The following is a 72089-nucleotide window of genomic DNA, read 5'->3' as shown; positions in this document are numbered from 1 at the left end:
TCTCCAATTGCCATTCTCCTAATCCACAATTCTGTCATGGAGGACACTTCCTCACATGGACGACGTACCCAGGGAGAACGTGTGCATCCCAGCACCCAGCCTATCATTGGTAGAACAGAGAGAAGCCAAGCTTGGCTTACTGGTCAAGTGATTTTAATGTGGAGGTTCTAGTCTTAGCAAAAGGGGTTCAGATTCTAGAACCACACAAACACATCCTGAATGCAAACAGCAGCTTTGCATGGTAGTTCTCTCATTTCTTTCCTGAGACATCATTCTGGGCTGCTTGGATCAGTTCAGATTTTCCTGTTACAGGCTTTCATCCCCACATGTTCTCATTGTACATTTCTTTCTGTCATTTCTTTGTGTGTGTGTCTCTCAATAGATTGTAAATTCCACAAGGATGGGAGTCGCAGTCTTTTTTTTTTTTTAAAAAAAAAGATTTATTTATTGATTTGTAAAGCAGAGTTACGGAGAGGCAGAGAGAGAGAGAGAGAGAGAGAGAGAGAGAGAGAGAAGTCTTCCATCTGCTAGTTCACTTCCCAGATGGCCACAACAGCTGGAGCTGCGCCAATCCAAAACCAGGAGCCAGGAGCCAGGAACTTCTTCTGGATCTCCTACGTGGGTGCAGGGGCCTGAGGCCTTGGGCCCTCTTCTACTGCTTTCCCAGGCCATAGCAGAGAGCTGGACCGGAAGTGGAGCAGCCTGGACTTGAACTGGCGCCCATAAGGATGCCAGCAGTGCAGGCGGCGGTTTTACCCGCTACGCCACAGCATCAGTCCCTGGGAGTTGCAGTCTTCTTTTTTTTTTTTTTCCCCCTTTCCCCCTCTCTCCTGTGTTTTGATTTGTCACTACCTCTCCAGAGTCTAACTCAGCACAAGGCAAGTGGCAGGGGCGCATCACTGTTGAACAATGAAGACAGAGAGCTTACTCAGGGAGCTCTAGTTTGGGTCATAGTGCAGCTTGCATTGGACTAATGATCCCAGAGGAAATCACAAAAAGTTATGGACATGATACAGGAAAAAAAAAAAACAAACAAACAAACCGAGGAACCGATGAGTAACTAAGACAAGACATAAACCTGTAAGGGTTTGATCAGTGGAGATAGGGAGTCACGCTGGCTGGGGTGCATGGTCCATTATAGCAACTAGAATGCAGGCCACAGTCTTCTGGGTCTGAGGAGTCAGAGCCCAAAGGCGTTTAAATTTCCAGAGATCCCCGGAGCACTGAACAGAAACATGATCAGAAAGAATGCAGCCACAGAGAGCGCGCCCCCAACTTCCGTAGAAAATGTCTTCCTAACCACGCCTTCATGATGCGTCTCTGGGTGAAACACTGTGAATCTCAGGCGCAGTGTTAGCAGCATCAAGAGGGAACGCGCTAAGCTGAGGTGGACTCTGCTCCCATGGAAGGAGGGGAAGGGTTTCTGGATAGAGTCTGCTGGTGAAGGAGTTTATTAAACCTCGTTGGCTTTTTATTGAAACTCCAGAAAGGCGATAGCTTTGAAGTAAAGCTGACTTCAGGGAATTCAGGCTCTTGTCCTAGGACCAAGGGCAAAACCGATAAGTAACACCCCAACAACGCCTTAGTCTAAGCTGCTGCCGGATTTAGGTGACGGGGGAATGATACCCAACCCCTAGAGCAAATAAAAACATTGTCCTAAATAAGTGAAGAAGATTAAGTTTACATGATATTAACAGCAATAGCCAACAACCAAAAGAAAAATGATCACTAGGTGTTGGAAGAAACAGGACAACGTGACTTTTGGTTGTGAGGAGTTCCATTAATAAAAACAGAACCACAGGAGGATGAGTTTGGAATTTTAGAACAATAATCTTAAATTAACCAATGTAAAAATGTTAAATAACTGGATAAGTGACAAAAAAATAGGACATTTTATAAGAGATAAAAGAAACTTTTTGAAAGGTAATCCAATACAGAGCTTAAATATATACAATGGTTGAAATAAAAGATTAATTGAATGGTATTAAAAACATATTGTGTTCCAAAAATTATGCATTCATAAACTTTAAGATACATTAGAGTTCATCCAGACCAAGGAGAAAAAAAGATTGAAAATCAGATGAACAAAAAACCTATAATTGAGTCCCTGAAGGAGAGGAGAGTGAGAATTGGACACAAAAATAAATAAATAAATAAATAAATTGGCCAGACTATTTCAAAGTTTGATCAAAAATATCTACCTGCAAATGCAAGAAGTCTAGAAACCCTCAGGCAGAACAAATACAAAGAAAATTACAACTGGGCACGTTATTGTCAAACTGCTGTCAACCACAATAAAAGAAAAAGCCATAAAAGCATCCAGAGGGAAAAAAGACAAATGCAGGAGAATCTGGAGGAGAATGACAGCAGGTATATTATTAAAAAATAAAAAAAAACAATGGGAGCACAAAGAGAAAGAAATAATAGAATGTCAAGGCAGAAGATGTGGTGTAGGGATTTGCTAGCACATAGATTGCTTCATCAAGTGAAAATATCTTCTTTAAAATGCAGAAGAAATCAAGACATCTTACAGATAAACAAAAGTTGAGAAAATATATTCATATTCACACGACAAGGCATGTGAAAGGAAGCCCCTCGGGCTGGGGATGAATAGTACAGAAGAACACAGGAATCTAAAAGGAAGGAAGGGAGACACTAGAAATAGTAAGTATGGAAGGCTATATTTTCCTTGCTAAACTGTTAGAAAATGCAATGAAATGTTTACAGAAAACACAATAGCAAATTTGAAGTCTTTAGCAGAGGAAAACAACATCAGCTGATGGTAGTACAAAGACAGGTTGAGGACATACTGTTTAAACTCTTCCATTACATGCGATGTGACATAATGCTAATTCAATACAGGTTTTAACAAGCTAGAGGTGCAAACGCTTACCAGTAGCCATTGATAACAAGAAAGAACTGACTAAATGCAAAAAAACACATAGAAAAGGCAGGCTAAACAAGTCAACACCAAAACAATTGAATGACTGAAGAAGACAGGAGACAAGGAATGAATGGAAGAACCACCATCACAGGTGAACAGTAAGCTGATAGCTGCTATGGTTATTCTGAACTATATCAATACACTAAATGCAAATAAATTAAATCTTCCAACTTAAAGACATATTGCCATATTGAATATATAAAATAATCAGGTGTATGTTGGTTTTAAGACATACATTTTAACTATAAAGACAGATAAATGGAAAGCAAAAAGTTAGAAAAATGATAATGACAACCTAATGCCCTCATGGGTGTAAATACAAGAGAACTTCAAAAAGTTCATGGAAAGGTGGAATTAAATTGTAATGCTTGTTTGCCATGAAATTTTTGAAGTTACCTTGTATAAGCAATCTCATACCACATATCAGGAAGAGTAGACTTCAAGACAGGGACCATTGCCATAGATAAATCACATTATTTCATAATGGGTAAGGGATCAATTACTGGGATAGGTGTTTTGCCCAGTGGTTGTTGGAGTTCTGATTCTGGTCCTGATTCTAGCTTCCTGCAAGTTGTACCTTGGGATGGCTCAGGTGGATGGATTCCTGCCATCCATGTAGGACACCTGAATTGCTTTCCTGGTCCTGGCTTCCCTGACTCTACCCTGGAGATACCAGGTGTTTGAGGAGTGAACTAGTGAACAGATCTCTTTCTGTCTTTGTCTGCTTCTCCAGCAAATTAAAAATAAATAAATAAAAAAGATCAATTACTCAAGAATACTTAAAAAACTTAAATGTATATGCAGCAAATAAAAATACTCCAAAATACACAAAGGTAAAAGAATAAATAGACAATGGGGCTGGCGTTATGGCACAGCAGGTTAAAGTCCTGGCCTGAAGCGCCAGCATCCCAGATGGGCACCGGTTCGAGACCTGGCTGCTCCTCTTCCAATCCAGCTCTCTGCTATGGCCTGGGAAAGCAGTAGAGGATGGCCCAAGTCCTTGGGCCCCTGCACCCACGTGGGAGACCTGGAGGAAGCTCCTGTATCCTGGCTTCAGATCGGTGCAGCTCTGGCCATTGCAGCCAACTGGGGAGTGAACCAGTGGATAGAAGACCTCTCTCTCTCTCTCTCTCTCTCTCTCTCTCTCCCCCTCTCTCTCCCTCTCTCTCTCTCCCTGCCTCTCCTCTCTCTGTGTAACTCTGACTTTCAAATAAATAAATAAATAAATCTTTAAAAAAAAGAATAAATAGACAAATGCACATAGTCAGAGATTTTAACATCACTCAGTTATAATTGATGGAACAAGTAGACAATAATGCAGAGCCCATGCAGGAGGTTTGAAGACGGTGTCACCTGACGTGAGCACGCGGGCATCTTTAGAGCACACACCTAGTGACTGCAAGGTGCATGTTCTCTTCAAGTGCACACGGGACATCATAAAGATAGATCATATGCTGGCTCTTAAAACAACTTGCAGTAAATGTCAGCTGGCTGCAGTCGTACAGACTACGTTCTCAGACAAGAGTAGAATAACATTTGAAATCAGTAACATTGTCTACGGCCATACCACCCTGAACGCACCCAATCTCGTCTGAAATCAGTAACATTAAAATATCTGGAAAAATTTAAAATATTTGGAAATAGAAGAAACAACATTCAAAAATATTTTGAAATGGTTGATACTAGAAAAACAACATATTAAAATTTGTGGAAGGTAACTGAAGAATGTCTAGAGATAGATATACAGCTTTAATATTTATAAGTGTATTAGAAAAGGATGGGCTTTAAATTACTGTTCTATACTCCCACCATAGGAAGCGAGTAAAAGAATAAATTGATTTCAACATAAGCAAAAATAGGAAATAATAAAGATGAGATCAGAAATCATGGCACAGAAAATAGATCCATAGCGGCCAATATTGACCAATAGAGAAAGTCAACAAAGTCAAAGTTTGTCCTCTAAGAGGATTCCTAGATCAAAAAAGAGAGGAAGCGTAATTACTAATAGTACTAGAGAAATAGCTTCTGTGTGGTAATCCTGGCACTATCTCCATGCTTGTTGGTTTTCTAGGAAGACCCACAGGACTTAGCAGGCAGGGTGTTCGTGCTCAAGTTTTCTCCAAAATTCAGGCTGTGACACTTAATAGCCGGTTTGTGTCCTCGCTGCTCCTCTTCCGGTCAGATCTCTGCTTATGGCTTGGGAAAGCAGAAGAAGGCCAAGTGCTTGGGCCCCTGCACCTGTGTGGGAGACCTGGAGGAAGCTCCTGGCTCCTGGCTTTGGTTCAGCACAGCTCCAGCCATTGGGGCCAGTTGCGGAGTGAGCCCGCAGATCGAAGACCTCTCTCTCTGTCTCTCCCTCTCTATGTCTATAACTCTGCCTCTCAAATAAGTAAATAAAATATTTTAAAAAAAGATGCCAGCTGGGATGCCAGCATCCCCTATCAGAGCACCGGGGTTCAAGTTCCTGCTTGTTTCCAGCTCCAGCTTCCTAATGCAGGCATGGCTCGAGTAAGTGGTCCCTCCCCTCTCTGTGGAGACCCAGCCTGAGTTCCCAGCTCCCAGCTCCCAGCTTTGACCTGGCCTGGCCCTGGCCCTGGCAAGCATTTGGGGGAGTGAATCATAGATGGGAGTTCTCTCTCTCTCTCTCTCATAAATGAATTAACTAAACATATATACAGCAAGGCACAAGGTGCAGAGCACAATCAGAAAAGGGAAAAGGTAGAGGAAGCAAAATCTGGAGGAGCCCAAGTACAGGGTTTCTGGGAAAGTGGCACAGGACTCGCCTTGCTCCCTCACAGGGATTTGTGACAACACATGCAAAGTGTCTAAGGAGCTCATTTGAGAACTCAGCTTCGGGTGCTTACTGGAGACTGTTCATATAAGCAGCTTCTATCCGGCATATAGCAAAATCCTAGACTTTCAGATGGACAGTAGTTATTCAGCCCAAAACCCATTGCTTGTACGATGCAGGTGGGTGAGCCCCTCCTACCAGACAGGCTGGTCGGATGTCTAGATACATCCAGGCTTCAGGTGCCCCATATCAGAGGCAGTGCTTTCAAGTGACAGCGGTCAGCCCTGCTGTGTTGACTCTTCTCTACACAACTAGATACCTACAAATGCCACAAAACTAACAACCTTATTTCAACATCGGAATGATAGAGGAGAGGCAACGACAGATCCTATAAATATTGAAAACTACAACTTTGTGCCAGTATACTTGTCAACCGAAACAAAATGGCAAATTTCTTGAAAGTGACAACATATTAAAACTAGCGCAAGAAAATATGAATAGTAATACATCCTTCAAAGAAATTGAATTTAAAAATCCTACTGATGAGAAAATCCCAGATTCACATGGTTCCCCTGGAAAATTCTCTAGAACATTTAAGGAAGAAATAGCACGAATATCGTAAACTCTTTCAGAAAATAGAGGAATAAGGAACACTTCTGATTTCATGAGGTTAATATTGCTGTAATTCTAAGACCTTCCATGAATATTGCTCGATGAAATAGGGTGGCATTTGGCACAGCAGTTAAGAAGATGCTGCTTGGGGTGTCTTGCATCCCCTGCTGGAGTCCCAGTTCTGCTCCCAATGTCAGCTTCCTTCTAGTACACACCCCGGGGGGCAGCAGTGATGGCTCTAATAGGTGGAGTCCTATGAATCACCTGGAAGCCCTGGATCCAGGTCTAGGCCTCTGATTTTGGCCTGCTCCAGGGCTACTTTGTTGTGGCCTGCAGGGAGTAAACCAGCAAACCAGCATATGGAAGCGCTCTCTCTCTCTCTCTCTCTCTCTCTCTCTCTCTCTTTCTCTTTCAAATAAGTAAAGATCATTTTTTTTTAATTCTAAAAAAGAATTTTGTAAGACAATAAAATTACAGTCCAATTCCCCTTATGTTACAAATGAAATTCCTTCAAGTTGTATTAGGTAAATTAATCCAGAATACATAAAAAGGCTAATGCATTATTGGAGCTTATCCCGTGAATGAGAAGCTGCTGTAGTATGCCCAAAGCAATGAATGCTACTTACCATATGATATACAGGGTAATCAGTTTTGCTTATTCTTACGCAACTCTCAGTACTTCTCTTATAACACAAGAAATGTGCTTTTCCCATACCAAGTACCTCTCCAGTTCTCCGAGCACACCAACTAAGTGCCCTGTAATTCAATTCAGTTAAGACATGACCTGCCTGGAGTTAGCATGGACCTCACAGGTTAAGGGCTCAGTCCCACGACAGTGCACCGAACTTCAGATGTCAGTTGCAAGCGGTAGTTCCTTATGGTACTCACGAATTCTGCTTTATGTGGGTACAGAGCTTCCTAGGACCTTCACACGTTTGATCGTTTGCTTGAATAACCGCAGGCCCCTAGGGAAATCCTTACTCATGTTTAGTGATTTATTATATAGCAAAGGATCAGACTGAAGACACAGATAAACAGCCAGATGAAGGGATGCACAGAGGAGGCCCAGGCTGCTCCTGAGCACAGGAACTTCTGGTCCCAACAAGTTGGGATGCAACACCCTCCCAGCACGTGGCTGCCATCACCACCTGGAAGCTCTCTGAACATCTTACTTTGGAATTTTTATGAAGGCTTCATCATGGAAGCATAATTAGTTACTAATTCTATCTTTAGTTTCTCCACCTTCCTTGGAGAGTAGGAGTTGGGGTGGAAAATTCCAAGCTTCTACTCATAGCTTGGTTTTCTGATGAACTGTCTCGATTCAGAAGGCACCAGGAGTCACCTCTTTAGAACAAAATATGTGCCTACCACCTAGGAATGTCAATGGATTGAGGAAATGGGATCAAAGATCAAATAGTAGAACAAAATAAATAGTTAGCATTCCTACCACTTGAGAAATCGAGAATCTATAAATAAACTCATACTTAAATGTTTAATTGATTTTTATAAAGGTACCAAGTAAACTCAGTTGGGAAGGGAGAGTCTTCAAGAAATAGTATCAGAGTAAACAAATGTCTCCATGGGAAAAGGGGGATCTCCATCTTTATTCATAAAAATTAATCCTAGCTGGCTGGCGCTGTGGCTCATTAGTCTAATCCTCCACCTGCGGCGCTGACACCCCGGGTTCTAGTCCCAGTTGGGGCGCCGGATTCTGTCCTGGTTGCTCCTCTTCCAGTCCAGCTCTCTGCTGTGGCCCGGGAAAGCAGTGAAGGATGGCCCAAGTGCTTGGGCCCTGTACCCACATGGGAGACCAGGAGGAAGCACCTGGCTCCTGGCTTCAGATCGGTGCAGCACGCCGGCCATTGCGGCCATTTGGGGAGTGAACCATCGTAAGGAAGACCTTTCTCTCTGTCTCTCTCTCTCACTGTCTAATTCTGCCTGTCAAAAAATAAATAAAAAAAAATTAATCCTAGCTGAATCATAGAACCAAGAATAAAAACAAAAACTATAGAATGTCAGGAAGAAACATAAAATAATATATTCATGCTCTAAGACAGATGAAAATTTATTGGGACTCAAAAAGTACTAATTACACAAGAAAAATAATAATAATAATAAAGTGGACTTCCGAAAAGGTAAAATTTTCTTTTTTTGAACAAAGCACCATTAGAAAATTACATATAAAAGTTACAGGCCAAAATATTTGCAAAGTATTTAAATCCAGAATATATGAAGATTGCCTACATTTCAATAATAAAGCAACAAATAACCCAATGAGAAAATGGAGAACTTACTTGCAAGAAGGTATAAATTAGCCACTAAAAGGGTAAGAAGTTGGATCATGCAATTAGTCTTTATGGAAATGCAAATCAAAACTCCATGAGACATTTATTGCTTTATAGACCAAAGAGTGACTAAAATGAAAAAAGACTGATAATATTGGCCGGCGCCGTGGCTCACTAGGCTAATCCTCCGCCTTGCGGCGCCGGCACACCGGGTTCTAGTCCTGGTCGGGGCACCGATCCTGTCCCGGTTGCCCCTCTTCCAGGCCAGCTCTCTGCTGTGGCCAGGGAGTGCAGTGGAGGATGGCCCAAGTCCTTGGGCCCTGCACTCCATGGGAGACCAGGATAAGCACCTGGCTCCTGCCATTGGATCAGCGTGGTGCGCCGGCCGCAGTGCGCCAGCCGCGGCTGCCATTGGAGGGTGAACCAACAGCAAAAGGAAGACCTTTCTCTCTGTCTCTCTCTCTCTCACTGTCCACTCTGCCTGTCAAAAAAAAAAGACTGATAATACCAAGGGTTGGTGAGGATGTGGACGGGCATCCTGGAACTCTCTCACATTGCTGATAAGAATTTAAAATGACTCAATTATGTTAAGAAACAATTTGGTTGCTTCTTACAAGAGCTACAAATACATCATGCCGTGACTCAGAAATCCTACCTTGAGATTTACTGAAGGGAGATGAATGTATATTTCCACAAAAAGACTTGTACAAGAATGTTCATTCTAGCTTTTCTTCCTAAGACCTAAAAATCTTATCAACCCCAGTGTCCATCTACAGACAAATGGATAAAAAGTAGATCCTATTTTTATAATGGAAAATAGATCTGTTTTAAAATGGAACTAACTTTTATGACATATAACAGAAGCTGAATATCTTAAAAACATTCTGCTTGGTGAAAGAAACCAGACATGGTAGAATACTGTAGGACTGCACATACAGGAGTTTCTAAAACAAACAAAACTAACCGTGCGGAGATAGGAGTCTGAGCCCTGATTGTCCCTGGAAGGGAGGTAGGATGGGCGGGTCTTGACTGATAAGAGTTGGAAGGCTCTTTGTGGTGACCGAAACAGAGTGGATTTCAGCTGGGATGGTGGTTACATGGGCAACAGATTTGTCAAAACTCAATGAGCCGCACACTGAAAACTGGAGCATTTTAGTGAATGTAAACAATCATTCAGTTAGCAAAACAAAAGGAGAGCAAATAAAGGCCCCCAAATGACACTTATCCTTGAAAGATCAGGTTGGTGAAGGGACCGGCAGGGTCAGCGTCTCCAGCCTAGCATTTTTGGCTCTAAATCTCACACTTGTTCTCTCTCTCCTCCTGCCTCCGGAGAAGACCTCGCCTTGCAAGGGGTGACCTTGGGCTTTGCACCCCCACCTCAGCCCCTTCTCTGACCACAGGGCTCCAATAGACCGTCCTGTGGATGTCTATTGAGTGCCTTCCTCTGCTTCTGATTCCATACCAGATTCTTCAATAAAAGCCTCCCTACTGGAACAATTTCCTTCCCGATGCCCAAGAGCTCCTGCAAATTTGCAGCTGATTTCTCCCTAGAGAACAATTTCCACTTAAAGTCAAAGCCACCAAAGGGGCTCCTCTAATCTCAGAAGCATTTGTGGAGCTGAACGCTGTGTTTTTGTTCCCTGGGTGACATTCCCGGAATCACCAACTCTGCCTCATGTGTGCAGTCAAACAGGCACCACTTTGCTTGAGTATTTCTGGACCTGTTAGGTGACCCTGAACTCCAACTAACAGGATAACGTGTGATCTCCAGTACCTTGCTTTCTGAGGGTTAGAAGCGACTTGCTCTTATTTCTTGAATCCCCATCAGCTGTGTCTAGGAATGAAGATTTATTTCCTGCTCACTGTCCCCTTAGGCAGACAGTAGCTTCAGTGTGAATGCTTCCTCTTTCACAAACAATCACTAATGATATTTTCTCTCTGGACTGACACTTGCCTTATTAGGAATCTGCTCCACTCAGCAGGTGCACCTGAGCAGGGCCAGTGGCTTTCAGGCTGCCCGAAGGCAAGCTGAGCCCAGTGGGGGAATGGCTCAGGGAAGTGTTTCAGAAAAGCAGAATTGAGGTTTAGAGAATTCCAAATGGTTCCATCCCTGAGGGATGCACGGGGACTTTCAGAGTCACCCAATTTGACTTTATTTTGGAGTTTTGCTAGCCTTTGTTTAGTGGAATACAAACTTTCTTGCTTTAGGCACGGGTAGTTCACAATTTGGAGAGCTCCCTCCTCCAGATGGGTACACTCATGGGCTGGGGTTAGTTTGGAAGTCAGAAAACAAACCGAGGAGAAGGTACCCCCCACATTCCTGTCCTCAGCTCTTTGTAGGCCAGCGGAGAGGGGCAAGGACCCTGTGACTGCCTGCACCTGAGGCAAGACCTGTGAGGACATGAAAATTCCACGTGGAGTTTGGAAGAACACTGGACACGGGGAGTTGAAGGACATTTTAGTATAACCAGGAAATAGTCACACAGACATGTCCTCCACACAAGCTGCCATCAGCTCCAGACATTCTGGGGAACCACGTCCTTTAACTTGAACCAAGCTGGCAGCCCCAGGAGTCCAATGAGGAAACTACATGTGTGGCTTGGACTGAAAGAACTTATGCTTCCTATTCCGACCCCAAAGTGAATTTCCCAACTTCATGCCTGTCGGAAGTCCTGTGTCCGATGCTAGGAACCAGGATCTGTCTGCTGCCTGCCCTCGGGCAAGTGGCCTCTGCCGTCCTTGTCACCCGGCCACAGGCTGGCTGTGACCACGGAGGGGAACCCAAAGGCAACTGGGACCAGAGAGCTGATGTCTCATCTTTAGAAAAAGAGGCTGGGAGGCACAGTGACGGTCCACTGGGAGCAGACAGCAGCAGCAAAAATAAAGCCCGGGCCCAGGAGAGCGTTTGGCATCTGATCCTGGCTTTGCCTCCTGTGAGCTGTGTGGCTTGGAGGCATATTGTTGACTTCTCTGACTTGATTATTTCTTCTTTGGTGACTTGGGGAAAACATTTTACATGGTTGTTGTGAGATTTCAAGTAGACAACAGATATAATAATGTACTGAACTCTGGGCTTGCCCCGTAGCCATGAGATAAGTAGAGGTCCTTGGTTCAATAAGTTTAATTTTGAGCCATTAAAACTGAATTTGAGATCAGCTTTTGTCTTTTAATAGCCTTGCTACATTGGGTTACTGATAGAAAATCTTTCGGAGTCGTTGTCCTTATGGAAAAGATGGCTGCTTTACCGCATTGTTCTTCTTCCCCAAGTCTTTCCCGACCCCTTGCCACGTGGAGTGTTGCTTCTCAGACGGCAGTGTGCTCTCGTGGACACACAGATCCTGGGTCTGTATCTGTGATGGGGCCTGCGATTCCGCATTTCCTAACAGTATCCAGCTGATGTTGATGCAGTAGATAAATGGATCACACATTGAGTAACAATGGTATGGAGTTAACCACGCCTTTCCCTGTATATGCCCATCTCCTGATCCCCATAAGCATGTGTGGGATGTGTGTGTGTGTGCACGTGTGTGTTCACCTGCATCTCCTAAGTATATGGGCACACCTATACCACACGGACCAGGTCTGTCTTTCATCTCTATTCTTCACAAATGGGTCCATTATCGTCTGGGGGGAGACAACTTTCACAGGAAGGAGGGATCCATCTGCTTCCCCCAAGCCTTGTGATGCTTCCAATCAAGTCACCCATTGTGATCGGCATGGGGAAGCCCAGCTACACCTGCTGGGTAACTCACTGTCCCGTAGTGGGTCTCCTCCGCTTCCGTTTACTCTCACAATGCAGCTTCCCTGCCTACAGATGAGCTTTCCGTCACAGCGCCCCTGCACCGAGCTGGCTACCAGAATTTGGCCCTGGTCCTTGTACCCAGGAACCAGTGTTCCTCCAGGCAGGCGCCGGCTGTTGTCTTCTCATGGATCTGCAGTTCCACTCTCTGGATGGGGAATCCTCACTCCCCCAGCTGAATTCCCAGCATTGGCTCTCCTTGCCTCCATTCCTGTGTCAGTGACACAGCGCTAGGAGTCTGACCTAGCTCTTAGCGACCTGCAGAAACGGGGTCTGGCATGTGCACTGGACTGACAGGGCACAGCCACTTCCCTCCTGTCCATGGAACCCAAACTCACTGCACTTGGCCGACAGCCCACTCGGGCTGGGGAGAGCCTCCAAAGCGATGACCTGCAGAGCCCTGGAGTAGAGGGGCGCTAAGTTGCTGGCAAAATGGAATATGGGAAGAGCTGATGCTTTTTAAGAAAGAAAGGAAGGAAAACCTCTTCTGGGGGAACTGCACGTTGCTCCAGGTGTTTCAGGGTGGGTGTCAGAGGTGGGTGGTAAGGATCAGGATGGGCTTCCAAACCCTGTGTCTTGTCCAAAGCCCCTTTCAACTCTGATACCCTAGTGCACACAAGCACGCACACCTGTGCACGCACCCACCTTAGCCTCCAGCCACGACGTCAGACCAGTCCGTGGGACAAACCCCACTCTTGCCCCTGTCGCTGTGGCTTCTCTCTCTCTCTGGCCCCTTCTTTTGGTCCCTCATTGCCCGGCTCCCTCTTTTCTCATCACTTTCTCCCCTTGGACCTTCTCCCCTTCTTCCCTGCTCCCCACCATTCTCCTCCTGTTTCGCTCCGGCCACTCTTTCTCCTGCATGTCTATTTCTTTCCTTGTGTGCCTTTCTCTGCGTTCTGTCCACTTTCTCTGGATCTCTCTTTGCCCTGGGCTCCTTCGCTCTTGCTCTGTCTCCCAGAGTCTCTGAAATTTTCCTTCTTGCTGTTGCTCTCAGGTTGTGTGTGCATGTTCCATCTTCACATACCCGAACAAAACCAGAGAAGGAGCGCGACGACTCGCCAGCCTTTCCCTTCCAAAGCCTGGAGAGCTGGCCTCCAGCCCTGCAGCTGGCAGAGCGTGTGCTGAGCCGGCAGGCCTCCCAGCGCCTTGGCAGGAGAGGAGCTGGGAGCCCTGTCTGAGCACTTCCACCTCTGTATTGTCCAGTGGACAGCACTTGAAGATCAGACAATGACCAGCAGACACGTTGATGGCTCGGACAGACGCACACCTTTCTCAGGCATCCGTTTCTGAACCTCATTCCAATTACCTCCACCTGTCCCTCCCATTGTCCCTTTCTAAGAAAGAATAATTTGCTTTCTCTGCAGTGCTGCCTCCTTATCCGCACCGAGGGGCTCTCAGGACAGTGGACTTGGATCTGTTTTCTTCAACCTCTCCAGATAATGTGCGATGACCGTGACCTTCGTGGAGTGGATGGCATGAGAGGGTTGTCCATCTTCTGGACTCACATATGGCACTCACATTGTATGATAGCTCCTGACTTGGTCAGTGTAAAAAAAATGTAGCATGCATGGGTAGATTTAGGTTTGCATTGATGAAAACCATTCTATACGCAACATGCTTTGTTTCTCTTTGGGCTTTCAGAAGCAAGTCTCTAAGGTTTGTGGTAAGGGTTTTAGAATTATCTTAAAGTGAGAATAACCAGGTAATGGGCAACTGTCAGCCACTCAGGCCATTTCGCTCTCAGCATCTCTCCCAAGGAGCCAGGAAGCTGCTCTCTGGGGGATGGCAGAGCATTTAAGTGTCACAGCCATGCCCAGCGAAACACTGACATCCCTGTGGGATTTGCAGGTGACACCAAGAACTCCAAAGATGCTGTGTAGATGAGACGCCTTGCTTTTGTTTCTTGAGGACAATGTCTGTGGAGTTTGCTGATGCTTTCACTTAACGTCCTTTTTCATAGCATCACAACAGCAAAGTGCCCAGTCTCATTCCATCTGTGCGCCTTAACTGGATATTGCATTATCCACAATTAGCACCATGATGGGGGATCAGGGCGGGCAGAATGATATTGCTGTGAGTGACCTATTATTACCTGCAGATTACATTTTACATGGAAATTAAATGAATTCTGTCAGAGCTCTGGGGCCAGGGAGGGAAGAAAGCACTGCATTGTTCCATTCTGTGAGCTGGAGAGGCTGCACGTGGCGATAAAGAGACCTGTGTTTGTGCAAACAAGGCGTGGGCTTCCAGTCCGAAAGATGCATTTGTTACACTGAAGCTTGAAATAGGAAATATGTGTGGGCAGAAACAACGAAGATGAAAGGGAGAGAACTAATTATTACTACCACTGCATTTGCGTATTGGGGTATTTATATAATGTGTTAAACTTCTTCTGTTGGGAAAATGTTTGTCATATCAGGAGAATGAAACTTTACCCTGAGAGAGGAAAATTTAAGGTTTCCATACTTTCAGATCCATAGGATTTTTTTTTTCTTTTTACCTTGAAATTATCTCCTGCACTCTTCTGTCTGCTTGTCTTTCAATGAGTGCTTTGAGTACCTTCTCTCTTTGGCACATGCATACATATTTTTTTATTCTCAATAAGCATGTCTTTTATATCCCCCTTTCAGGCATGTTGTAGTACTCAATGCTGAATAAAGAATGATAGGGAAAATACTACTGCCCGGAGTCAGGGTGGTATGGGGCCAGGACTTATTACCTGAGAAATCTATAAAGGGGCAAAGAGTTATGAAGGCCTTAACTTGATAGGACAATGTTACCTCAACCAAGTATTCTGACATATTAGAGGAAGTATTTAAATGACCTTGACCTTGACCTTAACTGCAGTTCTGACCAGTGATTCCAGTGGTCCTGTTTTCTCAACCCTAAAAGGAGATGGGGAAGTTTGAACTGAGTTTTTTGAGGTCTGTGCCAGTTCTGATATTCACACATGAACAATGATCATTTTGACTTATTTATCTGGTGAACCTGCATGAAGGAACTTACCATCGACAAAGCACTGTGCTGGGTGTTGGAGATCGAGTTTGACAGCAATGCAAATAACTGTGCCAGGTAAATCCTAAACAAACCCTTTCTACCAAGCATCCACGAAGACCTTCCCGTATTTGAGAGGTCTGCTCTAGAGTACAAACAGCAGCAAATCTCTCCGAGTTTGTGGTTCTTGTGCCTCAAGAGGTGTGGGATTGAGAAGCCAATTTCATGGCGTGAACAAGGGAGTTTGACAACTGGACCAAGGCTGCAACTTAGTCACGTGAGATGCTGAGAAGGGGGATGGAGGGGCCCTCTGTGCATAAGAACAATTCTGCAAGTTTATAGAAAATCCAATCAACAGAACAATTTGTTTTGGTGCTGAATGTTTTGGAAATTCATGCTATGAAAGGTCTTCGACAAGTTCATGGAAAATGCAAATTTAAAAGACCTATATGTGGTTTTCAAAAATATTTATCACCAAAATAAACACCTGTTAATTCCAATTTTCTGTAAACTTTAAAAACTGCCTTCACTTTAAAAACAAAAAAAGGGTCGTTGCTGTGGCGCAGCCAGGTAAGGCCACAGCCTGCAGTGTGGCATCCCATATGGGTGCTGGTTCAAGTCCTGGCTGCTCCACTTCTTATCCAGCTCTCAGCTATGGCCTGGGAAAGCAGTAGAAGATGGCCCAAGTCCTTGGGCTTTGGCATCCGCGTGGGAGACCTGGAAGAAGCTCCTGGCTCCTGGCTTTGGATCAGCGCAGCTCCGGCCATTACAGCCAGTTGGGGAGTGAACCAGTGGATGGAAGACCTCTCTCTCTCTCTGCCTCTCCTTCTCTCTCTGTGTAACTCTGACTTTCAAATAAATAAATAAATAAATCTTTAAAACAAAACGAAAAAGGGGGCTGGCACTGTGGGTAAAGCCTCTGCCTGTAGTGCAGGCATCCCATATGGGTGCTGGATTGAGTTTCGGCTGCTCCGTTTCTGATCCAGCTCTCTGCTATGGCCTGGGAAAGCAGTAGAAGATGGCCCAAGTCCTTGGGCCCCTGCACCTGCATGAGAGAACTGGAAGAAGCTCCTGTATCATTCTTTGGTGCTTCTTTAAAGTTAATTAAGTTATTAAGTTTTGAAGAAGAAGGAGGAGGACGAGGGGGAGAAGCAGGAGGAGGGGGAGGAGGAGGAGGAGGAGGAGAAGGAGAAGTAAAATTAACTTCGAGATGCAATGACTTTGAACATCACTTATCTTGACTGTTGAGGAACAGCTTTTTTTTTTTTTTTCCCGTGTAAATTGTTGAACTCTTTACTTAGTAAAGAGTTGGTCTTCTGTGTATAAAGTTAATTGAAAATGGATCTTAGTGGAGAATAGAACTGGGAATGGGAGAGGAGGAGGGGTGGGAGTGTGGGTGGGAGGGCGGATATGGTGGGAAGAATCACTGTATTCCTAAAGTTGTACTTATAAAATGCATGAAGTTTGTATTCCTTAAATAAAAGGCTTCTTGGAAAAAAAAAAAAAAGACTGAAGCTAGGAAAAACAAAACAAAACAAAACAAAAACCCAAGAAATACATTTCCCAAGCTAAGCTTTTTTGTCAAGTAATGCCGTAGATATCCAGAGCTATTTGTTGTTGTTTTTGTTTTGTTTTCGAGTTTTCCAGTTTATCATGGACAATAAAAATAATAGGCTTACCTAAAAAGCCAAGTATAAGAAAATACTCCCCTGTAGATCATAGAAATATTCATATTCACGTGTGTTTTCACAGCTTGGAGATTAGAACTTCTTAGCAAATTATTTGAAGCGCTGTACTAATTCTCAATGAAAAATGACACAGTAGTTTGTAAATATCTATGTCTCAGGATCATCAGTGGAAATTGTGAAGCATTACGATTTCTAGAATAACTGATATTTTCTGAGCCAGAAAATGCATGTGTTGAACAAACTGTCCAGATGATCTTTAAGCTGGACTTGGCTAACTTGAGTCAAACACTACTATAAGAATGAATAGCTGGACCTCTGTACATCTTATTTGAGGAATTTTATGAAAGGCTCTAAAATATATTAAGCTTTAAACCCCATGGAAGAGAAAAGCCCTGGAGATTGAAAGTGAACCCATACAAAGCACCTACACCACTGTTAACAGATCTTCGTGATTAGTAAGAGTCACTGTATTACCTCCACAAGGAGAGGCTCGAGCTCGGCCCAACTTGAACATGTCTCTTCCTGGGCAGAAACATCTAAGTGCAGGCACCCATGGGCTCTGCGGTCCCAAATCAAAATGCTAACCCACGAGGCTAAGCTTGAAAGTGGAATAGGACTTCTACCTGAAAATGCAGAGGAGACTCAACCTTTCTGGCAAGAAGACACTGTGGACAAAGTCCAGGAACAAGGAGCTGTAGTGGCCTTTTATGAGCGCCTGTGAATGTGGGGCCTAAAAAGTCATTTAAAGTGGCCAGAAGAGGGTGACCCACAGCTCATGTTGGGGCTGCAGACTCCAGGAGAGCCCGCCCACGCAGGTGATCATGAACTCCAGATGGAACTCCATTGTGAATCAGCCCTGGTATGCACTTCCCTTCCCTAGTTACTGATCAGACTCCTTGGTTAACTCCCCTGCACATTCCTAGAGGAAGGCCAGATGTGTTAAGATAAGAATGAGTATATAATTTATTGAGTATATAATTTATTCAGCCTTTGGTAGTTTAGTTCTATGAAGGAAGGTGCTGAGTTACACTCAGTTTTTTATTTTTTATTTATTATTTATTTATTTTTTTTGACAGGCAGAGTGGACAGTGAGAGAGAGAGACAGAGAGAAAGGTCTTCCTTTTGCCGTTGGTTCAGCCTCCAATGGCCGCCACGGTTGGAGCGCTGCGGCCGGCACACTGCGCTGATCCGATGGCGGGAGCCAGGTACCTCTCCTGGTCTCCCATGGGGTGCAGGGCCCAAGGACTTGGGCCATCCTCCACTGCACTCCCTGGCCACAGCAGAGAGCTGGCAACCGGGACAGAATCTGGCGCCCCGACCGGGACTAGAACCCGGTGTGCTGGCGCCGCAAAGTGGAGGATTAGCCTAGTGAGCCACGGCGCTGGCCAGTTACACTCAGTTTTGCAACTGGTGCCTTCAAACTAACTAATGCATGAACATGTTATATATATAATATACATATATACTTTTAATAAGTTTGTGGAAAAATGGGATTAAAATTCAAGGTTTTTTCTTTTCTTTTTTTTTTTTTCTTTTTGGACAGGCAGAGTGGACAGTGAGAGAGAGACAGAGAGAAAGGTCTTCCTTTTCCTTTGGTTCACCCCCCCCAATGGCTGCTGCAGCCGGCGCACCGTGCTGATCCGAAGCCAGGAATCAGGTGTTTCCTCCTGGTCTCCCATGGGGTGCAGGGCCCAAGCACATGGGCCATCCTCCACTGCACTCCTGGGTCACAGCAGAGAGCTGGACTGGAATAGGAGCAACCGGGACAGAATCCGGCGCCCCAACTGGGACTAGAACCCGGGGTGCTGGTACCGCAGGCAGAGGATTAGCTTATTGAGCCGCGGCGCTGGCCTCAAGTTTATTTTGTTGCAAAAGAGTTTTGAAATCCATCCATAGCATTTTTTCCTGATATGCATTTGCATGAACTTTTTCAGGACTCCCACATGCCTGGCTTTAAAATTACTTTTGGGCCTAAACAAACTTATCTTTTTAATTCCATTTTTCCATGAACTTTTTGAAGCAGCCTCAAATATGTGTGTTTTAATGCATGTGTATTTAAATTCTTTTATTGATCTTTTGAAATTATAATTGATTTACATATTTTGGTGTCAAGTCTGTTGATACTATAAGTACATTTTTGTATGAACTTCATTATTTCTACAATTCCAAAACATTGCTTTTCAGCTGTTTTTAGCTATCTGTTTGGGAAAAGATATACCATTTTACGATGAGATAGTTCCTTATGTGGTAGAGTAAAATGGCAATTTTCATATGGTATTAATTTTCTTGGAAGTATAAAAGGCTTCGTTCTATTTCACTTTTTATGAATATTGGAGGCAAGGAATGAGCTTGGCACCTTACGGGTAAAAAGTGTTATTTCCATAATAACAGACCCCAAACATGGGATTCATCTTCATCAATCAATTCTCTCATGTTTTTAACTGCTTTGTTTAGATATAATTTATACAACACAATTACACAACTCAATATTTTTAATATATTCATAGAATTGTGCTATCACCAGTTTAATTTTAGAACACGGTTATCATCCCCAAGAGCAATCCCCATTCTCTCTTTTTATCTTTTGGAAACCACTGATCAAGGTGCCATCTATAGAGCCACCTATTCCGAACAGATCACAGAATGGAATCAAGCACCTGAGACCTCCTCTGGTGTTAGCCTTGGCATAGGGTTTTCAAGGTTCATCGTGTATCAGAGCTTCTTTCCTATATAAATAACTTTCTATTATCATACTAAACCACACTGATTCCTTGTTGTCCTTTTGGGTTGTTTCCACTTTGGGCTGTAATGAATAATGCTGTTAGAAGCATTTGTGTACAAGTTTTTGGTTGACAGATGTTTCACTTCTCTTGAGTGTATACCTAGAAACGGAACTACAGAGTCACGTGGTAATCGTACGCTTACCAGTTGTGTTTTACTTTTAATGTTTTACTTCAGAATATTTTTAAATTCACAGAACAAAAACTGTGTGGTTGTAATACAAGGAACTTCCAAATACCTCTTACCCCTTTCACCTGTTGGCCACTGGCAGTCTGCACTTGGTATATTTGTCGCTGTTAACAAACCTAAACCAATTTTCCCAATTTTTGTTTTTAATCCAAACTTCTTTCATCTCTTTGGCTCCTACCAGCCTCTAATAATCAATATTTTGTGTTCAGATTGAGGTTTTTCTTTGTTTTGGTTTTGTTTTACTCTAGCTCCCACATAAAAGAGAGAACATGTAGTATTTGTCTTTCTGTGTCTGACTTATTTTACTCAAAATGATGTCCTCTCATTCCATCCATTTTGCTGCAAATGACAGGACTTAATTCTTTCAAATAACTGGGTAGTGTTCTATTGTGCATTGTGTACCACATTTTAATTTGAGGAATTACCAAACTTTTGAAAAAGTGACTGCACCATTTTGTGTTCCCACTAGCATTGTATGACGATCCCTGTTTCTCCATGTCTTTGCCAACATTTGTGATTATCTTTCTTTTTGATTGTGACATCCTACTGGGTACGAAGCAGTTGGAATTGTGGTTTAAACCGTGTGGTTTAATCCAGTGACTGATGATGTTGAACACCATTTCACGTACTTACTGACCATTTGCATGTTAATCTTTTGCCAATATTTTAATTATACTTTTTGTATTTTTTATTATGGAGTTGTTAGAATTCTTTCTATATTCTGGATACAACACTCCTATCAAATATGATTTGAAAATATTTCCCTTTTTGTGTTCATATTTTCACTTTCTTGGTAGAATCTTTTTATGCATGAAAATTGTTAATTTCAATGACACCCAATCTGTTTGTTTGTTTTCATTGTTGGTGCTTTGGGTGCACCTAAATTGAGGTCTTGAAGTTTTCTTCTAAGAGTTTTTAGTTTAGATTCTCAAGTCAAGTTTATGATCTCTTTTTGATTTTTGCACGTGGTATGAAGTGATTCAACTAAATTTTTTTGGTGGGGATTATACAGTTGACCTAGCTCTATTTATTGGAAAGACTTATTTTCTCATTTTGTCTTCTTGGTCTGCTTGTCAAAAATCAGTTAGTCTTAAATGTAAGAGATCATTTTTGGACCTTCAGTTCTATTCCGTAGATGATTATCTTTATACAAAGTCGGGATCATACTTTTTTAGTTCCTGTGGGCTTGTAATCAGTTTTGAAATTGGGAAATGTGAGCCTTCTTAACTTTTTCTCCCTGGGATTGTTTTGGTTATTCTAGGTCCCTTGCATCATTACATGAATTTTAGCCTGGGTTTGTTAATTTCTTCTTGGGGAAAAATAGAACTCCAATGTTTTCGGCATGTGTTAACTCTGTAGAACCATGTGGGGGAGTATGGTCATCTTAACACCATTAAGTCTTCCCATTCATGGTCATGGGATCATTTTCCATTTATTTAGATATCTCCCCACATCTACTGATCATGTTTTGCAGTTTTGGTGTACAAGTCTTGTACTTCTTTTGTTAAATAGATTTCTGTTCCCAGCTTCAGCCTGGCCCAGTCCTGGCTGTTGTGACTGGGGAATGACCCAGAAGGTGCTATCTCTGTTTCTCTGGAATAGAAGAGAATTAGTTAGAGGCAAACTTTTAACCCGATAAGATAACCATGAGATAGCATTGAACCACAAAATGTGCTATTAAGTGCTTGCCTTTCTGGAGACAGTTATATAACTTCAATATATATGTGTGAATTTATATAGTTCTAAACACATCTGTGTATACTTTTATGTAGTTCTGTACCAACTATAGTAACATTCATTTAGATCCTAAATACATTACTATAAACATATTAAATATATTATACAAATTGCACCCCACCTGGAAGGTTCTATTTCCCTTGGGAGGAGTCCCAGGATTGGTGTTGCTAAATTGGAGAAAACATGTACTTCTAGGGTTAGCCAATGTTGGCAGGTTGCTCACATATAAGTCAACAATTCTGATTTCCTTGAGTAATTGTGAGGGTATCCAGTTTCTTGAATCCCTGCCAATAACAGATGCATTTAAATTTTTAAAATTACCAGCCATCGGTGTAAATTCTTGTTTCCCTGTGAGTTTATTTTCATGCTCCTGGCTCTGAATTTGGACACACTTAATGTCTTGAGCCATTTTGATTTGTTCTCCTGTGCTGTGTATTCATAGCACTGCCCATTTCCCTTTGTGGTTTCTTTTCCTTTTTCAACATGTGTAATATTTACTTTAAATGTTATACTATAAGCCCAGTGTCATCAGAAATACAAATACATTTGGCAAATATTTTCACATTAATTTTCTCCGTGTATATTGTGCTATCATTTTTTTTAACAATTTTACATGAACTAATATGTGGGTATTTTATTTTGAATTTCCTGGGTTCTCAGATCTGATCAAGACCTGGTGTGCATATTCCTTAGTTTTAATATAACACCCTTTGTTTTCATATTTAAGACCTTAATGTATTTATAAATATGTTTTTGTGTTTTCATGGATATTTATTTGTTTATTCCAGATGGATGGCCAGAAGCCCTTGTGCCAACACCATCTGGAATTAATCTATCACTTATCCAATGAATTGAAATGAATTTTTGCCATCTTTTTGTTTCTTGTAGATGTTAGTCTTTGGCAAAACTAGTTAGGTTAGTTAATATTTTATTTAGCATTTGTGCCTATATGTACTTAAGTGAAAGTATCCTGTATTTTTTATACTTTCTCGATTGGATATTGGTATTTTGCTAGCTGCAGGCTAAGCTAGTGAGGTTTCCATTTCTTTCCCATAGTCTGAACCAGCTTACCCACCAATTGAATTGTCCATTCTATAAGTGGTGGATGAAAGTCAACTTTCTACTAGCCTGTTGTGTTGATTTTCCTAGTAACAAAATTTTAAATTATGTTCCAATGTTACCTAAGGTAACACAACAATAGCTAGTCTATTTTATCTCTTCCTGAGTCAATTTTGGTAACTTATACATATCTAGGAAATCATACATTCCCTCTAGAATCAATTCCATAAAGTTGTATGTATGATTTCTTTAACTTTATCTGATTGTTTTTCCTCACAATCTTGCCTATTTCCTTATCTTTTTCTCGCTCCTTAACAAAGTTCATGATCTTTATTGGTCTTTACAGGAAAGAGTACTTTGATTTCATTGTCATTTACAAAACTTTATTAATTATATGTTATTAATTTTCAATTTCTTTTTGTCCATTTTTGCTTCTTTTTTGAGTTACAAGACTACATTTCTAAATCATTCCTTATTCTTTTTTTTAAGATTTATTTTTATTTATTTGAAAGACAGAGATATAGACAGAGTGAGAGGTCTTCCATCCGCTGGTTCACTCCCCAAATGGCTGCAATGGCCAGAGCTGAGCCAATCCAGAGTTGGGAGCCAGGAGCTTCTTCCGGGTTTCCCACTTGGGTGCAGGGGCCCAAAAACTTGGACCATCTTCTATTGCTATCCCAGGCCATAGCAGAGAGCTGGATTGGAAGAGGAGCAGCTGGGACTAGAACCAGCGCCCATATGGGATGCTGGCGCTTCAGGCTGGGGCTTTAACTCACTGTGCCACAGTGCTGGACCCTCGTTCCTTATTCTTTAAGTCTGAAATGAATATTTAACCTATGAATTTAATTTGTGGCTATAAATTTTCCCCTGCATCCAGCTTTCACTTAACTTCTATAGGTTTTTGCATGCAAATGCAAAACCTCTTCAATGATACCAAGGTTTCTAATTCAGTTATTGTATGTTTCTTGACTTTCAAGTAATTCCAATTTTTACTTGCTTTTGGTAACTAAAATTTTATTGTATTATGGTTAGGAAATATGAGTAATATATCTTATATATGTATATATATATGTATATATATATATATATATATATATATATATATTAGTTTTGAGGTCCAGTACATGATTTCATATACTGCTGGTGGTAATAAATCGACACAGTGATTTGGAAGAAAATTTGTCAACACTGAATAGTGCTGTAGATGTACATATTTTGTGACAAAGTCATTCCATTTATAAAGAGCTCCAAGAAGACATGATCTTGTCAGAAGATGTCAAACAGACAAAGCAGAACTTTCAATGAAATGTTCAGCAGGGATCCATACTGATATATGCTAATGCACATCATTTACTGGGGATTTACTATATTTTGAGTGTTGTATAGTTATTAACTTCTTTGATTCCCATAATGATCCCATGTCATTATGACAATTTGAAAATACCTGGTATGATGCTTGTAAAGCACATACCCTGGTATCAGCATCCAATTATCTTTAGGGAAATCATGTAGCTATTAGTTTGGGTAGCAGGTAAATTTGGTCTCCATCTTTTGCAAAACAAAAACAAAAACAAAAAACTTGCTAATCAACTGAGTGGTTATTGTCTAGTCTACGGAATACACATAGGGTCATAATACACTTGTACTCATGGTCTTTTATTTAATGCAGATCACGCCCAGATGAAGTCACTAGAGACAGAATAAAGAACTGAGGATGGAGTGGAAATGATTGGACCAAGAGCTACACATCCAGTGCATGGTAGTAAGACTTGGATGTTGGGAAAAGGATCTTCCACATAGAAGCACAGAAGCGTGTAGGAGAAATGTCTCAGTTTTTCACATGTAGTTGTGTCCCTGAGATAGAATCATAGTACCCCTGGGTCCTTGTCAACCTGCGCTAGGTCCCGGTTCTCCAACCTGTAGGATGTTTCATTCCCTGTGGGGTCAACGTGGGCCAGTTCTCAGAAAACAGATGACCCAAAGATGGACAAGGGAAGTGGTTCGTTCCTTAATCCAGCCCTTTTCAAAGGGCACTCCACTGCATTAACAACCAGGGCTATCCTATGTGGCTGCTTCTTCCAGTGCCAGATTCTGAGCTTTTCAAGCCCTGAGAACGATTTGTGCGGGTAATGTCAGCTGATTATGAATTTCCAGCATGTGGCCCACAGCTATTGGTGATGAATCAGACTGCTACATAAGGGGCTTTTGATCAAGAGCACATTTCTGCATAATCAGAGGTAAAGTACTGTAGATTAATGGTGTCAGCCTTTTAATGGGACTTGGGAATATGGCTGGGTGATGGATCCTTTTTTGCAGAGAGAAACCCAGTCTTCTGCCTCGGACTCACACTAAGGGAAGCCCAAGGGAAGCTGCTGAAAGGTCATTGCATCTCTCTTTGACAGATGTTGGCACAAGAGCTTCCTAGTTGTGTCCACCTCCTCTTTGTTGAGGCCTTTTCCCCATTGAATGTAACACTCAAGGCAAGAGATATGGGGCATGGTGCAGGGTCAGAAATATCAGAAATACCATCATTCAACAACTCATAAGGGCATGTGTAGTCATGGGGTGGTTTTGGATTTATTGCTATGGCCATTGTCACAATCAAGGAAGGCTCTTAGAGTCTTATGTCTGGATGAGAGTGGCATGCCTGACCTGTCCACTACCTGGGCTTTGTTGCTTTATCCAAATCTGGGGGAGAAACACCTGTGAGCATTCACACATGTAGGAGGCTTAGAAATAGCCAGGTCAATGTCAAGGCATTCCATGAGGTTTCGGCTATTGCTGTTGCTACCAGGCGGTATATGTTGAGCACCCATAGAATGCCTATTGGATGAGAAATTTAAGGTTCTGAGTATCAGGTGTCTCTTGGAAGTTACAAAGCTTAGTGACAGCAGTGATAAGTACGACCATAACCATGTTCGTTGTTGCTAACACTGATGCAGCTCTCACTATGAGCCATGCACTCTTCCGCGAGCTTTTTGTGTGTGTTTTCACTTGAGGCGCATCACAACGTCGTGAGAATGGGCATGAAGCACTCTCTCTCCCTAGTCCGCACTGTGAACTTGCCTCACACACCTCTGCCTTTCAATCACTAAGAACTGCACATTCCTAAAGATCCTTTACACGAAAACGGAGGGAGGTTTCTCTGCTATGTGTTGTGCACATATTCCCATTTTCTTCCTCTATTTGATTTTTTAAAGAATTATTTACTTTTGTTAATTTGAAAGGAAGGAGGAGGGAGAGAGAGACCTTTCATCCACTGGCTGCTGGTTTACTCCTGAGATGCCCACAACAGCTGGGGCTAGGCCGTGCTAAGGCCAGGAGCCTGGAGCTCCACCCAGGTCTCCCACATGGATGGCAGGGTCTCAAGTAGTTGAGCCATCATCTGCTGCCTCCCAGGATCACAGCACCAAGAAGCTACATGGAAAATGGAGGACCCGGGACTTGAACCAGGCACTCCAACATGGGGTCCCAGTGTCTCAAGGGGTGGCTTAACCTACTGCACCCTAATGCTCATTCTTCCTCTCCTGTCTATTGTAACACTCATCACGCTTGGCTCTGATTAATTGGAGAATGTTTTGTCGACTTTAATCTCCAGGAAAGCTGGTGTTGGTGCTGGTCCTTCCTTGCTTAGCATTGTATGCTCCAAGCCTTGTATGATATTCATATAAAGAAAATTAAATTTCTGATTTTTTCACAAGAAGTTTTGTATGGAATACTGGTAATTTGGAAGGTATGCTTGGAATGGTCTGAGATAAAAAATAAACTATTTGTCAGAGCCAAAACTCCTACTGGGTTGCCCCAGGGAGCACTGAAAAAAAAAATTAGACAACTACATTCCGAGTTGTAGATACTAAGACGCAACAAGATGCCTCAGGACAGACAAATGGAAGAGAAAATCTCTTCATCCTATGTGGTATGAAAACAGCAAACCAACTGTGATTTCAAATACAAGCCCTGAATCAAAAGACGGTGTGCCTTGACTTGTAATCAAAGTTTCTCACCTTGGCAACTCCATGAAGCGTGTTTAGTGGTAAGCAGGAACTGGGATGTTTTATTAATGATAGTGGATTTTCATGGAAGGAACATTTGCTGATGAAGGAAGGAACACATGATTGAATAAATGATTAAAAATAAGAAAGGTTTCTCCAAGTTCATCTGAGTAAACTGCTTTCCTGTCGTGACGTGACATGTCTTGTTCCAGCGATTATCTGTGAGTGCCCATTGCCTTCTGCTTGGCGCACCTTCCTCATGGCAACCCTGTGACCTAAGCAGGATGCATATTTTTTAAAAAGGGAAGAGGCAGTTCACAGAGGCCAAGTAATAGTGCATCATTGTCATTGTTGTGGGTGTTGTTACTATGATTCCTATATATTCTTTCGAGTATCTAGTATATGCTAGGGACACTCAGCCCAAAGGAAACCTCAGGGCAGAAGAGGCCGAGGAGCTGAACTGCTCTGTTGGTCAGCTCTTTGTTACTATGATGAAATACTCAGGGTAGGCCACTTTATAAAGAAAAGGGGAATGGGATGGTGGTGTGGTACAGCACCTTAGCTGTCACGTGGAACACCAGCATCTTGTAACAGAGTGCTGGTTTCAGGCCTGGCTTCTCTGCTTCCAAACTAGCTTCCTGATAATGTGCCTGGGAAGGCAGCAGAAGATGGCCATGCCACACACATGGGAGACCGCAATGGAGTTCCAGGCTTTGGCTGCAGCCTGGCCCAGAACTGGCTAGTGTGATCATTTGGGAAGTGAACCAATGGGTGGAAGATACAGTGGATAAAGATCTCTCTCTCTCTCTCTCTCTCTTCTCTTACTCCACTTCTCTACCTTTCAAATCAATCAATCAATAAGTCTTTAAATAAAGGCATATAAAAAAGGGGGGCATTTTGGCTCACATCCTTGAAGTGTGAAGTCCAAACAGCAGGATGTAGGTTTTGGCAAGGGCCCTGTTTGGTTGCGTCCTTCATGGTGGAAGTGTGCATGTCTCTCTCTGTACAAGAGACCTTCAGATACTTCATGGAAAATGTATACCATGAAAAAACTTTGCATGGATTTCAGTGGTTTTTTTTGTACCAAAATAAGCCTATATTTCAATTCCAGGTTTCCATGAAGTTTTTGAAATCCTCTTATTTATGTTGGTTCCTTTTCTTTTCCTAATAAAGACACCAGGATTCAACCACAGGTCCTCTAACTTAATGACCCAACTCAATTTAATTTCTACTCAAGGGGCTCACCTTTAAATTTTCATGTATTTCTTTTTCTTTTTTATTTGAAAGGAGCAGAGAGCAAGAACCAGAGATATCTTCCTCCTCCTGGCTAATTTCCTAAACGCCTGCAACAGCTGGTGCTGAGCCAGGCTGCAGAGAGGAGCCAGGAACTCAATCTGGGTCTCCCACATGAGTGCAGAAACTCAGCTACTTCAGCCATCGCCTGCTGCCTCCCTGGGTGCACACGAACAGGCAACTGGGATTGGAGACAAACCCAGAACTCGAACTCGGGCATTCTTATATGGGTACAGGCATCTGGTGTAGCACTTTAAACACTACGCCAAATACCCGTCCTGGCCCTACCTAAAACATCATTGTTTTATTAAATGTCTACACTCTTTACAGCATTAAATCATGAACTTGGGGCTTGAATTCCTATCACATTCAGACTACAGAAACTGCCTAACAAGCAAAGAACACAGAGACCCAGAGAGCAGGACAGGTAAAGAGGTGCCAGATGGGCCACTGTAACCAGCATGGGGCCGGTCACTGGCTGCAGGGAGCCACATTGAGAGCCACTCTCCAGAATGTCCTCAGAACTTTGGTGCTGACCTAGTTTTTGTGGCCGCCTCCTTCTGTAGCAGGTTTTCCTGCTCACCATATCCATGACACTTTATGATGTTTACAAATCCAGTGTCAAGCCCACTGTTCACAATTTGCCTTTGATATCACAAACAGTTTCTTTAGACATGGCTCTGTTTATTCAAACTTCATTCCTCTCTTACATCTTCTTAATGACTTTTAAGCTCCGTCTATTAATCTTCTTTCCCAAGTAAGCCTTTCTCCCAATATGTTCTTTTATAGATATTTCCAAACTCCGAAACTTATATTCTTTGCTCTCTTTGGGTTTTCTTGAAGCCAATAATTAGCAGGGAAGACTTGTTGTAGGAAATGTAGAAGAAAGTGTCCTTGTGTTGGGCAAGATTGTGAGCTGGAGGGGCTAGTACAGTGGCGTAGTGTGTAAAGCCACAGCCTGCAATGCTATGGATTTGCTATGCAACCCTATGGATGCTGGTTTAAGCCCCAGCTGCTCCACTTCTGATCCACACCCAGCTGGGAAAAGCAGCTGGGAGGGAGAAAAGCAGTGGAAGATGGCCCAAGTGCTTCAGCCCCTACCACCCAGATGGGAGAGATGAAGAAACTCTTGGCTTTGGCCTGGCTCAACCTTGGCCATTGTGGCCATGGATGGGGAGTGAACCAGCAGAGGAAAGGTCTCTCTCTGTCTGTCTCTCTCTCTCTCTCTCTTTCTGTAACTCTGCCTTTCAAATAAAACAAATAAATATTTCTTTTTAAAAAATTTGTGAGCTAGAATATTCATACATCGAAGTTTGCTGAATCAGTGTAACTCAGTTTACTTTGGACAAAGCATTGAGCTATCTCTGCACTGGCCATTGTGTCCCTGCAGGGAATAAGGTGTGCTGTTGCCTCTACATAGAGGACGCAGTATTGTAACAGAACTGTGATGAACTGATGAACGCCACAGCAGCAACTTGTACAAACAGCTATTGGGAAAGAAGTGATTCAATCAGGGGAGATGCTGGCAAACTTCCAGAATCTAAGTAAATATTGAATCAAGTCTATGCTAGATTGAGAAGATGGGAATAGCATTTAAGACAAGAGAGAACAACTGGAGTGGATAAGATGGAGGGGAACAAGATTGCATCTATTTGTGTTGCGAGAACTCTTCCCCTTCTGTCAGTGTTCTGATGTCCTTCTTGTACACGAGAGCCACATATTCTTACTGAACACTGTTACCTTTTTTAAAAAGATCTATTCAGAGTTACAGAGATTTAAGTCAGAGTTACAGAGAGAGGGAGAGATAGAGAAAGAGAGAGATCGATCTTCATCTGTCGGTTCACTCCCCATGTGGCCACAATGGCTGGGGCTGGGCCAGGCCAAAGCCAGGAGCCAGGGAATTCTTTGGGTCTCCCATGTGGGTAGCAGGAGCCCAAGAACTTGGGTCATCTTTTGCTGATTTTTCCAGGTCATTAGCCTAGAGCTAGATCAGAAGTGGAGCAGCCAAGACTCGAAGCAGCACCCATATGGGATGCCATGAGGCAGGGGGTGGCTTTACCCACTATGCCATGATGCTGGCCCCATTAAAAATTATTTATTTTAGAGTGTGTGTATGGGGGAGAGAGACAGAGACAGATAAGAAGGAAGGGAGGGAGGGAGGAAAAGAGAGAGAGAGGCACAAGTGGGCTCCCATCCACTCCCCAAATGTCTGCGATGGTAGGGCAAGGTAAGGTGGTATCCAGCGGTCAAGAACTGAATCTGGGTCTCCCACATGGGTGACAGGGACCTCATTTCCTGAGCAGCCACCTGCTGCTTTCCAGGTTCTGCATTAGCAGGAAGCTGGAGTTGGAAGCACAGTGGAGCCTCAAACGTAGACACTCTGATATGGTGGTCTTCGCGGCTACACCAAACGCTCACTCCTACCGGGTCTTCTTAGCCACTTGTCCCTCTCTCTTTTCACTTTTCCTGATTCCTTTAATTTTTAGCCCAACTGTGTTCTTAAGTTGGCCTTGAGTTTGTAAAAAAAAAAAAAAAACACACACACAACACAACCAAAAGCAAAAAGAAAACCGCACTTACAGTCCTGAAAGTACTTGCTTCATTCCTGCATCCTGCACACAAGCCGTGAGAGCTCAGACCTTATCTGTTTTGTTCTCTATGGGTGTTCAACATTTCCCTAAGAACTGATACCTTGCTACCACTTCTCTACTTGCATCTCTGCGCAGTGTGGCTTGGGTCATTTAGTGCCCGGTGGAAAGTTGCATGGATGCGGATGGAAAGTTGACGGATGGAGATAACATATAGTAGGCTTTCACCAATGTCTCACCTCAATATGCTCCCAGACACATTCATTTTGAAATATCAGAGTCAATGCAGAAGAAACAAAAACACAACAGCTTTTTCTCAAGCCTTAAAGGAACATTTTATAGGGGAGGGGATAAAATATGTGTGGTTGGCAACCCTCCATACGCTGATGGTGACTTTCTAAGAACTGATCTCAGGATCAGTGGTGGTGGTAGAAAGTTGTCTCGTAAATGTGGCAAGCTTCAAACATTCCTGAAAGCATGGAACAATTTATTCATGTAAATATTTCAGTGACAGAAAAGAAAAGGAGCCAAAAACTAAAGCTTTCTACAAATCTGGGGTAATGGGGAGTGGGCACAGTCATACAGATGAGAATACTTGCCCAGGACCATCTGAGGGATGATATAGTACCCAGCTGTTGGTTGGTTTGTTGAATACCCTCATTCATTTGATGTGTGTTCATGGAGCACTTGTTTACTCCCTGTCAAATAGTATGGAAGAATCAGGCGTTGACCTTACAGAATTCACCATCCAACAGAGAAGAAAGACAGTTCGCAATGAAAGCAGCAATTGGCTCACCACAATGGCAAGAAGAGCTACAAATGTGCAGCAGAGATTCGAGATGGAGCTTTGACCTCTGACCATGCACAGCACACAGCCTACGAGGTTTCCTGTGCACCAGTGTCAGCTGAGGAAATCGAGAATGTGACCCTACTTAGGACGTCTCAAGGGACTACAGTACGTTTTTTCTCCGAGGCCTTTGCACAGATGTTTATTGTGACACTGGCATAATGGCACGGCTTTCTCAGCCTGCAAGTGTCCCTAACCTGCCTATTACCCACAATTCAAATAGTTTTCTCTGTTATTCTCATTCTGTGATGAATGGTTTTTATTAAATATCTCCTAGGTCCCTTTACGTTTTTAGTTGTCTTTCTGGTAGACTACATGCTATTGGGGAATCATGCATATGCAGGTGAATTTTCAAAAGTCCTAGGTCTTTTCTTTTACCTGAGAGAAGAGTATATACCATGACCTTGCAACTGTGTCTTTACAAATATGACTGTTTCATGGGTAAATAGAGACTGACCTTGATTCCTAACCCATGAGGTCCATTTCCCCTTCTCTTACATGAGTTGAACATCAGTGTGAAAGAATAGGAAGCAAGATACATTATGCTTTAGAGTAAGAATGACATAGTTGAGTTGAGACTGATTTTTGTGTTGAATTTGTATCTCCATAGAACTTTTCTTTCCTTTTATCACTTGGTTTAAAATAAGAAAGAGCATAAAATGCAACAAAAACAAAGTGACAAGTTTCTGAACTCCTCCGTGATCTCCTGCCAAGGGGTCAATCCACTAACTAGATGACTGATCTAGGATCAGAATCCTGGCTTCTCACGACTTACTGATTTCCTTTTAATTTTCGTATTGGAATCAGTAAGAAGTCTGGGTTAGGTGTAGCTTTGACTCTACTCCTGATGAAGGAATGAAGAGGTAGGTGGGGTAGAGCTTGAGAAAATAGCCTGAGTCAAAGCCGAGTCAGGGAAGAAGGAACAAATTATCCAGGAAAGGGACTGAGCCCTAAGAACCGCGGCTCCTCCTGGCAGGAGCACAGTGCCACTCCCACCAAGGCCATGTCATTCTGGTCTCAGGGATGCCCCCTGTCTGAGGTCCACCAGGGTTGTTCCAGGTTCATGAAGGAAACAGATCTCAACTGGATGTTCTGATGGGAACTACCAGTGCAGGGTGGCAGCTGGGAGCCGAGACTCCTTGAACTGGAGGGAAGACATTCTTCTATCTAGTGTGCACAGCATTCACTTTACTGCAGTGGCTTTGAGGACAATAAAGAATGTTTGCTCTGGTATTGATCTCAATCTTCTGCCAGTAGTCTACATCCCAATACACAGTCTGTCACCCTTTTTGGACACTGGTAGAGTGACTTCTGTGGTGTTGATTTTATGTGTCAACTGGGCTGGGCTATGCTTCCCAGTGGCTTGATCAATTACGCATGCAGATGTTGTGGAGGGGATGTGTTTTTACTTCTTTTTCTCTGATATTTGATTTTTTCATGGTAATACAAAGAACAGATTCAATGTGTTCAAAGATGCAATTCTAAGGTATAATGATATTCTAGTCCTCCCTTCCATCCTTCCTGCCTGCCTGACTTCCTCTCTCTCTCTCTCTCTCTCTTTCTTTCTTCCTAATTTTTGAGAAAAATGTTTTAAATTTATATTACCATCAGGAGCTTAATGCTCCACTAAATCGAGAGACCAACAAGTAAAAAGTGCAAAGATCGTAGTTTGGTGGAATATAGATAAGGACTATAAACAATAGTCAAATGGAAAGATGACCACTTCACCCATATCCCGTAAACTGTAAAATAAGCACAGATCATTACTACAGTAGTATAACATTCTTAACCATCGGTTTGACAGAAAGAAAACAAATTTTGATGAAGTTATATTTGCAGCATTACTGATACACACAGGCATTTATTTCCTTTTTTGTGTTTGTTTTTTCTTTCTTTCTTTAATGGGTAGTTGACATTTAAATCAGGAGACTTTAAGGAACGATTGCCCTAGCGAGGCCCTAATGTTAGTGGGCCTCACTGGTTCAGCTGAAGACCCTTAGATCAGAGACTAAGGAAGGAAACTCCTCAAGGTTGCAATGCTGAGAGCTCCGCCTGGGGGTTCAGATTGCTGTTCTCTGGAATGTGCAACTAAGCCTGCTGGCCGGCCGCATCCATGTCAGATTTGCCAGCACACAATCCCATGAGACAATTCTGTAAGATCTCTCTCTCTATCTTCAATACTTCAAAAGTTTTGGACAACAGAAATAAAAGATGAGTTTGTTTTAGTGCAAAAATTTTGAAAGTCATCCATACAAAGGGTCTTCAAAAAGTTCATGCAAGTTAGATATTATGAAAGAACCATGCATGGATTTAAAATATTTTGCCCCAATATAAATATATCATTTAAATACTCTTTCCATGAACTATTTAAAGTACTTCCATATGTGTGTCTGTATGTGCATGTATGTGTGTGCCTGTGTGTGTATCTCTGTATGTGTGTACATGTATGTCTGTGTGTATGAATCTGTGTAGGTTTCTGTGTGTGTGTGTGTGTGTGTATGGTCAGTCCTCTCTATCCACTAATTGTCCATCCTTGGCTTCAGTCAATTGCAGATTGAAAAATATGAAAAAAAATTATACCTATATTGAACATGTACAGATTTTTTTCACATAATTATCCATTAAACAATACAGAATAACAACTGTTTAAATAGCATTTATGTTATATTATGTATTACAAATAATTTAGAGATGATTTAGAATATCAGGATGACTGTGAAGGTTATATGCAAGTGATACACCATTTTCCATCTTTTTAAGTTTATTTTCTTATTTTTATTTATTCCACGGGCAGAGTTATTGGGGGGAGGGGGAGGAAGGGAAGGGAGAGAAAGAGAGACGGAGAGAGAGACTGACTCTTCTGTCGGTTGGTTCACTCTCCAAATGCCTGCAAGAGCTGTGGCTGAGCCAGGCTGGAGCCAGGAGCCTGGAACTCCATCCGGGTCTCCCGACGTGTGGCAGGGACCCACGGACTTGAGCCTCCACTTTCTTCCTCCCAGAGTGCGCACTAGCAGGAAACTGGATCGAAAGCACAGGTGGGCTTAATCTCGGGCACTTCAAAATGTGATGCTGTCATCCCACGAGTGGCGTAACCCGCCGCACCGCAGAGCCTGCCCTCGACCCCACTCTCTGTGAGGGACCTTAGCACCTGTGAATTTTACAGTGCGGTGGGGTACGTGAGGAGGGTCCTGGAACCGATTCCCTGAGGATGGCTGTACTCATACCTACAGCCATGCAGCGGCGAAGGGGTGGGCTGCATTCTAAGCAATGCACCCTTGTGAGGTTCCATGGTCGTGCAGACATCAGAGTGCGCTGTCACAAACTGAGATGGCTGTAATGACACCATCCTATCATCCCCTGAGACGCTGTCTTATATAGGGTCTGTTGTTGACCAAACCACTCTTACGCAGGGTGTGACTGCATACAGACAGACAGATACAAAGAACACAGGCGGGTACCCATTTCTGTTCTCTGGGGAGCCATGACTAATCCCCTTGCTTTCCAGGGGAGCGTTTTGTTCTGTTTTCGGGTCAGACAATGGGAGTTTGGGTATAGGGCAGATGTGGCCTTAGTGCGCTTGCCCACGGCAGTGAGTCTGACTCAGTTGCGGTAACTCCCAGGGCAGACCGTCATGTGACAGTCAGCATCTCCCACGCTCTCCCACAGGGTCTCGCCCACCATGGGCGTGCTCTTCTCCCTGGTTCGTCTGACACGGCCATCTGAAAATCTCTCAGTAGAAGGGAAGTAACATGGTTTCCAGCCTTGCAGGTCTAAGACTGGGGTTCAATTGTGAAGAGTGTTGGAATTAAACTGGCACAACCTCTCCGCGAGTCCTTGGCCTGCACCATGGATTGGCTGCGTAGGGGAGCCTGGAGAGAGAGAATTAACCGCAGATCACTAACAGCTCAATGGAAAGGCCCGTGTCCAGGAATTCCTTTTGCCAGAGGTCCTGGGAGCATTTGCTGCGGAGGAGCAAGTTTGCAAATAAGCACTTTTCTTTGTGAGCTCCCCTCTCCCAAGCTCCATTAGCTCCTAACCCTGTTCTCAGCGGAGAGGGCTGCCTTTTCATCTTGAACGTTACATATTCTTCTAGTTTAGCCCAGCCGCACAGAGCCCTTGGCAAGCCCCTCTCCCTCCCACCGCGAATTGTTGGGTACCAAGGCAGAGAATAAAGTTCGGAGTGGGCCAGTGTTGCCCCCTCCAACTCTCTTACTCCGCCTCTCTTTGTGCTCCACAAAGGGTTTCAAAATCTCCGGTTTCTCTTTGTCATCAGGAAAGATGCTGGAATCAAACAAAGGGAGAACAAGAGTCCCAGACATGCTGGGAAAATGACAGCCTGTGTGCATGTGTGTGTGTGGGGTGTGTGTGTGTGTTGGCGTGGTGTCACTACCGCCCCCAACTCCACTAGTTAGCCCTGTAACCCTCAGGAATGTATGTCATTTGGGGTTGAGTTAGCGGTTTGAGCAATGTTCCTTCCAACTTCCTGCTGGAAAATTTAACCTCTCTGTAGTCTTTAGAGAGGCCGGGGAATTGAGCACCATTTGCGCTGGTTCCGCCTGCACCACGCCTCCTGAATCCAGTCCTAGCTGCTCCCCTCCATAGCCCTGGCCCTGGCCCTTGTCTGAGACGATTACAGTGTCTTAACTTTTCCTTTCTGAAAAAGATTGACTTATTTATTTGAAAGACAGCGCTACACACACACACAAACACACACACAGATTGATTCCATCCTCTGGTTTGCTTCCCAGTTGCCTGCAACACTCAGGGCTGGACCAGACTGAAGCCAGGAGCCAGGAGCTTCTTCAGGTCTCCCACATGGGTGCAGGGGCCCAAGCACTTGGGTCATTTTCCTTTGCTTTTCCCAGGAGCATTAGCAGGGAGCTGGATAGAAAGTGGAGCAGCCGGGAATTGAAACAATACCTATAGGGGGTGCTGGGGTCACAGGCAGCAGCTTTCCATGCTACGACACCGTGCCAGCCCCCTTTTCTGACCTTTCTTTGGCCCCCTCCAAAACATTGTTTCCACCGCAGCCGGAGTGAACTTTCCAAGTGCAGATCTGGGGACCTGGGGACCCGTCATTATAGAAAAAGTGTAGGCTTGTGGGTCCTGTCCCTGGCTACCCCCTCTGAATCAATTCCCTGGTCCAGCCTCTCCCAGACACATAGGTATGTACAGTATGTATATAGACACATAGGTATGTACAGTTTGTATATAGACACATAGGTATGTACAGTATGTATATAGGTACGCATGCTTGTATATGTTTCAGTAGCTGTGTTCTCATGCAGTCAGCCCCATGTAGGTCAATTCTGTCCTTCCCCGAGTTCCTCTGGGTTCTGAGCTACTCTCTCCACCCTAGAGTGAGAACTTCCTGGGCCCTTTTCTACCCTCAGCGCACCACGAGTGTTTGCTCACACTTCTGGCCGTTCGGGGAGCCTCCTGGAGTGGAGACCCTCCCCCCCATGACATATAGACCAACACCGGGCAGGCACACAGGGAATTCCCTTAGTGCTTCTGAATTAATCAGAGCATAATTTGGCGTGACTTAGGGGTTAACAATTGTGGCTCTGCTGCTGGATTCATGTGGATTTGAACCCCTGCTTTCTACTGCCTGGGTCTACTTTTCTCACCTGCAAAATGGGCAGAATCATACCCCTGTTGGAAATTAATGGAAAAAAAATCATGCAAGGTGCCCCCCACACCCATAACATGAACCCTCCATTTATCCTAATTAGGAACAGCTGTTAGTCCCCACTTGCATGCTCCAGAACCCCTCTTCTCTCCCCCTCTTGGTCGGTAGACCCCTCCATCCAAATCTCTATTGAAACCATTAACTTACAGGGAGAAGAAAGAGTTAATCCTGACTCTGTTCACTGCAAATCCACAGGCACTAAATAAGGCTCCAGCGTTCAGGCTTTAAGTATGGGCTGCCGCTAACTATAAACAGCTGTTGCAAGATAATAGCCCTTCTACTGGTAAAATAAGGCCAGCCCCCCTCCTGCACAATGAAACCTTTCTTGCAAAAGTGTTCAGAGCAGATAGATAGAGCTCAGACTGGCAGCAATCAGAATTAAGAGATGGGGGCAGGGGGAGGACCAGCCAGACTCTCCTGCCATGTATATCGCAATTCTATTCCCGTTTCCAAAAGCCGAAAGCACTCGGGTGCCTCTTATCTACAGCACATTCCCCCCTGTTGTTCTAAGGCGCACAAACAGCTCTCTTCCCACTGCTCCCTTCCTGGACCGGCGTTAACTCTCACAACTGGAAAAAGAGCAGACGTTAGCCAAGAAGACACACGTGTCGCACTTCATGCCACGGTCCTTCGTTCAACTAATCCCCTCTGCCCATTTTAGGAAATTAAGTATGAATCAAAGCTCAGCAGTGTGGCTCATATGGAATCTGGTCGTCCTTAAGTCCGTTTCAGACTTTTTTTTAAACAAAGGTGGGATTCATGTGAATTACACCCACTTGGCTGGGGGCAGATGCCTGTGGGTGGTTGGGGAAAGTCATTGTAGGAAAGAGCTTTTGTCCAACAGAGCAGCCAGCACACAGTAGGTACTTGATGTTTGTGTTCTTTTGAGCTTGCTGGACACCTGCATTGTGTGAGAGTGATGGAGGGGTTCCAGAATTGAGTGGATTTGCTGTAAGAGAGTGGTGAGTGAGGATAGTCTTTGAAATGGAAACTTTTAGTGCATTGTCTGGTATAAATCTTCCTTCCATCCTACCTTCCTTCGTTCCTCCCTTCCCTCTCTTTGTCTCTCTCTCTCTCTCCCTTTCTTCCTCTCAGAGGAATTTGATGAAATCCAAATAAACTAAGTGGCTTATAGGGTCAGCCAAGTAGGGTAGAAATGGGAGATGTACTGATCTCGCTGACTTCAGGCCAGTGATTTCTATCTGTCCACATCAAAAATCATAAGACTAAAGAAAAGGTCATTGATACTTAGGAAAACAACATCAAGGGAATGTTTGGAGGCAGCAGCACTCAGGAATTTAATTTTGTTTGTGGTTGTGGTCTCGGGAGACCTAGAGGTGCCTGTTGGCGTCTGTCTCCAGCTAAATTGTAAATTTTAGAGGCTGACAAGGCACAGCAGGTGCTATTGGATTACTGAGTAACTTATGGACTTCCACACTGCTCTGAAGCATCCTTTGCATCCATGCAATACAATAATAACAAATATCTGTGGTCGCCTTATTGAAAATAATGAAATGAAAGTCTATGAGATGGGTGCTCCAGTTATCATTGTATAGGGAAGAAAACTGAAATTCAAAAAGATTATGACTTTTGTTCATTGTCACCAATCTGGGAACTTCCTGAGTCATGCTTCACAGGTATTTTTTGGTTGTTATTTGTTTTGTCTTTGTTTTTCTGATTTAGAGCTTACTCTTTAGGTCAGAACATAAGAACCACAAAAACTTATCCTCTGTTGAATCATGCAACACAATTTTTGGGTGTATTTTTTTCGTTGTGGGCACCATCCTGAGAAGTAACTTCACTATTCCTATTTCACACAGGTGAGATTTGCAGTCCCAATAAGGCTCAGGACTTGTCCGTGGCTACCCAGTGCACTTAGTAACAGAACATTTCTGACACCGAGTTCAGTGCTTTTTGCCTGATGGCCTTCTTGGCCCCTGGGTACTTAAGTTGATGAAAAATTGTCTATGCTGCAGGTCTAGCAAATATACATGAAGATTACTTTTCACAAAACAGTGAGGTCTTACTGGTATTGAAATGATCAAACCAACCAACAAAGGACAAAGAACAAGGTCCATGTTTGGGTTTGGGTGAGGATGGAAAATGTGTCCCATCTTCCACGTGAAGTCCAGTCGTTTACTCCAAACTGCTGGGAGTGATGTGCTGAGAAGGATCACGAGATTGCTTCTGATGGGGGTGGGGATGTGTTTTTTGATGCTAAGCTAAGATGTTCCATGTCAAATACAGTGGCTGAGATGGCTCTTTTCCATCTTCCTCTCCAGCCACACTCTTCCCTGTTCTCTCTGCTCTGTCCCTGACTTCTAAGGCCTCTTCTAGGGAGGCCCCTTACCTTATGGCTTCCAGCTGGGTTTGGTCAGTGGGGAGCTGATTAGGGGATTGAAGGGAGGAGCAGAAAGTGAGGTTGGGGTATCAGTTTCCTTGGTGCCTTCTCTGTGGGTGGCCACCTGGAAGAAAGGAAGAAGCTACTGCTGGGAGACACTTTACTCTCAGCTCATGTTTTTTCTCTCTCTCTTTCTCTCTCTCTCTCTCAGTCCCAATCACTAGTCCCCTCTCCTTTCACCTTTACTAACTCCAAGTTATTGTACCAAGTCTTGTGATTTTCCTTCATAGTACTATACATTCAGTAAATATTCTAAAGATAATATTTAAAAGTAAACTGTTTTCAAGGTACCCTCAATTTTAGTTTGCTACATCTTATTCTTATAGAGTGGCCATGTAATACAAGGATTATTAGAAACCCATTCAGGGATAAACGAGGAGTTAGCCACTTCTTTCTCCTGGAAAGGACATCTAAAGGTGATTTCTCCCCTCACCTGTCTCCACCTACCCCCTCCCTCCCTCCTTCCCTTCCTTCTTTCCTCCTTCTGTCCTTCCTCAGTGGCATGCTAGTGTAGACAGTTCTATGATCAGTCTAACCCACTTTGATTGATGGGATGTGGCATAGAGGAGTGGCCTAGGATTTCTTTTTGCCAAGTGAGACAGTCCTAGATGCGTATCCAGCCCCACATGTGACTGCCATCGAAGCTCCAGCCTTGCCTAGGTGGTTAGATCTTTAGGCCTCGATTTTCTACTCTACAACACTGGGATGATTGGACCTACATTACTAAGTTCTCGATCTGGAAGGGATAGGGTCTGTACAATTGTCCTTCCGCTTACATTATTTGGTAATGACTACACGGACACACAAAGTGGCTGTTTTGGGGTAAGATTTTTTTCAACATTTGAACAAATTCAGCAGGGTAGCAGGTGTCTTGCTCCCGCCCTTCCTCCCTTAATGTACGCATCTTCTTGCTTCTTCTCCAGCCTGAGGCTTTGGTTCAGAGGTTCTCACCTCTAGGACTCACTCAGTGGAGTGGGAAGGATTTAATGATTTGCCTTTTATGCCATGAAAACCTCCTCGATTCAGATTCCCCAGAGGCAGATCCTTAAATTAGATGTTGTGCTTCCTGAAGACAGGGATCAATATCATTTATTCCAACTCCTGATATACAGTTTATACCCAGTAAATGTTTACCGCGTCAATGAGTTTTACTGGGTAATCTTGCATTCCATAGATCTAAGGCTATGCTATAACAAACACGGAAGTGTTTACTTATTTTGTTGTAATCATGTTCAATGAAGAATATTTTAAAAACTATTAAACACACAAAAAATAATGATTCTATTTAGAGTATAGGAAATGTAATCCTGATTTTCAAAAGATATTCTGGAAATATCTTTAAAACATCTCTGCATGGTTACGTGTAAATAAAGAAGGAACAGAATGAACACTGACTGCTCTGGCCGGTCAACAGCTATTCTTCTTAGTTTCTCAATATTTAAAAAATAATGCTAGACAGTGAGAAAGCACGGCTACCTATGAATGCCTTGGGCAAGCAAGACAAATCATCTGCTTTCTTTTCCCCGGAAAGTCAAAGAACTCTTCACAACTCTGAAAGGCTCTCTGGGTCCAGCCCACCTAGGGGAGTTTTAAAGTCCATAACGACATCTTGGGCGCTCTGGCATGGATTCTCAGAGGAACTGAAGTCAAGAGGGCACGTGCACTTACCTCCAGATTGTCACCTGAGATTCACCTTACGTGGGGTGCTGTCCCCAAGGTAGTCAAAGGATGGAAACGGCAAGAATCAGGGCAGAAGGGGAAACCAGATTCTTGGGTTGAGCCTCTCGTCCTCCCTGTGTGCCCCAGGAAATCAAGCCCTCTCGGGTCCTCAGCTTGCTTGTCTGCACAGTGGGCATGACCACTCACTTGGGAACAGACTTCCCAGCTGGACTTGAGAATGATAATGCTGAGCAGAGCATTCCCGTCACAAACATTGAGTGTCCTGCGCGATGATGGTGATGGTGATGGTGACGGTGACGGTGATGGTGATGGTGATGGTGACGGTGACGGTGATGGTGATGGTGATGGTGACGGTGATGGTGATGGTGACGGTGACGGTGACGGTGATGGTGATGGTGACGGTGATGGTGATGGTGACGGTGATGGTGATGGTGATGGTGACGGTGATGGTGATGGTGACGGTGATGGTGACGGTGACGGTGACGGTGACGGTGATGGTGATGGTGACGGTGATGGTGATGGTGACGGTGATGGTGACGGTGACGGTGACGGTGACGGTGACGGTGAAGGCTCCCTCCCAAAGCTGCCAGGGAATCCCACGTGTGCAGTGAACTTCCAGAGGAGCTAGTCCTGGAGCAGCCGTGAGGAATTGGAAATGTAACTTCCCCTGGACTTAGAACCTGGATACCTTCCATCTGGGAGTCTGCATGTAGACCCGAAGTCAGTCTCAGGTAGTCCCACATCACCCTCGTAACTGCCCCTCAGGGTTCAGAACCAGAAAAGACTTCCTTTGTTCCAACACGTCCCATGTGCTAGAGCAGGTGGTCCTGTTCTTTTTATCAGTTTGGTAGCCGGGGGGCTCTGAGCTAACTTCAGTTCTTTGCTGCAGTAATTGTCTCATGATCACCCTGAGGGGGTTGTTACGTATGTCTTTCCTCTCTATAGGTTCTGATCTTTCTTTTTAACTTTAAACGTTATGTTAGCATCACTTTCTAAATGTTATTTAATTCAACTTATTTGCGTGTGTATGTGTTTGAGGAAAAGGAGTGTTGTAAACAATGAATGAGTAGGAAATGAACAGATGATGAAAAATGAACGAATAATAGAATTGTGGTGCATATGGAATGTATCTCATTGTATGGGCACTAAAAATCATGCTGGGAACTGACATTGCGGTGCTGGGTTCCACTTCTGCCTGCAACGCTGGCGTTCCATGGGAGACTGCTGGTTCTAGTCCCAGATGCCCTGCTTCTCATCTAGCTCCCTGCTAGTGCACTTGGGAAGGCAGCAGGAGATGGCCCACATACTTGGACCCCTGCCACCCACGTGGGAGACCCAAATGGAGTTCCCTGCTCCTGGCTTTAGACTGGCCCAGCCCCAACTGTTGTGGCCATCTGGAGAGTGAACCAGTGGGTGGAAGATTTTTCTCTCTCTCTTTGTCACTCTGTCTTTCAAAGAAATAAAATAAGTCTCTAAAAATCATTTGGGAAACCAGGAAAATCCCAGGAAGGAAGGCAAATGGGGACAAGTGTATTGCAGATATATAAAACAACTTCATAGAAGGAGGTGGAGGAGAAGGTGTTGATCTACGTAACTTTGAAGATGAGCGGAGTCCATGAGATCAAGGACACTTCACAGGAGCACCGTGCTGAACTTGATAAAGTTGCTTTCCACACAGCTTTGAGGTTACAGTTTTGATACTGCTATGCAAGCATCTTGGAATTGAAAAAGTAAGTAAATGGATGGCAGATGGTGGGAGTCAGATTTCTCCTTGTTGCAGTAGAAGTCTGCAGATCAGGAAAGGGAGGAGAGAAGAGTGACTTCCGCAGTAGTGGGTTAGCGTTGGAGACATCAGTTTGAGTTCATGTACAGCTGAATACAGACACAGTTACAGAAATGCATGCACAGAGGAAGGGGCATTTAGCCTACGGGTTAAGATGCTTGTGTCTCACACCGAACTGCCTGGGTTTGCTTCCTTGTGTTCTGGCTCTCGACTCCAGCTTTTCATCTATTCAGATCCCAGGAGGGAGTGGTGATGGCTCAAGTGATTGGGTTTGTGGGAGTGAACTGCCAGCTCCCAGCTTCAGCCATGGCAGGCATTTGAGGAGCGAAGCAGCAGATGGGAGCTGTCTCTCTTTGCCTCTGTTTTCTCTGCCTCTCAAATAAATACAATTTTAAAAAGTGAAACTTTTTCTATACATACATATTGATTACTATGCATGTGTACACACACACATGTACTTTTATATGTGATTACTATGCATACATATGTGCACACACACACATACATGTACTTTTCACTTGGCTTGTTCCATCACCTGAGACGGCCTCGCAGTCTCCAGTGACAATGAGCACAGCTGGGGCCACATCTTGGCTTCTAATACCATTCTCCAGCACTTGTAGATGGGACCAGGGCTTCTGGAAGACAGGAATAACTCCAGCACTGAGGCATGAAGCACTCAAGATGAGCCTGACGCAGAAAGCGAAGAGCGGTTCAAACATGCGTATTAACAACGCCCACAGGGCTGGGCTCCTGTCAAAGGAATGCAGGAGCCTGTTGAAAGAGTTCCCAGTGGCTAACGATGGAACACTTTGAACAAATAATTACGTAGTATTGGATGAAAAGCCGAAGCGTAAAATAAATGTCTATGAGTTCATATATTTCTAAATAAATGATAGAATAAATTAATTAATGGAGGACACACACCTCCCACGCAGAAGAATTTCAAGTGTAGTAAGTTGTCTACTTTCTCTGCCCTCCTCAGAGGGAGGCACAACTCCCCCATTCTAACGTTTGGGCTGCACGTGGTGACTTCCTTCCAGGGACTAAAGTGTGGGAAAGGGGAAAAGAGTGATTCTTCACTGTCAAGTGCGACCTCAGCCAGGTGATCAAGGTCAGCGTGAGCAGAGGTAAGCTGCGCTGATAGCACGGATAGTATCTATCTTTGCTAGGGCAGGATGCAAATTGTACTTTGCCATTCTGATATTCCTCCTCAAAGCCCATGACCTTCTCTTGATCATGAGAAAAATATCAAATTCCAGCACGGAGTCATCCAACAGGTCTGACTGGTGCTCCTCAAAGTTATCAAGACCAGCAAAACCAAGGAACTTCTGAGACACTTCCACAATCCAGAAGAGCCATAGGAAACAGCGCAACTAAATGAGATGTGACATCCTGGATGAGATCCTGAGGCAGAAAAAAGATGTCCGGTAAAAACTAAGGAAATCAGAATAAACTGTGGGCTTTAGTTAATAATCATGCATATGCAGTGATTCATTAATTATTACAAGTGTAAGATAATAATGCAGGATGTTCGTAAGAGAGAAAAATGGGCAGCAGGATATATGTGAACTCTGCACATTTTCTCAACCTCATTGAAAATTGTTCTAAAGAGAAAGCCTATTTCTAAACGTGAGTGAACAGTTAACCGATTTAGCTTTACAAATTATTGAGCTTTACAAATTATTGAGCAACAAATCATTGTTATTCTTACTATGCACTCAGCACTGCTATTTTTAGGGAGCTCACACTTATTTTGTTTGTTAAATTATTTAATTTAGAATCCGAAGGCTGTTATGGCTGCTAGATGTGAAAATACATGCAAAGAGCTTAGAACAGTGGCTGAAGCCTGGTAGGCCCTCAATGCTTGTTTAGAATGGTGATGGAGATGAGGATGGTGATGATGGTGATGACTGGGTATTGCTTTAAAAAAAAGATTTATTTTATTTATTTGAAAGTCAGAGTTACAGAGAGAGGTCGAGACAGAGAGAGAAGTTTTCCATCTGCTGGTTCACTCCCCAGATGGCTGCAATGGCCGGAGTTGCACTGATCCGAAGACAGGATCCAGGAGCTTCTTCCGGGTCTCCCACGTGGGTGCAGGGGCCCAAGGACTTGGGCCATCTTCCACTGCTTTCCCAGGCCGCAGCAGAGAACTGGATCAGAAGAGGAGCAGCTGGGACTCGAACTTGCGCCCATATGGGATGCTGGTGCTTAAGGCTAGGGCTTTAACCTGCTGCACCACAGCGCTGGCCCCTGGATATTGCTTTGAAAAACTCATAAATTAGGGCATGCTTTGATAGAAGTAGGCATAACATGGCTTCCCTGTTTTAGTCTGAGTTTTGTCTATCAGGTGTTTGTGGATAAGGTAATTTTTTTTTTTTTTGAGATTTAAAAGCAAGATTTATTAGAGTCATAGACCTCCAGCCAGAGTGGGATGCAGGGGGTCTTCAAGATAGGCAAAACCTGAAAGGGCCGGTGTTAGTGGGGTTTTTGAGTAAAATTTTGGGGAAGAAAAAAAAACTCATCAGTTGACATTCAGTTACAAGGCGGGGACAAAACTCATCAAAAGACCTGATTTATATTATAATTTTTTTACCCTGTCTGGCTTGCTCATGATAAAAAGAGCTATCAGAGGGATGGGGTACCTAATTTACTGAATTCTTAAGGGTGAGTTACAGTGTGTCAGGGAAAGAGAGCAGAGGCGGCGTTCTTGCCAAGGGACCAGCATAATCAACGGTCTGGAAGCATCACCCAGGAATGCTGTCAGGGGTTCTGTAGCTCCCTGTGGTTTGCTTTTTCTGAAACACACCATAGGAGGCCGAGAACACCACAGTGGCCATCAGTGACCAGGTCCCGACAGGCACTGCGCAGGGGCGCTGAGGAGCTGAGCGTTCCCCTGCAGCCGACGGGGAGGCACAGAGAACGTTCAGTTACGGAGAGAGGTGATCCCATTTGCATTTGGGATAGACTCACTCTGGCGGCAGTGTGCAGGGGGACTGGAGTGTGACCAGATGGGAGGCTGCGTGGCCAGCAAGATTGAAGCTGTTTGAAAAGCATAACGTTTTTTGGGGGGCAGTTATAACCCTCTGACTTTCCCAGTTAACCGCACGTTAGCGAGCTGCTGTCTAAATGGTCTGCTGTCACGTGTATTAGCTATAAAGGTAGAAGTTAGCTTTGGCACAGAAATGCATCTGTGAGGCAGAGTGAGCCATTTCCTTTATGACTGATTCTCGTTCCAGCCTTCCTTGCCAGGAGCGAAGAATGTGAGCTAGAAAGGAAAAATCGGTGTAACTTCAAGAGCTGTCGGTTTTAAGCTCCCCCTCTCTTAGACATGAAGCCACGGGATTTTGTAGATCCTAAGTTTTTAGTTCATCTTTCCACACATGTTTATCGCAGCAAGCCAAAAACTGAACTTCAGAAACTAGCTAATATTTCACTCTGCATGGTGGAAAGAATTGGAAGCCGGGGCTGGAGTTTGAACATCTGAGCTCTTGTCCCAGCTTGGCAAGAACTTCCTGGTGGTGAGACTTTGTTTATTCCCTCAATATTTTGGAGCTAATTTTAAAAAGTTCTTAAATAGGAAATATATCCCACCACACTCATCATCTCCGGCATCGGCATCGCACCAAGACTGCTCTGGCACAGGGCTTGGTGAGTATTAAATGTAACAATTCGTAAAAAAGCACCTTGAAGGTGACCATCATCAACAGATAATGGTACATGAACAGTCTCCAAAGTCACAATGTCAAAAGTTTGATAAATTTAACACTTGGCACATAGTAGTTGCTCAGGGAATATGTACTGAATGGAAATCCGGTCATTTATTATGGTCTTTTTTCCTTTACTATTTGGATGCATGCTCTGTGATATGGAAACAAGACATCAGATTTGTGGATGCTCTCCTGGATTTCTGACATAGAGCACCTTAAGGAGATGTACGCAGACTCACCACCATCAATATCAGAGCAATGTTGGTTCTGCTGTTACTAGGGACTTCAGCTGTGTCCTAAAGCTTGTCCTGTGATTGTCTAGAATTGGGTTGGCTCATTAATCATCTGATCTACCTAAAAACAAGGAGATTTTTTTAAAAAAGATTTATTTATTTATTTGAAAGTCAGAGGTACAGAGAGAGAGAGAGGAGAGGCAGAGAGAGAGAGAGGTCTTCCATCCGCTAGTTCACTCCCAGTTGACCACAACAGCTGGAGCTGCGCTGATCCGAAGCCAGGAGCCAGGTGCTTCTTCCAGGTCTCCCACGTGGGTGCAGGGACCCAAGGACTTGGGCCATCTTCTACTGCTTTCCCAGGCCATAGCAGAGAGCTGGATTGGAAGAGGAGCAGCTGGGACTAGAACCGGCGCCCATATGGAATCCCGGCGCTTCAGGTCAGGGCGTTAATCCAGTGCGCCACAGCGCCAGCCCCATAAAAACAAGGAGATTCTTGCACGGAGCATCTGTCTGTATTTCTTTCTGTTGATCTCTATCATCTGTTTATCCATTCATCAACATATCCATCTCTCCCTTTCTCCCTTTACTCATCCATCTATGTCTGTCTGTCTGTCTATCTATCTATCTACCTATCTTCATCATCATCATCATCATTATAATGATAAAAACCCCTTTCCTTTCCCTAAGCTATGCATTCTGTATCATTCTTTGTACCTAGGGCCAAACTGCTCCCTCCATCAGAATCCATGTGTTCACATATTTCACTGCCCCAGTACCAGCCTTGAGCCAGGTCTTCTCCTGACAGGGAAGTCAGCTGCCTTTTCAATAGGACATTTTCTTAAAAACAAAATCAAAACAAGATGGACAAAAAAAAAATGCCTGATAAATAGACTTCCAATTACAACTCAGAAAAAGTGGTGATGCAAAGCACTTTCTCTGGCTTCCCTCCAGCTGAGTGAACTGCAAGTTAACCCTTCTGTGACAGAAACATTAGCTCTGTGTCTCATCTTTTAGCACGCGGTCTGGTACAGAGAATAAATACTTGTGGGCTAAGTATTCCTTTTCTTAACCAGCATGGGACGAGACTAGGACACGGGGGTAACTCAGTGCTTGGCTGCTCCAAGCTCTATGGGCCAGCAGCATGGATGGCACCTAGGAGCCTGCTCTCGGTGCAGAATCCCATGTTCCACCTTGAACTCATTAAATTGCAATCTTCATTTTTACTAGATTGAAGTGATTCTTTTGAGAATCACTGCTCTTGGCTGGTGGTTATGAACCTTAGCTAGAGATTGGAATCATCTAAAGAACTTTAAAAAATATCGACACTGTGATCCCATAGCTGCAGATTCAGATGCTTTGGATCTGGGCGTGTTGCCGGGATAATGGGTTTTGGAAAGCTCCTCACATTGTTCAAACAACGAGCTGGGGTTGAGAACCATTGATCCAGTCCAAAGTTCTCATATAAAATAGAATTGCTACTTGTCTAAAGCGAGAGGCACACTCTGTGCCTCAATAGGGCTTTACAGAGATGGGAAACTGAGTAACATTTCGTAGACAGCTTCTTCCTAAACTCTTCTCTTTCAATAACAGAAAATGCCCGTCTGTCACCTCCTATGCATGATGCACAGAGCCCCAAGTCACCATGGTTATGCTTCATGACTCTACCTTACCTCTTACCTGGAGCTGCTTAGAGCAAATGCAGGCCCGAGCTGGAAGAATCAGATTCCATTTCCCAGGTATTGGCACTCTTAGCTTCTATCTGGTCCTCTGAACAGGTGAAGACAGGCGTGGTGGGGCCGTATATTCTACCCGGGGAGCTGAGCACAGAGAAGTGCTGTTAGGAAGCAGTGAAGTACATGAAGGGAAGCAGCGATAGGGAGGGGAGGCAGTTAATAGTCAAGCTTACTTACAAGTCCCAGTCCTGGTTTCTGGGCCCTTCCCTGTGTTCAGTTGCAATTCCCACTCCATCCTTTCATGAATCATCACCATTCTTAATATGAGGCTTCTCCAAAAGGTCTTGGTAAATTGTTATTATGGGAAAAAAAAAAAAACCTAAGCAAAGTTTTCAAAATTTTTTGCACTAAAATAAACTTGTCATTTAATTTCATTTTTTCATGAATTTACAGAAGTACCATCATATATCACTTTCATTTCTCCTTAAGACAGCCCAAGGTGAATGTAGCCTCAAACAGAAGAAAAAATCATAACTAATTCAGTCACTTTATTTTCCCTGCCTATCTCTCATTAGCACTCTTCCATCAGATCAATGAAACTCATAGTCAAGGAATCTGACCTAAAAGGGGATAAAAAGATTTGTATGTCAAGGTAATTGTTTTTTAAGTGGTCTTAAGGGCACTGTGGGAAGATGATGGGATTAAGGCTCTGAGCTTGCCCTTTCACACAAATATTTACTGTTTAATTTGCCGAGATTATCACCCTATGACAGATAGGGAAACTGAGGCTCAGGGTGGTTAACTGAATTCCTCTAAGCTGTGTAATAAGCAGTAGCAGAGTTTGGACTCAAGCCAGTCTCTCTCTCTTTATACCTCAGCTTGGGGCACTGCAAGAATTGCTGAGAGGTGTGTCAGGTCATCAACCTGGTGACAGGAGCAGGGACCAGAGAGGGAAAGCTTATTTGTCACTGGTCACAGAGCAGCTTAATCAGAGCACTTTGAAGATCTTCTCCAGCTTCGGTGGAGGAGGTGTTGGCTTGGGGAGATTTCTGGGTCAACTTGCAAGCTGCATCTACTGCTCTTGTCCCATGCCAGTGGGGCACGTGGTTCTCTCGGTTCTGGTCCCAGGATGGCCCTGGTCTGAAACCATCGGCAAACTCTACCTGTGAAGCCTCAGCTTTCTGATGGGTGCTTCCCGGTGCATCCTTGGGAATAGTTGAAAGGAAGCCTGGCTCTGGACAGTCTTTGTCCCTTCAAAGAACTGGAGGTGAATGTCCCCTAGTGTTCAGCTTCCTGTCCCCTTTTTCTCTAACTTTTGGGCAAAAAGCTTGCAAAATTCAAGTCCTATAACCATAAGGCTTTGTGTGTTTATATTGTTCCACTTGACCTGATTGGTAGACTTTCCAGGCAGGCAGTAGGAGCTATAGAACTGAACCCTGGCCATCTACCAGGAGATGGAATCTTTGTAGAAGGAAGTAGCAGCGACCATTCTGCATTGAGAATCTTAGAACTTACACCAAAGGTGTAGGTTTCACAGACAAGGCCAGGATCCATCGAAAGGTACTTGAGTATTTCTATTCCAACCCAGTGGTTACACGCACAAGAGGGCAACTCTTGTCTTGATTGTGTGAATTCATCAGAAGTTCGCTAAGCTATTCACTAAGCTAAAAATCTCACATTCCAAATGTGACAGGTCTGTCTGAAGGGATTCTTGATCTTTGTTTATATAAAAGAGTGCCTAAGGCACTAGCTTTCTCTGTGTTGGATACCCCTGAGAGCCAAGACTGTGTTCAGCTGACATCCCGAGACTGCTCACCTCATAGCGGGTACTGTAGTAAGCATGGCCAAGCCTCGGGGGCTCTTGCCCACATTGATTTTTCTCTCTGAAATGCCTTTCCCTCCATGCACCCTGTAATTTCTACTCGCTCTGCAGAACACAGCCACCCTTCCTCCTGCAGCCCCTCCCAGGCCCTGCTGCCCGGCTTCCTCAGCTTTTACGCCATCTTGGACCTGCGTGCCTTACTCCCACACTGCACTGCATGCATCTGTTTTCAGGGGTTTCCCCTGCTGGTCCCGAGCTCACTGAGCAAAGAGAGTGCACGTTAACTGGCGCTGGACCCTGAGCCTCCTGCTCTGTGCTCTGAGTCGGGAGCTCAGAGTCTGCCGATCCTCATGGCTCACCACGCCCACCTTGCTCATTCTGTGCTCATTCCGGTGGTGAAGGTGAAGATTGAAGTCCATAAAGTGAACATCATTTGCTTTGTGTCCATTGGTTTTGGGCAGACGTAGGCTTAGAAACAGATGCAGCCTTCCTGAGAATGTGGTTTTAGATTTTAATGTTCCATCTATGAATATACCCACAGAATGTTCATCAGACAAATGCAAGGATGTCCCACCAGGCACTGCTGGGGTTAGCAACTATCTGACAACAACCTATGCGGTCACTTCCAGAGGGCTAGTGGATCCTCCAGAATGTATACACTAACTAAGAGTTCATGGAAAGTGCCATTCACGGGTTAAATATATATGCAAATGTGTGAAAAACCATTACTGCAATTAAGCCTAGTACTAAGGTGTAGACAGAATAATCCCTTCTGTTAGCATTAGAAAGTGCAGAGCATAGTTGGATACATATTGACAGGCTGGTATGTGTATGATAATAACACATGTAGTCTTTTTAATATTTTAATTCTTTTAATCCACACAACTTTACTTTTAGTTCCATTTTACAGAAGAGGAAAACAAGGCAAAAAGAGGTCAAATCACTTTTTCAAAATCACGCAGGTGGAAACGAACAGAGCTGGGATTCAGCATTACATGGGAAATTGCTAAATATGTAATTGTGGAGGCTGGTGCTGTGGCATAGCAGGTAAAGCTGCCGCCTGTAGTGCCTGCATCCCACATGGGCACTGTTTCAAGTCCCGGCTGCTCCACTTCCAATTCAGCTCTCTGCCATGCCCTGGGAAAGCAGTGGAAGATGGCCCAACCCTTGGGCCCCTGCACCTGTGTGGGAGACCTGGGAAAAGCTCCTGAATCCTGACTTTGGATCAGCTTAGCTCTGGCCATTGTGGCTATTTGGGGTGTGAACCACTGGATGGAAGACCTTTCTTTCTCTCTGCCTCTGCCTCTCTGTAACTCTTTCAAATAAATAAGAAAATCTTAAAAAAAAAAAAAAAAAGTGAACCAATGGGTGAACTCTGATAAAAATAAATAAATAGATAAATAGATAAATAAATATGTAATTGTGAGGTCCCTTCCCAGATCTGTTGAAACAGACATCCTGAGACTCTTTCGGGTGATTTCCATGGCCACTGGAGCCGGAGAACCACTGCCGTCTGCCATTATGCTCTAGGCTGTGCTGTCTCTAAAGGAACCACAAGCTGCCAGCTGTTGGGAGACTGGACTTGGAAAGTGCGGTGGGAGGTATTTCCTGTAACCTTATTATGTGTTGAACTCTTTGAATTGTCTAGACCTACCTACCTTGTATTACTTTCATTTTGATTGGATTTAAAGGTCAACAGAACTCACTGGGTAGGGGGATTATGGGCCATTTTTACGTCTTTCATTTTTTCCCCTGTACTTCTCTGTATTAAGACAATAAGAAAACAAGATTAGCCAATACATTCTATTAAACAATAACAAAAATCCCTCTCTGAAATAATGCCACTCACAAAAGGCTTCCTGGAGAGCTGCACCGTGTGCCTGCCACCAGAAACCTTCTCCAGGCAAAACAAACGGTTCTTCCACCACTCCAAGAGCTGCCCCTCCTCCCTTAAATTGGTGGCATCCATCACCGCTGGCCCAGATGTGGGAGCTTCTCGATCCTGAGCCCTGGTGTGATAATTGGCATCATTTCCCTGAGATAATGTGGAGGTTAATGAGGTGTGGGGCGCTCTAGGCCATCGGCTTTCATTTGCACCTCAGGACAGGAGCAGGGAATGTGGGCTCCAGGAGAGGGGGAGCTGGACCAAAGACAAGAATGGAGAGCGTCACCGGTGCATGGTGGGTGCAGACCTGAGACAGGACAGCAAGGGGAAACTCATCACAGCCGGCCAGTGCTGGCATCTCCAGCTCCAAGGGGAAGCCCTGCGTGCCTCCTGACCTTGAGGTAGGCTCTCCAGACGGGAGGGGCGTGGCACACGCCAACATATCCCAGCCGTGCTTCTGGTATGCCTGGTGTTCCTGGAGATTTCTCCAACAAAATGACAATTGATTGATTAAGAGGATTCTACAGAGCTACAAGGTTACCTACCTTTTTAGAAGTTACAAAATAGAAGGAGAATATTTAGGCTCTGTGAAGTCCAGCAATAAAGAAATCTGTTTGGTGTTAATTAACCCAGGCTATCCGGGCTATATTGCCCGCTGTTGGCTATGGAAACGTTCCCATTCCCTTCATTTGCTTCTTTCTCCCTCCTCCCCTTCTCTCCTCCCTCCCTTCTTCCTTCCTTCCTTCATCTCTTCTTCCCTTGCTCCCTCCTTCCCTTCCTTCCTTAAAATTTTGTGTCTCCTTATGGTCCCCTGCCCATTCATTCACTTGCAAATGGAATATTTGAAAGTTAGAGCCACAGAGCTGTATTGAATTCATTGTGATGGAACCCAGAAGTTCTAGGACAGCAGAGAGAAGCTCTCTTGACGAGATAGTTGAAGCTGTGAGTGCAATCATTTATTCCACTGAAACTGACTGGCCTGTCCCACCATGCTTTGGGGCAGGTATTGGAGTTGGGATACACAGATGAAATAAACATAGGCTTTGCATGCACCATGAAAGACCTCCTTGGCTAGAAAGGATAGAGGACTGTAAACACATAGTGCGGGGGGCTGAAGAAATGAGCCATAGTAGGGGGCGGCTCCCTTGCATTCTGAGAACACAGGGGAGAGATTCTGACAGAGAAATGAAGGAGAGAGACCTGGAGCCTCAGCCCGAGGGCGAGCAAGGCCACCATCTCACCCCGTTACCCATGGGCTTTGGAATCAGAGGGCCCAGCTCTGCCAGGAACCAGCTCTGGAAGCTTGGGCCTTTTTCCCCATGTTTTTCTCATCTGTAGATGTAGGTGATAATCAGACCTCATTTATAGATTTGTTACAAGGCTTAAACACACATAACCCACTTGGTAGGATGCCCCTGAGGTGGAGGAGAAGGTGAATTTCTCAGAGGATTCAAAAGTAAAGAACCAACAAGGTGTAGCCGATGCATCGCATGGGTGAGGGATGGAGCAGAAGGAAAACCAAGGTGCCCATGGAGCGCCCGGATGAGCCACAGCAAACAGCAGTGTCTGAGAGAGGAGAAAGAGCAGTCTTCTTTGTCTATTTTTCATTGTGTGTGTGTGTGTGTGTAGGGGGAAGGCTATGAATACGATTACCTTTCCACTAAACCAGGATGTAGCAGGTTGACTTGTGTCTCTTGAAATGTATGCTCAAGTGTAACCCTGTACCTGATCTTATTTGGAAATAAGGCTCTTGCAGATCAGATTCGTTAGGATGAGGCCATTAGGGTGAGCCCTGAGTGCACTGACTGCAGCCTGCACAGGAGGGGGAAAGGCACACAGAGATGCCGTGGGAAGGCCAGGTGGAGACAGAGGCCATGGTGCTGCCCCTGTGGGCCCTGAGGGCCAAGGGTTGCCAGCACCCACTCAGAAGTTGGTGGAAAGCCATGGATGGAAGTGTCTTCACGGACCTCAGACAGGTTCAACCCTACCAGCACCTTGATTTTGGATTTCTGGATTCCTGAACTACAAGGGAACATGTTTCTGTTATTCGAAGTCACCTGGTGCTTTGTTACAGAGCACTGGGGAAAGAATACAGATGGTTTCACAACCTCGGCACTACTTGGGCTGGCTGATTCATTGTGGGGGGGGGGGGCAGGGAGGACTCTTCTGTGTGTTGTAGGATGTTTAGCAGCATCCACGCACTCTATCCACTGCATTCCAGTGGCATCACCACCGTCTCCCCCCTACTCCCCTACTCTGATAAGCAAAAATATCCTAAAATAATATACCCCCAGGGGGAAATCCTCCCCTCCTCTGCCACTCCCCCACCGCCTGAGAGCCAGTACATGAAGTCATTGCTTGTCCACTCATTTATTTATTTACCTATTCATTTTCTCATGCTCATTTACTTGGCCTATGATTCAGACGTCTTCAGATTCTGAGAGTGCAATGGAAATACAGCCTTTACTTTCACAAAGAGTGCAGTGGAGTTGGGAGGCAGCACAGATTCTAATCAAACAATCATACAAACTCTTGCACACTGAGGCAAAGCTCAGAAGAAAATGAACACAGATCTAGGACAACATAAGCAAGGAGCCTGACCTTCACTGGGGGATGGAAGTCGGGCTGGAAGTCTGAGAACTTTAGGGGTTAGCTAGTGCAAAGGCCATGTGGTAGAGAGGAGGCTAGATAGCCATGGAAAGGTGGGAGAGAAGATGGTGCTGAGAGAGGGAGGCATGTCCCAGGGAGTTCTTCTTCAGGATTGGGTCTGCGTCCTGGGTCTTGACCTGGGAATGAAGCAGGAGGAAAGACCTGCTGCAGCCGAGAGACAGAGAGGGTCCCCTGGTGACCTTCGTTCATCCATAGACTGCACTTGGCGAAGTGGCTGTCGATGTTTTTTTGTTTTTGTTTTTGTTTTTGTTTTCCCCCCAAAGAGCAAAGAGAGGCCCTTCCTGCCACAAGGCTGCTGGCTCCTAACTGTATCTGGGACACAGGTGGACATGCAGTTTCTGGAAAGGACTGTCTGGCCTTTTATGGTTTAGTAAGGAGGTGTCTGGAGGCCATGATGTCAGCTCAAAAAAATGTTCAGAAATCTATATTTCTGCCTTGTAGCTCTCTGGCAAAAATAGCACCGTGTCCTACGAGATGGATGCAACCAGCCCCTTCTGGGGGCACGGTTTTCCCTGGAAGGTCCTGTGCAGATGGATGTGCTGCCTTCCTTCCCCTGACTCCGGCCCTGAATGGGAGTCCTGCTCAGCAGGCATCATGTCCGGAGCAAACTGCACGCCAGGTCCTACCCTCCGTCCCCACAGCCCTCACCTAGCATTCTTGTGTCAGTGCAACTCTGATTACAAGCCATCCCGAGCAAGCACAGGAGATGAAACACTGGTGTTCCTCATCCCAGCCCCATAGGCTCTGCGGATGATACCTCTGTGTCTTGGATTCCCTGTAAAGTGAAAGGCCTCAATTTCCAAAGCTGTTCTTTTAATTCAAATGAGAGTCCTGTGTGTGGAATACTCTAGAATCAAGACACTCTTTGTAGTAAGTGAGCCACACAGGCCATCATGATACAAGTTTGGAGTCATTAGTTTGGGGTTAAATCTTTTTTTTTCCAACTTTATATTTTATTTATTATCTTTAAGTTAACATGCTTTAAATTTTCCTTATAGCTAAAGGCCTAATGATGTATTAAATAAAGAGTTCAACAAATAAGAAGGCAATAGTCCAGCAGGAAAATAAGCAAGGACTATAAACAATAATCAAATGAAAAGATGTTTGACTTCACTCATAAGAAGTAAATATTAAAATTGGCATAACTTCTTCAGATGAACATTTGGCCTAGAAGTGAAGACTCTTGTTAAGACACTGGTGTCCCGGCCGGCACCACGGCTCACTAGGCCAATCCTCCGCCTGCAGCGCTGTCACACTGGGTTCTAGTTCCAGTCGGGGCACCGGATTCTGTCCCGGTTGCTCCTCTTCCAGTCCAGCTCTCTGCTGTGGCCTGGGAAGGCAGTGGAGGATGGCCCAGATCCTTGGGCCCTGCACCTGCATGGGAGACCAGGAGAAGCATCTGGCTCCTGGCTTTGGATCAGAGCGTTGGCCGGAGCAGCCATTGGGGGGTGAACCAACGGAAAAGGAAGACCTTTCTCTCTGTCTCTCTCTCACTGCCCACTCTGCCAGTCAAAAAAAAAAAAAAAAAAAAAAAAAAAAAGATAAAAGCTCTTCTAGGGGGAAATAAAAATCTAAAAAAAAAAAAGACACTGGTGCTGTGGTGTCCCATATCAGAGCATCTCTGATGGATCCCTGGCTCTGCTTCCCAATTCCCGCTTCTTACTAACGCACACTCTGGGAGGCCACAGTGATATCTTGAGTAATTGGGTTGCTGTCCCCCACATGGGACACCTGGATTGAATTCCTGGCTCTTGGCTTCAGTTTGGCCTAGTTCTGGCCATGGTGGCATTGGGAGCATTTAGGGACTGAACCAGTGGATGAGAAGATGGGAGTTCTCTTTCTTTCTCTATGCCTCAACAATAGATGTTTTAAAATAATAAAATAAAAAACCTCAATTCTTCCAATGATAGCAATGAGGAGGTCATTTTATCCATAGTTTCCTCACCTGTTAAAAGGGAATAACCATGTTCATCCTATGAACGTGTTAAAAGGATCAAAGTTCATGTAAGACAAGTTCTTATCAGTGAACCTAAGGTTCAAGGCGTAGCTCTAATTACTAATGTAACTGTGATTTTGCAATTGTATGAAAGGAAAATGAATACAGGTGACTCTCCTGGAGGCTGAGGCATTTGCAGTCCCAAGGGCAGCTGCACCTAGGGTCTCTAACCTCTGGCTGGACCGGTTGTTGGGTTAATGCCTCTCTGTCCTCTTTCATCCCCAGCACACATAGCACCGCACTGGCCCTGTTCCCCCAGGTCCTCTCTGCAATGTCACAAGGGTCCCTCTGTCTCCAAAGTTTCCTGATTGCCCCTCGCAGGGGGTGTAGCATGGAGTTGGCTTTCTCTCCTGCAATCAGGGAGTCACACAGGCAGGACCCACCAGATGCCAGGTCTATGCTGTGGTGTCTCCCCGCATCCCTCTTTGTGTAGTTAATCTCTGACCTCTCTGCTCCCTTGGGACTTTATTCCCTTCTTTCTTACACCTTATTGCCCCTTATTTTTGAAATGTTTTAAATTATGTATTTATTTGAGAGAGAGAGAGAGGGAGAGAGAGAGATCCCATTTTTTTGTTAACTCCCCATGTCCCCCCACCCCCCAGTGGATGGGTCTGGGTCAGAGCCAAAGCCAGGAGCCAGGAGCCAGGAGCCAGGAACTCAGTCTAGGTCTCTCATGTGGGCGATGTGAACCCAAACACTTGTGTGGCCTCACCAGGTGCCTTATGAGCAGGAAGCTGGAGTTGGGAGCGGAGCCAGGGTGAGAACCTAGACACTCTGATATGGACCTGGGCATCCGGACAACATCTTGACTGCTACGCTGAGTGCCCGCCCTGGGGTTCTACCTTGACTTAATTTTATATCCAGTTTTATTTTAAATCTTGTAAAATTGTTCTGCTCACATTGGTTTCTGCATGAGAGACTACACATTTCTCCCTTCTCTCAGATTTGTTTAGCCCCTCTCACTACTCTCCAAATATACTCAACCCTGTGCTCATCCATAAAACTAAAAAAAAAAAAAAAAGAGTGGTTGTTTAACCTAGCAGTTAAGATACCACTTAAGACATCCATGTCCTGCATCGGAGCACCTGGGTTTGATACGTGGCTCCAGCTCCTGACTCCAGCTGCCTGCTAATGCTGACCCTAGGAGGCAGCAGTAGTGGCTCAAGTGATTGTGTTCCAGTCCCCTACGTGGACATCTTGACTGAGTGTCCAGATCCTAGCTTTGGCCTGGCCCAGTCTGGATGTTGTGGGCATTTGGGGAAGGAAGCAGCGGATAGAGCTTTTTCCGTCTCTCTGGGTTTCTCTCTCTCTCAATCTGCTTCTCAGATGAATGAAAGAAAACCAACACAGCAAAAGCATCATAGGGATGGGGTAGCTGTCTCACTGTGGATATCCTTGGTTGAATGAGGGCTCTGCCTAAAGTTTAATGGGGGAGGACAAATTGATTTCATCTGGAAAAACAGCCCTGTCTGTTGGGTTAGCCTAGGGGACTCAGGGTCTGACCAGCCCTTGTATGCTTTTGTAGTTTACCCTAAATTCATTTTATTTCTGTTACTGAAACACACACAGACATATACATACTGCAAATAGGCAGACAGTGAAAATTAGTATGAAATAAGGTGGAAAACCCTCTTACCCTGTCTTTTGCCAAATCCCACTCTTACAGATACTTAATGTATATTTTCCAGAAAACATGCACATATCCAGAAAAGAACATGCACATTTGTATGCATAGCTAGAATGTATTTACATAAACACGTAGTGTGAACGCCAAAAAGTGTGTGGACAAATGGGACGGAAAGCTAACGTGTTGGGTGAGTGTTGGGCCTAGTGGTTAAATGCTTGTGTTCTATACAAGCTCAGAGTGCCTGCGTTTGAAACACAGCCGGGCTTCTGCTGACTCCAGCTTGCTGCTTCTGTGGACCCCGAGGGGCAGAGGCGATGGCTCAAGAAGTTGAGGTCCTTGTCACTCCCGCGAGAGATTTGCACTGAGCACCCAGCCTCTGGATTTGGCCCTGCCTGTCATGGTCATTTGGGGAGTGAACCATTGGGTGGGTGAGAGCTCTGTCTGTCTGTCTGCCTCTAGATGAAATAAATTAAAATTTTTTAAGATGAAGATGTGAAGTTTCCATGAACTTTTGGAAGCCTCTTCATTTTTTACCCATTCTATATATATACATATAAATTATATAACGGCATATATAATATATAATTTATAATATAATATTGAATTAATGCCCATCTGGGTAATTATAATCCTTTTATTTTAAAGAAAGAGACTGAATTTAATCTCTGATATGAAGGTTGGAAAACCTAGAATCACGGAGGCGAGGAGTCTTGTTTAACGTCCAGGGGAGCCAGGCCCAGGTACTTCAGTTGGAGGCGCCTTCACACTGTTTTGGACAATTTCACACACACCACAGCCTTTTGGTTTCCACTCTAGGGTCCTTCCTATGTTTGTCTTTTCCACTCCGGTCTCTGTTCTTAAAGACTAGTGAGAACGCAAACATCCTGCTGCGAGAGCCAGGGCGGAGGATGGTGTGGGGGGCCTGGCTGGCTTCCCGCTGGCTGCACTGGGACGCCCACACCCGCAGGGCCCACATGTGTCTGCCTTGCTTCCTGTGCAATCGTCTCCCCCAGCTATCACACTCGAAAGGACAAGAATAATAAACTCGGCCTGGATTTAGCCGCCCCTGATTCCTGGGTGGGCCTAGGAGCTGCGTGGCTGTCACTCAGCCTGTAACACCAGTTACAACTTCCTGCTCTCTGGAGTGGGCGGGTGGGGGGACTGCACTGGCTGAGATTTAGAGCTACAGCGCAGGTCAGCACATTTGTGCCTGACACTGGAATCAGGTAAGAATTTGCAGTGGTTAGAGAACTGGTGGGATAGGAACCGGGCCATAGATTCCAGTCCTCAGTGACTTGGGAAAGCCTTTTAACCCCGGACTTTGGTTGCTCCAGCCATCAGCTGGAGTGGACACGTGTGCCTCCTGCCCTTGCGTGGTTGTTGTAAGAATAAAGGGGAATGAGTGAAGCTTCTGGAGAAATAGCTTTCAAACTTGGCCACACATTCAGTTCATCTGGGAACCCCTGATGCCCGGGCCCCACTGAAGATCAAGTGAATCACAATAACCTGAGGTTGGGATGTGGGACTTGGTCCAGTCCAAGTTAGCATAGGGTCGGGCTTGAGTTTTGGAAGCTTCTAGAAAGAAAAACAATGGCATTCTTGAAGTTTCTGCCCTGCCTTCTGAATACAAAGTCCTTTATGGACTCTGCTCTGCGGCGGTCTCTCTGGCTTAGGCGAGGCTGCTGAGTGCAGGAGCACCCCTGGGTGGGTGGCAAGTGTCTCGGAGCATCTCCCTTTAGTTGGTTGTTTGTGATTATAAATGAGCCTGCACATTAAGATACTAGGAATGATCATGAACTAAGGGAAGGCTGTGAGGATTCATGATCACACATTCTGTTTATGGCAATTTCCTAGACCATCAAATCTTTGGAGACCACCTAGTATCGGTGCCAGATATGATTGTCCACCCGGAATGCCATTCCCTGGTAATAGCTATGTGTCATTATAGTTTCCAGCCAGCCTTCACAACTGGTTTTCTTTCTCTCTCTCTCTCTCTCTCTTTTTTTTTTTTTTTTTTGACAGGCATAGTTAGACAGTGAGAGAGAGAGACAGAGAGAAAGGTCTTTCTTCCATTGGTTCACCCCCCAGATGGTCACTACGGCCAGCACACTGCGCGGCCTGCGCTTCTCGCTGATCCGAAGCCAGGAGCCAGGTGCTTCATCATGGTCTCCCATGCGGGTGCAGGGCCCAAGAACCTGGGCCATCCTCCACTGCACTCCCGGGCCATAGCAGAGAGCTGGCCTGGAAGAGGGGCAACCGGGACAGAATCCGGTGCCCCGACCGGGACTAGAACCCTGGGTGCCAGCACCACAGGTGGAGGATTAGCCTATTGAGTCGCTGCGCTGGCTACAAGTGGTTTTCAAACTATGATTCCTTTGGGCACAATCAATTCACTTTGGAACTACGTGGGCCCATACAGTGGAAAATCGCTTCTCTAAGCCTTTCCCAGAGCTGGGTTAGCATAGCCACTCTGGGTGCAAGAGGCAAAGAATGGGAAAAGAGACTAAGCTGTAACCTCTGTGTGATTATGATTATTTCCTTATCTTGTTTAAGATGCTCACATCTCTCTCTCGCTCCTCAAATCTTGGATGATTCCGCCCATGAGATGATACAGCTCCTGGCTTTGCAGGAGGTAGCTGATCTAAAGGTACAGGAGAAGCTCTCTGTTGTGGTCCAGGAATGCAGTGGAGGATGACCCAAGTCCTTGGGCCCTGCACCTGCATGGGAGACCAGGAAAAGCACCTGGCTCCTGGCTTCGGATCAGCGCGGTGCGCCGGCCGCAGCGCACCGGCCGCAGTGGCCATTGGGGAGTGAACCAACGGAGAAGGAAGACCTTTCTCTCTGTCTCTCTCTTTCTCTCACTGTCCACTCTGCCTGTCAAAAAAAAAAAAAAAAGGTACAGGAGAGGGGCTGGTGTTGTGACACAGCAGGTTAAGTTGCTGTGAGTTCTGACTGCTCTGCTTCTAATCCAGCTCCCTGCCAATGTGCCTGGAAAAGCAATGGAAGATGACCCATGTGTGTTGGGCTCCTGCATCCACGTGAGAGATCCAGATGGAGTTCCTGGTTCCTGTCTTCAGCCTGGCCCAACCTGGTCATCGCGACCATTTGGGGAGTGAACCAGCCGATAGAAGATTCTCTCTCTCTCTCTTTCTCTCCCTCTCTCTCCCTCATCTTCCTTTCTCTCCCTCCCCCACCCCTGTAACTCTGTCTTTCAAATAAATGAAATAAACTTTTTTTTTTTAAGGCAAACGTGCCAACACTGAGCCTGTTGTGCAGGAACTTGAACATGGAGCTGATATTAAGAAGGAGAAGGTCATTTGGCCCAGCAGTCAAGATGGCACTTGGGGCACCTGCAGTCTATGGTGAAGCACCTGGGTTTGAGTTCTGGCTCTGCTCGGGATTTCTTCTTCCTGCTAATGTAGACTCATTTCTACATTACTCATTGATCCCTGACACCACCTTGGGAGATCAGATAGTTTCTAGTTCCCAGTTTGAGCCCTAACTCAGTCCCAGCCCCGGTCTTTGTAGACATTTGGGTAGTGAACCATGAGATGAGAGCTCTCTTTTCTCTTTCTGCTTTCCCCTGTTGCCCTCTCTCTTCCTCTCTCTCAAATAAATTTTAAAAAGAATGTCTGCAGATGGAACCCAGAAATTGTTCAACCTATGTGCAAACTTTGCATAAAGCATCAGTGTCCAGTTTTTTTTTTTTTCTCCAAGGAAATTCTTTTCCCTGAAGTGTGACACAGAACATTAGTTCCCTGAGACATATTGTGGGAGCAAAATACCCTGTAGTCAGAAGGGTATGTTAATTATAAAATACCATATTTAACTTCTGCACATTCATAATGAGTATTCGCCTCTCAAGGAGCCCAAGAAATCTTGCAATGAAAAGAAAATGATGCTTCACTCTGTTTGGTCAAGGAATTCTAAAAATTATTTCACTAAGGAATGCGCCTTTCTTTTCTGTAACCTATTAGCAGACCACAGAAACAAGGTCTTTCAGAAAAACACTGTGAAACACTATCTTGGGAAAAATTGTCCTTAATTCAATGAACCAGTGAATCAATGGGCTCATAGAGATAGATGCCCCTTTTAACACACACACACACCTTCTTATTGCAAATATTCTCAGCCCATATACAGTCCCAATCTCTTCCAACCTCAGAAACTTGAACTGATCAGAATGAAGGGTTTCCCACCACTGGTGTCAAATGCTTTCACACAGCTCCCATTAGTCAGGGCGAGAGGTCCTGGGTAAGCCTGCAGAGTCAGATCCACCTGTGCCTCGGATACAGTGCAGTTGATGCTAATGGCATTAACAGGGCAGCCTAAGCCACTGCAGGAAAAGTTGGGGGCCCATGCGTACTATTGTATATACTGGAAAATAAAGAATATTTGATTTAGGGCACGGGTGACATGGTGCCAGCTATTCATTTATGTCAATGTAATTAATTGGTTCAAATTCCAGGATAGAGTCTAATGCCAGGATGCTCAGTGGTCTCTGTGGCAGAGGGAAATGTGGTGCCATTGTCGCCACCTGTGCTCTTTGACGCCTTCCTCCCAGGCCAGCCCCTGGGCCAGGGTTTCCCAACACAGTGTCTGCCACTGCTCTTCTGGATGGCCACCAAAGCCCAGGTGTGTAGCCCCATATGCCTTATAGAAGCAAAACAGTGAAAGCAGTCCGCATGTGTGTGTGTGTATGTGTGCACATGCTTGTTTCTGCAGGCAATAGTCAATTATTTGTAATTAGTGAATCCATCGGTGCCAGGGCCTAGGGACATGAAGTAGACCAAGCAGGCAGCCCGCTCGTCCTGAAGAAGTATTTTTGTATAACAATAAAAACAGTGCATTTGAGGCCAGATAGGATGGCTTCCACCAGCAGCCCTGTTTCTTTCTTGGCTAAATACTTTACTTGGCTAGATACTTTACTCTGCACCTAACTTTCTCTTGAGAAGGGGAGAAATTTCTGAGTGCGGTACAATTGGAAGATAATGTAAGCAAAGTTCCCCAAAGGCAGTGGGTGCACCCTCGGCGGTGTTTGCTTGTCATTATTATATCAATTGTTCCTTAGTGTAGGTGGGAGTGGGGAATGCTGAAGGCTCTCCTAGAGAGCAAGCAACGCGATTTCCTTTCAAAATGACAAAGAACCAGATTTGAGAAAACGTGGTGTTTACACAGGACCATCAGGATGCTGTGTGCCTGTGTGTCTGTGAGGGCGCATGCCCAGGTTATGTTTCTATTTATTTATTTATTTTTTTGACAGTCAGAGTTAGACAGTGAGAGAGAGAGAGAGAGACAGAGAGAAAGATCTTCCTTTTCCGTTGGTTCACCCCTGCAAATGGTCACTGCGGCCGGCCCACCACGCTGATTCGAAGCCAGGAGCCAGGTGCTTCTCCTGTTCTCCCATGCGGGTGCAGGGCCCAAGGACCTGGGCCATCCTCCACTGCCTTCCCGGGCCACAGCAGAGAGCTGGCCTGGAAGAGGGGCAACCGGGACAGAATCTGGCACCCCGACCGGGACTAGAACCTGGTGTGCTGGCGCCGCAGGCAGAGGATTAGCCTAGTGAGCCACGGCGCCGGCCCAGGTTATGTTTTATTAAAGAAAAAAAACACTTTTGAGAAACTCTCAGCAAGGCTTTTGGCTAAAAACGGGCGAATGGTGTGTGGAATTAAGTAGGAAAAGCCTGCCAACTGCAATAGTCACGTTCACGTTCTCCCGGTTTCTGTGATCCAGAACGGCCTCCGGTCAAGAATTCGCATGAGGAAGAAGGGGAGGGGATCTTCTAGGGGAAGTCTTGAAACTGACTTGCAACTTCTCCCAAATGCCGTGAGAGGGTCACAAAGACTGGATGCTCACTGGGTGACAATATCGGGGTGGCTTTCCCTGTGCACACAGTCACTCACGCACATTCACAAGGCCAGCACTGAACGTGTCTCCCGTGGTCCCTACAGTACTGCACGCAGCTCATCTTGCTGAAGCCTTCTAGAAAATCAACGATCTGCTTTAATATCACCATTCTGCAGAGCAGGAAAACTGAGGCTTGTGGAGACTCAGCGACGTGTTCGGTCAGGATTGTCACCTGTCCGGCTAGTTTGGACTCGGCACCCTTGTTTCCATTACCTCAGGGGATGTTGGCAAACTTGACCATCCACAAAGAAGGCAGAGGTAAATGTTGGAGAAAAAAATGATCCTAGGGTAAAAAAATCCTGGTTTCTATCCTGGCCATGCCCTGCCAGATGTGGGATACCCAGGCAATGTCAGGATCTCCCTCATCAAAAGGCCATTTCTTGGGACTGGCATTGTGGTGTAGTGGGTACAGCTGCCACCTGTGATGCCAGCATCCCCTATGGGCACCATTTCATGTCCATGCTGCTCCACTTCTGATTCAGCTTCCTGCCAACAGCCTGGGGAAAACATGGGAGATCCGAATGGAGCTCCTGGCTTCTGGCTTTGGCCTGGTCCAGCCGTGGCCGTTGTGGCCCTGTGGGAATGAACCAGAGAACGGAAGATCTCTCTCTGTCTCTGTGTGTCTCCCTTTCTTTCTGTAACTCTGCCTTTCAAGTGAATAAATAAGTCTTTTTTTAAGTCTAGTCCCAGAATTAATACAAGGATACTTCAAAAAGTTCATGGGCAATGGATTCAAAGATAAATTTATCTTGGTGAAACAATTTTGAAATCCGTGCATACAAGGGGCCTTTGAAAAGTTCACATAAAATGCATATGATGCTTGTCTTTCAATTTTTGGAACCAAAATAAATTTGTCTTTTGTCTCCATCTTTCCATGAGCTGTTGAAATGTCGTGCTGTAAGGACTGAAGCTGGGACTTCGAGTCAAATTGCTGAGCACACAGAGAGATCTGACTAGGGGATCACTCCCTCGTGTCCTTCTCTCCGACCCAACTCTCCATCCCTGAACATGAGGACTTGGTTTACTTTCCTTGGCTTGAAAGCTATGTTTGAAAGAAGTCAACAATCTGGAGACATGGAAGACAGCCAGGCCGAGGAAGACAAACAAAACTGACACCGAGCAAAAAAATGCAAAGGTATTCAAAATGTGAGCTCTAATTTTCACTCCCCTGCCTGAAGCTTGCCAGACACAGGGTTTGGGGAAAGAAAAAAAAAATATCTGATTTGTACTGAAAAGGGCCAAAAATAACCTTGCTTTCTCCTGCAGAAGAAAACAGAAAATTCCACATTCTCCTCCCACTTGGATGTCCTTTTTCCTTGGCTGCAGTCCGCAGGGTTAAGTGGAGGCTGGGACACAGGCGTGTAAGGAGACAATGGGCCCAAACAGTCAGGTGCAGCAACGGGACCGTGGGGACAAGGCTGAGGTGCGGCCGGAGGGGCTGACATGGGGATGATATGAAGGCCTGAGGTTGGCTAGGGACAGGCAGGATTGAGGGGGAGGCAGCCACTGGGGACAGAGAACTTCATTTGCATATGCTAACTGCAAAACATTATTAATCACTAATGAGCCTATTTTTTTTTTTTAGTCTCCAAAATATCTCATGTGTCCCTATTTCCCTTCCCGACTGCCCCTGCACTGTTCCCAACGGTTGTGCCAAATCCTTCTCGGTGCCTCTCTGCTTCCAGGCTATTTCTATCTGCCTCGCATTTTCCAAAATACAACTTGGATGTCCCTCTCTGCTGCTCCCCAAACCTCCAGTGATGGGGAATATGCAATCGGACCCAGAAAGCTCTGCACTCCAGCTCGCACGTGGTATTCTGTCTATCTCCCTGGGACCTCCGTGGTCTTTCTGAGTTTACCACTCTTCCCTGGCCTCTGGCTTGGATCACCATGCTTTTTTCATTCCCTCCTCTGCACATCCCAGTTGCTTGCCCGTTCTTGGTAACAGAGGTGTTATGTCTCTTCTCCTTCATGGTGTCTCCCTCCATTTCTTTTCCCTGGAGAAAGAACAATTTTCACAAATGCTTTCTTGTGGAGTTGTCACCTAGGCTCTCAAAACTGCATACAATCCCCACCCCCCAAATTTTCTGATATGGAAGCTAGGGTTCAAGGAGAAGCGTGGATGTTGCCAAGGTCACAAGGCTCATGAGTGATGGAGCTCAGGCACCCTGGGTGGCTGGATTGGATTCTCTTGTGTTTGGCAGCTACCAAAGCCACAGCCAAGGTTTGCTCATGTTCCTGAGGTCTCTAAATCACAAGCCACTGCTTCTGCAACAATTAAGCAGCCATCCAGGTGTTGTGGCTGCTGGGGAACATCAACATGGTTGCCCTGGACTGGTTTTTTTTTCCCCTGTTAAGTTTCTCCATAATGGGGAAGATCTACTTTTAGCTTAGAAATCAAGCAAAGGATGCTGGTTCCCACCATTTTTTCTTCCCAAAGGCTTATGCCATTGTGAGAAACTGGGACAAACCCTGATCAAGCTATGGTACCAGACACAGACAGCCCAGGAAAGGGAAGGTGGCCCCGCACAGAGTGTGCCTGGTTTTCCGGGGAGACCTGGGCCTGTGTTGAAAATGCTTTGACTGACAAAGCCTGCGTCAAGTCACCATGGGAACAAAGGCCCAAAGTGGAGGTCCTGGAGGAAGAAGTGGGTGTGTCCAGTCCTGCATCTGCTCTGGGCTCCTGACTCTTTTCCCAGCCCTATTGGTCATGGTTCTGTACACACAGAGACACCGGTGGACTTGGTCTTTCCCAAAAGCCCCTGAAGAGTCTTTGGGGATCTCTGAGATAAGGAGATCCTCTAAGGAATGTTCTAGAGCAGCAGATCTCAAAGTGCAGGGCCACAGCTTCAGCATCACCGGAGAACGTGTTGGAAATGCAGATCCTTGGGCCTCGTCTCCAAGCTGCTGAGTCAGAAATGGGAGGCTGAGTGGGCACAGTTTGTGTTACCGAGTCTTCCAGCTGATTCTGGCACAAGCATGAGAACCCCCTATGGAGAGATGAGCAGGGAGCAGCGTAGGAGCTTCTTTGTCACACCCCACATGTCTCCCCCAACAAAAACCCACAATATGTTCCACCACACTCCCAAAGACAGCACCAAAGGAGGCAGCAATCTCAATCCCCCTGCACAGCCGTGTTTTCAAGAGATTCATCTAATTACTGATGCGCTGTGTATTTCTGCTTCCATGGCAGCTTCGACTTCCTCAGCCCAGGCAGGTGGCCTCTCCCAGCAAGGCTGTGATACAGAAGGGCCCATGGTCCATGGGTTCCTGGATAACTGAATACTGATGCTTTCGATGACCCACAGCTTGTGTTAACCTCTAAAGAAGTTGAGTAAAACAAGGAAGTTTATAGTGTCGGCCTTTGGGGATATGAAACAAAGGATAATGGGTGAAGTTGGTGCCCCCATAGGGAAGGAGATGGGGCATTGTGAGTGCACAACAGAAGGACCACCTGATGCGGTTCCCATCACCACTCGTCCAGTCTTGCAAAAGATGCTTCAGGATATGCTACATGCAGAAACAGAGAGCTAGCCACCATTATGAAAAATGTGAAGGCAAAAGTCCCCCAGTAAAAGCACAAAAGAAATCCAAAGTAAATAATAGGGATATTTATAGGAAAATGGCCAGGCCAAGTTGTTACTTGGATGTGGTTTAGGTAGCTGCCAGCCACAAGAGAATCCAATCCAGCCACCCAGGATGCCTGAGCTCCATCACACATGAGCCCTGTGACCTCGGCAATGTCCACGCTTCTCCCTGAACCCTAGCTTCCATAGCAGTACATTGAGGGGATGGGGATTGTATGCAGTTTTTTTTTTTTTTAGAGATTTATTTATCTATTTATGAGGTATAATCACAGATAGTGAGAGGGAGAGACAGAGAGAAAGGTCTCCTTCCGTTGGTTCACTACCAAAATGGCTGCAACGGCCAGAGCCGATCCAAAGCCAGGAACTTCTTCCGGGTCTCCCACACAGGTGCAGGGGCTCAAGGACTTGGGCCATCTTCTACTGCTTTCCCAGGCCATAGCAGAGAGCTAGATTGGAAGAGGAACAGATGAGACTAGAACTGGCCCCCACATGGGATGCCAGTGCCACAGGCGAAGGATTAACCTACTGCGCCACATCGCCGGCTCTTGTATGCAGTTCTGAGAGCCTAGGTGACAACTCCACGACAAAGCATTTGTGAAAATGGTCTAAATTAATCTTGACCCATAGTTACCTATCCAGATTACACATAAGAATCATCTGAGAGCTTTTGAGATAGATTGCTGTGGGGATAATTTGTTTGGGATCCATTTCCGTTTAATGGAATATGAAGACAAATGCACCGAAGGGCTGTTATGTTAGTAAGAGGCCCATGGACGGAGGAAAAAGCCCTTAATGTGTTACCTTAATGTGTTACAAGGCATTGGTGTCTGCTGGAATTGCCTAAGATGGCCACAGCCTTTATGGGGTAAGCTGGTCCACTTGGCAGGCACATTGAAAAGGGAGAAAAAAACTTAGGTCATTGGAAGCATCTGAGGGGCTAGGCTTTGGGGTATGGTGGGTGAAGCTACCTCCTGCAGTGCTGGCATCCTATGTGGGCCCTGGTTCATGATCCAGCTGCTCCACTTCTGATTCAGCTCCCTGCTAATAGCCTGAGAAAACAATCAAAAAATGGCCCAAGTGCTTGGGTCCATGCTACCCATGTGGGAGATCTGGAAGAAGCTCCTGGCTCCTGGCTTTAGCCTGGCCCAGCCCTGGCCATTGTGGTCATCTGGGGAGTGAACTAGCAGATGGAAGATCTCTCTCTCTCTCTCTCTCTCTCTCTCTCTGTCTCTACTTCTCTTTCTGTAACTCTGAGAGAGAAAGAGAGAGAGAGAGAGAGAGACTTCCCATCCACTGGTTTGCTTCCCAGATGCCCACAGCAGCCAGGGCTGAACCAATCTAAGCAAGGAGCTTAGGAACTCAATCCAGTCCTCCCATGTGGGTGGCAGGGATCCAACTACTTGGGCCATCACCCACTGCCTCCCTGGGTTTGCATCTGCAGGAAGTTGGAATCAGGAGGCTGAGCTGGCTGTCAAATCCAAGTCTCTGATACAGGCTGCAGACCAAATGCCCAACCGAGTCAACTCTTTTTCACATGGTTTGGAGCCAGCTCTCCTCTTCCCTCTGCTTCCTCCGTCACTGTGTGAACTGTACCAGCACTGATCCCGCACCCTAGCAGCCCAGGCTTGGCCGGATCAGGTTGGGCACCGTGACCCCTGTTGCCCTCAGGGAGGTGGCAGCCTCCTCCTCCTCTTCCCACGCTCATTGAACCTGACATGCTAGTGCTCCTTAGTCATGACCATGGCAATCAGGTATGAACGCTAAGGAGGCAATCTCCGACAATCTCTCTGCCAAGGTCTTTTCAAGTGTCTGTGGCTGCCTCTCTCTGATGGACTCAGCTGCTGGGGCTTTGGTTCTGGGGGTCCTTGCTTTCACATACTTTGGAAGATGTCGGGATAGATTTCAGACCTCTGCATAGCCCCCAGAGGGAGAGAGATCCCAATGTTCAGCTTATCAAAGAAGACTCTGGAGTCAAATTCTTTGGTTCGAATTTGTGCATTTATGTTTGTGTGATCTCCTCAGTGCGTCTGGTTTCATCCAGAGGTCATCAATTTCTCCACTTTTAAAGCAAAACAGTTGGACTTCTCAGTGGCAAGTTTCTCATATTCAAAACTGTTGGAGGAATCTATTTCTTGCGAAGGCATGTATTAACTTATTTATTTTCACATAAAGAGATTTCTCTCCGGGTGAAGGTTCTCGGCGTTTGAATAAAATGCCTTCTCCTCAAGTGTGTGCATCGCTTTTTATAATATTCAATTGTCTTCTCGTCTGGATGAAAAGATCCCAAATTTTACACAGTAAAGTTTGCATCAATCTTTTATTTCCACAAGATAGCTCAAGGTTATGATGTTCTCTTGTCTTTGAAAGGAAGAAAACAAGGCCAGACAGAGCAGAATATATGAATTCAGGCTCGGCTTTCTCCTTGGAGGAGCAGGAGGGGATGTGGCAGCCCTTTTCTCGTTGTTCATAATTCATTATTAGGGAGATTTATAAAGGGCCTTTTCATAAGCGCTTCACAAAGCAGATTGGAACGGAAACATAATCTAGTTAAACCCGCGAAACTGCTGATATAGGGGAAAAGTTTGGTTGGGTTGAAGAAACCGCATGTGATCAATAGCACCATCCTCTGAGATGGGGACCAGGATTTTTTTGAGAAGGCTCGCGCCTCCACTCAGCACCCCGAACAGGGAGGGGCCGCAGTACCAGTTTCCCTGGACCCCAGATCTTGCTTTGCCACTGTCTCTTTGAGTTGTCTTTTCAAATTTTTTTAAATGTATTTAAGAAGGAGAGGGAGAGAGAGGGTTTCCATCTGCTTTTTCACTCCCCAAACGCCCTCAACAGCCGGATGAAGAGGTGTCCAGCCGGGAGCCCAGATTCGATGCAGGTCGCACATGTGGGCAGCAGGAGTTACTTCTTTGACTCTTCACTTCTGCCTCCCAGGGTGTGCATTGGCAGGAATCTCGAGCCAGGAGCTCAGAGTGGACCTTGAACCCAGGCACTCTGACATGGCGCATGCGCGTCTGAGTCAGGCGAAATGCCTGTTCCCCGAGACTCTGCATCGAAACTCTTCAACGTTTGCCTCCATTCTCCATGATAACTTCCTGGAGCATCCTCCACAGCTGTCACTTCAGAGTGTTCTACTTCTGGAAGGCATCTTTGACCCGCCTCCTCTGCCAGTGTAGGTGCCTGTCCTCTGTGTTCTTACAGTAGGCTGAGCTTATTCTGTGCACTTCATTGAGTCACCTGTTGGCCTCTGCAAATATTTCTATAAATCTAGTATCCTAGGCTCTGCACTGTGCTCTACAGATACAGCCAGAAATTTTTAAAAATAAGGTATCGGCCTTGTCTTATTGGTTTATACTCTATTGTGGGTTACTTCTTGCCATATTTTCTGGGAAAACCGTGCGTTCACAGTCCACCATCATTTGGCACCAGCTCCACCTCAAGTGTAGCCTTCTCTGGATTCTACTGTCATGTCAATTGTCCCTGGGTATTAGCATTGGGCAGAGGGGCCCGGCGCCATGACTCACTTGGTTAATCCTCTGCCTGTGGTGCCGGCATCCCATAAGGGTGCCAGATTCTGTCCCAGTTGCTCCTCTTCCAGTCCAGCTCTCTGCTGTGGCCCGGGAGTGCAGTGGAGGATGGCCCAAGTGCTTGGGCCCCTGCACCCGCATGGGAGACCAGGAGGAAGCACCTGGCTCCTGGCTTCCGATCGGTGTAGTTCTGGCCGCAGCAGCCATTTGAGGGGTGAACCAACGGAAGGAAGACCTTTCTCTTTCTCTCTCTCTCTCTCTCTCTCTCTCTCTCACTGTCTAACTCTATCTGTC

The sequence above is a fragment of the Lepus europaeus genome, chromosome 19 (genome assembly GCF_033115175.1).
Source record: "Lepus europaeus isolate LE1 chromosome 19, mLepTim1.pri, whole genome shotgun sequence".
NCBI lineage: Eukaryota > Metazoa > Chordata > Mammalia > Lagomorpha > Leporidae > Lepus > Lepus europaeus.
The sequence above is the reverse complement of the archived record's forward strand: the minus strand, read 5'-3'. Positions refer to the sequence as shown.